The sequence below is a fragment of the Hoplias malabaricus genome, chromosome 17 (assembly GCF_029633855.1).
Source record: "Hoplias malabaricus isolate fHopMal1 chromosome 17, fHopMal1.hap1, whole genome shotgun sequence".
NCBI classification, from domain to species: domain Eukaryota; kingdom Metazoa; phylum Chordata; class Actinopteri; order Characiformes; family Erythrinidae; genus Hoplias; species Hoplias malabaricus.
The window spans coordinates 31,700,991-31,773,079 of NC_089816.1; the positions used below are offsets into that span (position 1 = coordinate 31,700,991).

The 72,089-nt window shown below is 37.9% G+C and overlaps 3 protein-coding genes across 3 annotated transcripts; 1 reads left to right on the forward strand and 2 right to left on the reverse strand.

Moving 5' to 3' along the window:
- Positions 1-18,329: 18,329 nt before the first annotated feature.
- On the reverse strand, positions 18,330-31,884 carry LOC136673696 (LON peptidase N-terminal domain and RING finger protein 3-like). Its single transcript, XM_066649349.1, has 12 exons — positions 31,434-31,884; positions 27,676-27,794; positions 26,460-26,582; positions 26,165-26,317; positions 25,802-26,024; positions 25,195-25,282; positions 24,613-24,727; positions 23,409-23,530; positions 23,005-23,163; positions 22,739-22,901; positions 21,860-22,009; positions 18,330-20,374 (listed from the first exon to the last, which is right to left on the reverse strand). Exons 1-12 carry the CDS (start codon positions 31,882-31,884, stop codon positions 20,216-20,218), a joined length of 2,025 nt encoding a protein of 674 aa, XP_066505446.1. The 3' UTR covers positions 18,330-20,215.
- Positions 31,885-37,721: 5,837 nt separating this feature from the next.
- On the reverse strand, positions 37,722-42,228 carry commd5 (COMM domain containing 5). Its single transcript, XM_066649197.1, has 7 exons — positions 41,903-42,228; positions 41,641-41,801; positions 40,761-40,789; positions 40,626-40,676; positions 38,922-39,017; positions 38,408-38,483; positions 37,722-38,065 (listed from the first exon to the last, which is right to left on the reverse strand). The coding sequence occupies exons 1-7, from the start codon at positions 42,009-42,011 to the stop codon at positions 37,964-37,966; spliced, it is 624 nt and encodes a 207-aa protein (XP_066505294.1). The 5' UTR covers positions 42,012-42,228; the 3' UTR covers positions 37,722-37,963.
- Positions 42,229-43,622: 1,394 nt separating this feature from the next.
- Positions 43,623-60,277, forward strand: fam199x (family with sequence similarity 199, X-linked). The gene is made up of 7 exons (XM_066649846.1): positions 43,623-43,777; positions 45,621-45,793; positions 48,285-48,504; positions 51,996-52,148; positions 52,263-52,424; positions 55,002-55,250; positions 55,696-60,277. The coding sequence occupies exons 2-7, from the start codon at positions 45,627-45,629 to the stop codon at positions 55,867-55,869; spliced, it is 1,125 nt and encodes a 374-aa protein (XP_066505943.1). The 5' UTR covers positions 43,623-43,777; positions 45,621-45,626; the 3' UTR covers positions 55,870-60,277.
- The last annotated feature ends 11,812 nt before the right edge of the window (positions 60,278-72,089 follow it).

Here is a 72,089-nt window from a genome sequence, read left to right on the forward strand (position 1 = left end):
GTGGGATTCTCTACCCGGTCAAAAAGGACCCTTTAACCAAGCACAGGAGGTTTCAGTTTGTCGTGCCTGAGTCTCTGAAGGCTGATGCATTATCCGGTGTTCATGATCATGCTGGTCATCAAGGTCAGCCCTGCACAATCTCTCTGGGTCGTCAGCGCTTCTTCTGGTCTGGTATGGAGAAAGATGTGCGAGACCATGTGAAAAACTGTCAAAGATGTGTCCTCAGTAAAACTCCAGAACCTTCTGCCAGAGCCCCACTGGAAAATATCAACACCTCTGCTCCTTTGGAACTTGTGTGCGTGGACTTTTGGTCTGTGGAGCACAGTAACAACAGGCCAGTGGATGTTCTGGTCGTCATGGACCATTTTACCAAGCTTGCTCATGCCTTTCCCTGTCAGGACCAGACTGCCAAAAGGGTTTCCAAGAAGCTGTGGGACAATTTCTTTTGCTTTTACGGCTTTCCCCAGCGCTTGCACTCTGACCAGGGAGCGAGCTTTGAAAGCGAGCTTATTGCCGAGCCGGTTGTCTACACTGTGGTGGCTTCAAAGCCTGCTTTACACATCGAGGATCCAGATGGACATGAACGTGTAGTCCACCGCAACCTGCTGCTACAGGTCAACTTCTTGCCCCTGAGTGGAGTTCTGGACAGTGATGAAGCAAGTATGCCCTCGCCTGCCTGTGATGTGAGCAGTGCCCCTCTATGCGACTGAGATGTCTGGACTGAACACTGTTGCAGCAACAGCTGAACCTTTCCTGGCTGGTTCTCTCTCTAGGGTTAGCGACTGGAATGGTGACCGAACTGCTGCTTGGGTCATTGAGCAGTCCTCTTTAGATGAACCACTTAGTCCAGACAGTCCATCTCCTCCTTCTGCTGTGGTCGCCCCAGCTCCAGTTGGTCCTACTGCTACAGACATACCACCTGTTGCCCCTGCTCCTAAGCAGCCACTGTTGCATGTCTACCATATTCCTCCTCGGGGACTTGATGCGGTAGACCGATTAACATCAAGTTTTGGCAGGGTTATTCGGCCAGTTTGCCACTTAATTGAGGCCATGACACAACTTGAACCTGTTCTGGGGGTGAAGCCAAGTTCTGCTGCGGTTTTCCATGCGTAACCCTTGAGTTTCATGTCTTTCAATGTATTTATTTATTTTTGTTTGTTTCTGTTTCATGGCATATTACATGATTGTTTTTATGCATTTCATTATTGACATGCTGCTATTTGTACATCCTTATGTCATTTGCCCTCTTTGGTCTGGCATGAGGATGCATAGTGTATAAAGCACCGCACGCTATTTGTGGAGCGCTATAGGTTTTGCTGGGCACCAAGCAAGCTTTTAGCTCTCCTATCCTTTGAGTAGGAAGCTTTTGATGTTGATTCGCTCTGCCTGAAGATTGTAATTTTTTTGCTGTGTGTGGTTTTGTTTTACAACCCAAAATTGTGTAATTCTAGGGGGGTGAATGTAACAATGTCAATTCTTTGTTAATAGTGTTCAGTTAAAATCTGTATTTATTTGTTATTTTCATGTTTATTTATGTATAATTCCACAACAATTATTTGTCTATTTAACTTACTTGATCGCTAACCGGATAGTGATATATTTTGATCACTGTTTTGTCAGCCAATAAATGGAGATGCACTTCAAAACACGTCGGTGGTCCGGTCATTATTAACCAACACAACGCAGAGCAAAGAAGAAGAAGCCACTGGTTACATGTGCCTAAATCCACAGGTGCATCAGAATCTTCAGACACATTAGACAAAAGTTTTAAAATGACATCTTCACTGTACAGTAAGCACATAGTCACATCAAAGTGACTAACAAGGGAGTGTGTCATAATACTGATAATAATAATACTAATTTCTCTACCAGGTTTTCTTTGAAGCAGTGTCTGCACTCCATCTTTCACCACCCCGCTCATTATAGCTGCTCCATCATAGCATTGGCTTATGATGTGATCAGCACAGTAACTATGGAAGCAAATATGTCTCATCAGACTTTGAAATATTACCACCTTTGAATTTGTAGCACTGAATTTTTTTTGCACTGAAATTATGCATCTGAATTTTGTTGCTTTTGAATTTAAGTCTTAAGATTTCCACTTCTAAATATTTTGCTTTGCATCTGAATATAATTGCTCTTGAATAGAACTCGTGAATTTCCAAGAACATGTTTTCACTGTTATTATTCAAAGTTAATAAATTCAGATGAAAAAAATATTCAAGCTTAAAAAAATTCAAACAATATATTTCAAAGTTGCTCAAATTCAGTAGACAAAATTCTGATACCAAAATACGAGTTACAAAAAATTCAGACACACATCAGGGATACCAAGGATGAGCAATCGATTCATTTGGATTTTCTCTTTCACCTTAAATGCTGCAGTAGTTGCATTCTGTCGCCGCTAGATGGCGAAATACAAACACAACTTCCATACAATGGAAAAAACTACACGTTTAAGATTCCTTCCGCGCAGCGGCGATTGCTCTAAGACTGCAAGGGAAGCTCAGCTTCCCCTAAAATGTCAAAAAATAAGTGATCAAATATATACTGTTGTGTGTACATGTCATTGAATAAATATGCACTACAACGCGCTCAACTTTTGTTCAGAATCAGCTTCTTATCACTGGTAAAGATGCGGCTTTCCTCTCAATCATTCCAGCAGCTTCACAGTGCTTTAAACAGTGAGGACGCTGAGCATCCACAGAGTTCAATAGCGAAGCAGCGAAGTGCAGCGAAACGAGACGAGTGATTGGATAAATGCTGGGCTTTGTCCCGCCCATCGGACGCTCAGCGTCTCTGGGGGTCTATGGGGCAGTGGGCTGGCCTCGGCTGGCCCGGACGCTCAGCTTCTGCATGATGATTGGATGATCTGTCTGAGGCTGAATACCTTTTTGATTGACAGCGAAATGAGCGAATCAGCGATCCTTTGGTGTAAAGATCCATGGGAGCATTACATTTTCATTCTGTTCTGAGTTTAACTGGAGACTTTCTTAATCCTCTTAGCGGCATTTTCTTTGTTAAAAACGACTAGCAACAAATCGAGCTTCTAATTCTGGTGGAGTATTTTGTAGCTGCTTGTGTTTGGAGACTGATTCTATCACTCTTTCTGACGTCTATCGCAGTTTCTGTCCAGCGGGTGCTGCTGAGCCCCTCCACCGTCACAAAGCACTCACAGGCGGACACACTTCACATGGGCCAAGGCCGTTTAAGCAGCCTAGCTCTGCTGGCCATTGAGAGGACACTAGTCAAGTCCCTGGAAAAGACGCCTTGTTGGTACGACAGGGTCACAGATCATTTTCTTGAAAAGGAACGGAGGGTAGAATTTACGTATAAATAAACCGACACATTTTATGATGTAGGCCGAAATTCAGCTTCCCCTCCTTGAAAGACCAGCATCCGCCACTGCTTCCGCGGATATTATCTCTTTATTTTCAATGTGTCTCAAAAATCTGAAAGGCTCATTAAAGGCACAATATAACAGACTATTGACATCCTGAAGATGAAGAAATTCATCTTCTGACATGAATCTGACATGACGTGGAGGAGCCCTCGGATGCTTTTTCCACTTCAGTGTGAGAGTACGCTGTGTCTTTTCTTTTCCCTCCCTCATCCCCGGTTATTTGACTACTTATTAACTGTTTCACTTATAATTCTGACGCCTCTACGGTGGATTCTTTGGACTCCACCGTTTGCAAGTTTGGTTTACATCAACGCACTGAGCTGCACCGTGTTGTATGCGGGTGAGAGTATGTTGTGCAGTTTGTTACTGCCGCTTCTCGCTGGAATGATTTTATTTTATTTTCCCTCCCTCATCTCCGGTTATTGGTTTACTTTTTAACTTATATTTCTGATGCCTCTCTGGTGGTTTCTCTGGACTCCGTTTGCAAGTGCTGTATGCGCACACGCCAATGCCTGTGCTGCAAGTTGTAGTCCCTTGGCTTTTCGCCTGTAGCTGCTTCTCTTCTGGTGGCTGGCTGCTGCTGCGGGGTGGCAAACGTGGCGAGGTTTCGTGTGTTTCACACAGTAATTGTCACTTTGTTTTTTTGCCCCCTCTACATTGGGCTAGCTGTGGTTAGTCTATCTGACTATAACTGCTTGACCATGGCGTTCGGGTACACGCCAGCCCAACTCCACACTTGCTTTTGCTTTCATTCTCGGCTTGACACTACGAATAAGTTGTCGGTCACTTGGCATAACCCGTCGCCCACGCTACATTCATCGCTCCTCCAGACCTCGACGTACGGCATATCATTCTTCGAACTCTGCTATTCCTGTCATATGGTCTAGTGGGCGGAATCAGCGCTTTGCATCTCCGTACAGCTCTCAAGGAATTAACTTTGACGTTCTCCAGTCTTTCCCTCGAGACACCCCACTGCTCTAACACGTCACACAGACTCAAACCTGGACTACTTAACTCTCGCTTTATCACAGATAAAGCTCCTTTTTATGGAGTGAGATCACCGTCTTATATGCGAGAGCGCAAAAACCACACTAAATCGAGCAAGTCAGACTCATGAAAACCGAGCGAAAACAGCGACAGCGATGTAGATCCGCACTCTCATTTCACTGTTTTCAGTACACGCTCCCATTTTTTCCTCGCTTCAAAAAATTGAGGTCGCTCTTGCTTCTCAAAAATCTGCTCGCTTCTCCGTTTTCCTCGCTTCAAAAATTTGAGCTTGCTTCTTAGATTTAACAGGAAATACGTCACAGATTCAAAACCTGGTAACCGATTCCTAGTGATGGTGCTCTTAAATCTGAAAAAGGTTAATTACTCGAAGCTTCATGACACAGTGTTTGGGTGCATTACAATACATAAAACAGTAATATGTTAAAAATAAGTTTAGAATTACGTGCCGCGTAATTATTCAGTTAATATCTAAAATTATATTATTCTTGCAGAAACACTTGAGCAGGGCTTTTGATAATACATTTGCATTTATCACAGCACTAATCCATTGCCTGTTTTTTTCCATAGGCGAGTATGGAGGTATATTTGGTGTAAAACCCCTGAGCACCTGTGACAGTGAGATTTGTAGTTGTAGAAAATAATCACACACGTGTATCAGTACATTTTAAGTCACAGAGGAAATCACTTTAGAAGTTGCAAACCTGTAGATTTTTTTCCTCTCCCACAAGTACAGTTACACCTTCACAAACTCGTCACTGCTGCTGCACAAATCCAGTTCTACACACACAAGTACAAAAATACCATAGTCTCACAGTTTTGCTCCAATTGTAACGGTATATATGGTGCATAACACGTTCACACACTTGTATAAAACCTGCACATTCGCAAACCAACATGTGAATCTGTGCAGTGCGAGTTACACATCTGTAGAAAGTCTGCTCAGAAATATATTAGTTTTTTGGGGGGTAATGTTTCTCTTTCACAAACACAAGTCAGTGACTGCACCTCGAATCTATGCTCGTGAGACTGTGATATTTCTGTACTTGTGTGTGTGTAGAACTGGATTTGTGCAGCAGCAGTGAAGAGTTTGTGAAGGTGTAACTGTTAAGCTGCACTTGTGGGAGAGGAAAAAATCTACAGGTTTGCATCTCCTGAAGTGATTTTCTCTGTGACTTCAAATTTACTGATACACGTGTGTGAGTATTTTCTACAACTACAAATCTCACTGTCACAGGTGCTCAGGGGTTTTGCACCAAATATACCTCCATAGGCAAGGCTCATGTGGGCTTGCTTTATGAGGTATTTAACATGAGAGAATTTTGTGTGCATGCCTTCAAACTTCAGATTCAAGTGCCATCATTAGGAATCGGTTACCAAGTTTTGAATCTGTGACGTATATCAGTGACATATCCTTTACTTAATGATCCCTTGACTGTGAAACACATCAGTTTATATTTGCTCACAGAGACAACCTAGCTAGCAAAATTGTATTGGCCCACACTCGGGCCGAATCACGCACGACGGAACAAAAATACTCGGCCCGATGCCGGCACGTGGAGTCTGCATTTTCTCGGCCGTGATGTACGGCAGTGGAGTGGGCTGATAGTTCTGGCCCAAGTCTAGGAAACTCTCTGCCCAGACTCGGCCGAGCGTTGTGGCTGAGGCGCGGCTCAAATGACTCGGCCCTAGTCCGGCAAGCCATAACTCGATAACCGGACCACGGCCGAGTTTGAGCCAGAAGCACGCCGTAATGCCAGACTCGGCCCAGATCTGGCTCATTATCGGTTGTAATTGTTTATTTCTATACACCGCCCCCCCACCACACACACGCACACAGACAACCCACCCCCACCACTATAGTATTCCCTCCCTTTCCTCAGAAAAGGTTAGAATCAGGTTCATGGTGAAATTACTGCTTTCAGAAAAAAGTTACATAATTGCTCACTAAAGGAACAAGTGTTTAAAAGTCCAGTTTTGTTTCTTAAAGGTACATTGCGTTGTCTTCTCCAGAGGGAGAGATACATGTTTGTAATATTTCATTATAGAAATGTCATATAACAAAAAAACATAAATGTCCTGGAGATGAAATGGTGTATGAAATCAACACCTTTTAAAATCTACAATTACAATATAATTATGTTCCCTAATTAAATGTATAAGTATATACCATTGAGGGTACCACCACAATGACAACATATCTGACAATGTAATATGAGTAAGTGTTCTTTTCAGACAACCTTGAAACAGTGTAAACATACAGCAATTGCAATGTGTACAAACAGTACATAAAAATCAATAAAGAGAAAATACATTTGTAACTGGCATTGAAATTTGAAATTAGCAGTGTCATGATTTCCTAAATCCAATTAACATTCAAATACTGTTTTTCAAAAAAACAATTGGTTTTACACCCTGCCATTTACATTCAGACTTTTCTTTAAAAATATGTAATTTATGTACTACACTAAGGCCATATAACAAAACGCTTAAAATACAAGTATGTTTCGCCAGTAGGTTTGGAAAAGTAAAAAAAAAAAAAAAGCAGAAAGGTACTTTAAAACAGTTTGAGTTTCCTCAAATGTGTGGAAGTACACATTTGCCACTTATTCATGGCACACATCAGTTCCATCAACAGTTTGCAAGCCTCTGCTGTGTTGTTACATTTTGTCAATACCTCACTGCCCTCAACAATGATGGAAATATCAGCCATATCCTCATCTCTGGCAGCCTGGACAACAAGGACCTTCAGGATGTGCAGTGTAGTGAAAGAACACTCAAGTGTAGTCACCTCAGTTGTACTCCTTTGTTGAATTCCAGCTCTATAATTAAACATATAGAGATTATGTACATTTTCTGTTCACATCAATATATTTTCTTTAAAAATATTTAACGAAAAACTGTAAACTGCTTATGTATGCAGATTCATTAACTACAGAACTTCAAATGTAAAAGATTATCAGGTTATAGTACAAACAGTTATGCAACAACCGATGCTAAGGATCTCATCCAAATAACTTAAATGAACCATCTGCTTTTCTCCCTGCCCACCTGCATTTTTCACTGCCCACTAGTTTTCTTACTGCAGTCCATCTTTAAATAATTATATAAAAAATGAATTAGTTCATGTTCATAGTTAATTTTGAAAAATGTAACTAATTTCACAGCTTCGAAAATAAACAACTTCACATGCTTTTGTTTATTTTTTCTCTCAGTAAATAGGCTTCTATCGTTTTCAATATAACATTCTTCAACCCATTAATCACTAGCCCAAAATCACTGCTACTCCCTAACAAAGGATTAGTGCATGTGGAATTATATATTTAAAACATTACTGTAGTGGAGTATGGACCAGATCAAGAAATGAAAAGTTTAAGACTCTCCACTCTGATAAGGATTTTTGGAACAGAACCCCACATTCCACAGAATGTGTGTGTGTTGAAAGACTCTGCACACCCCCCCACACACACAAACTCACGCACACACATATGTCTACAACCAAAGACTAAGCAGAACACACTTCAGTGACCCCAGGATGAATGAGTCACCATCTTCAACCCAGATGAGTCCTAACCCAGGGTTATGACTCTTTTAAGCCTAGGAGATTAAACAAAGTTTTGGAAACCAGGATTAAAGAACCCCAGTTTTATAGCCTTTGGCACCTAGATAGCAATGATTATCTTCTGCAAATCGACAGATGGCCCCCAGAACTGACCTTCTGGTGAACTCTCGCAACCCTGGTTCAAATCAGACAAACAGCATGGACCAACAGTGCCCCCAAGTGGACATTTGCAAAATCACGTTTCGCTCTGTCTCCCTCTAAATAAATAATGGACACATTGGGGCGCCGCTGTTTATAAACATGTTTTATGCAATATGTATTAATGTTACCCTCTGTTATTCTCAGGTGAATGTCTACTAAGTAATGAAGTGATGTGTATTACTGTTTCAATCATGAAGGAAAATTCCTGTCTCCATTTAGGAAAAGGAATTAATTTGTAACATCTAGAATAGTTGGTAATGTACTCAAGATATATGCATACATATATATTTGATAAAAATAATCCAGTACACTCATTATGCTATACCCAAGTATGTATAAAGTATGTTATTGTATCCAGTATTTTATTTTATCCAGTATTTTTGTAAGAGCCAAAAATGTCTCTCTCTCGCTGAAACGTGAAGAAAGTCACGTGAGCCTCAAACCCAGGATCCAATCAGAGAAAGGAGACCTCCCAAATGGGCGTGACAATCCAGCCAAGCTAGCAGCTCTCTGTGAAGGGAATCCCCGGCTGACGTCACGCCGAAAAGTGGCTGACTCATCCGGGAGGGAATCTCCCCACTGATCAGCCTAACTTCAGCCTTACAAGTCAAGCCCCAGAGAAACAACAGAGCAAAGATCTGCGGGACATCAGCGGCTGTGATCACAACATGAAATCAACAGAGAAGTAAGCTAAAATTCCTCATTTCCAGAGCTGAAATTGAATTAAATCTCTTGGTAAAACCATATCTTGATCAGATCATATCAACGAGCCTCACTCCCAAGCCATATAGCCTAGCCTATCTCTAAATTCGAACCGGTTTCACCTGCATTGATTCCGTGAGATTTTGATGATTGTGCTATGTTTATCAAATATTATCTTTCCTCTTAATAAAGTATTTCCATTATTTGAATTAATAGTGTGTGGAGTTTGTTCATTAAGAGTCTGAAAATCCTGAAGAACTCACGTAGCGGTGACAGTATTCCCTCTCTAATAAATTGTCAATAATTTTGTCATTTAAGTCATTAATAATAATAATAATAGTTATTATAAGTCATGATCACTATTAAGCATAACTAGTTCGGTCACTCTGCTACATTACAACAAAAAACCAGCACTGAGATTGAGAATGTATTTTAACCCACTTATCGCTAGCTAGTACTTTATGTCTTCTTAATGTGTTTAAGCAGTTTTATTTCTTATACTGAGGGATGCGGTTCTGTGTGACATAAAAATCCACAAAAATGTTCACATCGTCTTGTAAAATACGCCATCAAACCACATAATTACTCAAATTAAAATAGTCATGTATGAGCGATGGTCATGTCATTTAAATGTTTTCTATGTCAGAGGGGAAAAAAGAGCTAGCTAGAGTTAAACAGGTTAGCTAACAGTTTGTCATTTGAAAAAAAAAACGGTTCAATATTACGTATGTAACATATAACACTTGATAGAATAACGTACATAACATTAACGATATTAACTAAATTTGGGCGATACCAAAATACACATGTATCCAAAAATATAAGGTTAAATTGAAATACTTACGGGATGAAGCTGTTTCCTGAGGCTGGTGAGAGCTGCTTGCGCCGCGGTCACAGAAAAGAGCGCGAATCTTCTTCTTCTTCTGTGTTTTTACAGCGGTTTGCTTCTGCCACCTTCCGTTTTCTCATTCAGAGTCCATTCATTTTAAAGCTGTCGTTCCAGTCGTCTCCAAAAACTTAAATAACAACTTCCTCGCTTCAGTACGACACTGTCTCCTTATTAACCCATCCATCCATTATCTGTAACCGCTAATCCAATTTAGGGTCGCGGTGGGTCCAGAGCCTACCTGGAATCATTGGGCGCAAGGCGGGAATACACCCTGGAGGGGGCGCCAGTCCTTCACAGGGCAACACAGACACACACACATTCACTCACACACTCACACCTACGGACACTTTTGGAGTCGCCAATCCACCTATCAACGTGTGTTTTTGGACTGTGGGAGGAAACCGGAGCACCCGGAGGAAACCCACGCGAACACGGGGAGAACACACCAACTCCTCACAGACAGTCACCCGGAGCGGGAATCGAACCCACAACCTCCAGGCCCCTGGAGCTGTGTGACTACGACACTACCTGCAGCGCCCCCTTATTAACCCTATTTATCATAATCATTTCTGTCGTTCATGTCCCAGTCATTACATCAATATTCTAAAATATTATCTACAATATTAACAAAGCTTACCTATAACTGTATGGCATCTAACAAGTTAAAATAAGTATTCTATTCATTACCTAACATCTTTTACATCGTTTTCCAGACAGTTACCAGTATTTTCTTTTATTTTTAGATGTGGGCCACATACGATTAATACGCAGTATTTAATAAAATGCTCTGATCAGTGTAGTGTGCTAACTGCAATGGCAGTCGCCTCGCCAGCCAATCGACAGTGCCAATGTGCAGCCGGAATTGGGCCAGATGCAAGGTGCCGCATTCACGTCGAGCCTCAGTCAACTGATAGTGCCAACGTGCAGCGAGAACTGGGCCAGATACAGGGTGCCGCATTCACACCGAGACGGCAGCCAGCCGACAGGGCCGAGCCTGAGCCAGAATCGGCCCAGATCTTCCTTGCTAGCTGGGATGGCAAAAACCTGGTGATCATCTCCACCTTAATTTGTTGACACCTAGTGGTTTTAGATACTTATCCAAGCCCAGGCCACAGGGGAAGGAGGTGGTCTCGCTGTCATTTTTGATGATTCACTTGATGTATGTCTCTGTGAGTTTCTCATTTGAATACATGTCTCTGAAACTGGTCAGCTCAACCCTTGTGCTGTTTCTGTTAATCTATCACCCACCAAAAGCTTCCTCTGATTTCTTCACAGAACTCTGTGAGATACTCACTTTGGCCAGTTCTGTATGTCCAGCTCTGGTCATGCTAGGGGATTTTAACACCTATGTTGATGCTATCTGTTCATTGACAACTGAATTTGAGTCTCTGTTGGACTTCTTTAGCTTGACACAACACGTTGATTTTCCCACACACTCACATGGCCACACATTGGATTTAATTTGTTCTTCTGGTCTATTTGTTACCTCTGTCTCTGGCTCTATTGTTGGTGTTTTTGACCACAAGCTTCTTGAAGCATCTGTTAACATCTTGGTTTCATGCCAGTGCAGTAAATCTACAGGGTGGGCCATTTATATGGATACACCTTAATAAAATGGGGATGGTTGGTGAGATTAACTTCCTGTTTGTGGCACATTAGTATATGGGAGGGGGGAAACTTTTCAAGATGGGTGGTGACCATGGTGGCTATTTTGAAGTTGGCCATTTTGAATCCAACCTTTGTTTTTTCATTGAGAGGAGGGTCATGTGACACATCAAACTCATTGGGAATTTCACAAGAAAAACAATGGTGTGCTTGGATTCACTGTAACTTTATTTATTGATGAGTTATTTTCAAGTTTTTGATCACTTATAAGATGTGTTCAAAGTGCTACCCATTGTGTTGGATTGTCAATGTAACCCTCTTCTCCCACTCTTCACACACTGATAGCAACACCACAGGAGAAATGCTAGCACAGGCTTCCAGTATCCGTAGTTTCAGGTGCTGCACATCTTGTATCTTCACAGCATCTTCACAGGAAAGACGGAGAGAGAAATGAAAGGGCTTCCACGCTCAGAGGATCTCTTGCTAGCTCAAAAAAAGGACACCTGGAAACTGTACCATTTCCTAAATTCAAGCTTAAACTTTGTCATGCTAAGCTTAATATACAGGTGCTGGGCATAAAATTACAGTATGAAATAGTTGATTTATTTTGGTAAATCCATTCAAAAAGTGAAACTTGTATATTATACTCATTCATTACACACACACTGGTATAGTTCAAGTGTTTATTTAATTTAATTTGATGATTATAACTGACAACTAATGAAAACCCCAAAATCATTATCTTAGAAAATTTGAAAATTGTGAAAAGGTTCAATATTAAAGACACCTGGTGCCACACACTAATCAGATAATTAACTCAAAACACCTGCAAAGGTCTTTAAATGGCCTCTCAGTCTAGTTCTGTGGGCTGCACAATCATAGGGAAGAGTGCTGACTTGACAGTTGTCCAAAAGATGACTACGGACACCTTACACCAGCAGGACAAGATACAAAAGGTATCTAAGATATTTATAATTCAGGCAAAAGGAGCCCCAACCAAATATTGAGCGCTGTACATGCTCATACTTTTTTTATGTTCATACTTTTCAGTTGGCCAGCATTTCTAATTATTCATAAATAATATTCTAATTTCCTGAGATATTGAATTTGGAGTTTTCATTAGTTGTCAGTTATAATCATCAAATTAAATTAAATAAACACTTGAAATATATCAGTCTGTGTTTAATGAATGAGTATAATATACAAGTTTCACTTTTTGAATGGAATTACTAAAATAAATCAACATTTTCAGTTTCAATTTATTTTTTTTGAATAAATTTGTGTATATTTAATGTTAAAACAGTCTGGGTTTTGAATTAAACAGCAAATATAACAACAAAGGTTTATATCTTAACGTTTCTAAGACACTAAATGTTGTTTTCTGTTTACTTATGATATCGTACTTCAAAACAAACTTTTATCGTAACGTTAGCTTACTGTTTAAAAACCATAGCATGATTTGGCCAAGCCCAACAAGGTATCATATTATTACATGATTGATGTTTATTTCGAAATCACAAAGACCAATTCCTTTTTCAAGTTAAAAGAATGTTAATTAATCTTGAATAACCAGAATAGTTTGTGTAACTACATCAGTATCCTCAATGTATTAAGATAATACGAGATAATACCTCAAACATAACTGTATAAATGTTTTATTTGCCCAAGCGGCATTAAGCATTTTGTTCTCTGGGAAACTTGAGACGGTCACGTGTACTTCACGTGTACCATTAGCCAATCAGAGAACGGCTACCTCCCAAGTAACAGCGCCACATAGAAAACATAAGTACAGCCGAAAGGGTAGGAGTTGCTTCAGAAGAAGTGAGTCACTGCAGAAAAAAAGAAGTCACCAGATCTGAAACAGCTGAACGGAGCCGACTCCCTGCCTTCAAGAAGAGACTCTGATAAAGGACCAGTTTTTATGCAACCAAACAAAGGACGCCTTGGGTCAGTTAGCATTGCTTAATTCAGTGATTGAGTCAGATAGAAGCCTGCAGAACTAACTCTGTCAGCGAGTCTCAATTTTTTGTGTTTGTCGTTTTTTTGTTGCCCAATCAAAGCCTTGTTTTACGGCTGATCAAAGCAGGTGAAAATTATTTTTGGCCAGAATAAGGTTCCAGCTCTGAGATTAGTTGATAATTAGTATATTAACAGTAGATGCAGACTTCAAGATGTCACTTCTGAAAATTATTAAAAAAAAAAAACGGCGCTTCTCTCGAAGCCCCCTCATTTGGGGACGCCCAACCAGGACAGACCCGGAGGAAATTCTTCAACTGATGTCACAAAGCTCTGAGGGCACCTGAAGCAGCCTGCCCAGTAAGTGATGACTCCTGAGCGAACCCAGCCTCAGCAGCTCCCACAGGGAGAACCGAGAGAGCCAGGCTTGGACCCTCTGCTGTCACCGCAACGGAACCGCTGTACCCATTGGTTGGTCGACCTGCGTCACGTAAGCTCATAAAAATATAATTTTCAGAAGCTGATGTCTAATAAAGCCTCTTGATAAATTTACATATTAATTAACTTCATTTAGCAACACATATTAATCACAAGTCATATGGCCTAGCCAATTATTAAGTCATAATATGGGCTTTACCTTCATTGATCCCGCCGTTAAGATTTGATAATCATGCTATGTATTAAATAATTATTATTCCTTTTCAATAAAGTATTCTTTGATTTGTAATAATACTGTGTAGAGAGTTTATTCATAAAGTCTGAAAATCCTGAAAGTCACTCCCTAGCGTGAATAGTATCCCAATTTCTAATAAATTATTAATATTCTTATAATCTAAAATTCATTCATTATCTGTAACCCTTATCCAGTTCAGGGTCGCGGTGGGTCCAGAGCTTCCCTGGAATCATTGGGCGCAAGGTGGGAATACACCCTGGAGGGGGCACCAGTCCTTCACAGGGCAACACAGACACACACACATTCACTCACACACTCACACCTACGGACATTTTTGAGTCATTGTCCAGACTGTCTTTTACCACTAAAACGTGTTGTCAGACAGTCTTCTCATTTTTAATAGTGGTTATATCAAAATGTTCAATTTGACTTATTAGCCTCTCGTTGTTTAAGATAATGATTCAGGAAGGGGGATCCCAACCAGAATTTAAACTGTGCCCAACATGCTGCAAAGACTTTCATTGCCTGCTGCTCTCCTTTGTTTCTCCCAACAAAGTTAAGCAAACTGAGAATTCTCTAGACAGCCAGAGCAACCAGGCAGTTCTCTATGCAGGTAAAGTTTGCAAATATTCTCTTGTAAAATACGTAATATGTCTTTGCATTAAAAGCAGCCTGAACATTATGATCAATTTTACTAGAGCAAGTAACTACAACAAGCCCCCCTGTTATTGATGTGCTGTTCATAATTTACTTTTAAGTAAGAAGTTAAAAAAATATTTATACTACAGAATTCTGTGTTCTTATGTTTAGGGTAAGCCATTCACAGGTGAGTGTTAAATTGCAGACCACAATTACATTATCACTGCGTCCACTGCCAGTCAATGCTGTTGCATATAGCCGATATCATTAAACACATGTCTTTGTAGAAGGAGAAGTACCCTGCCTTTACCACCACTATCCCAGCTCCAACAAGCACCACCACTACCAACCCAGCATCAACAACTACCACCACCACCACCATCCCAGTTTCAAAAACCACCACAATCCAAATTCTGTTAAAAGAGCAGTGTTGTATCTTCATTATTTCAGTGAAGTGGAAGATTTTAACAGGATGATAAATAAAGAGTTAAAAGAATAGAGGCCATTTTACTGGTAGGTAATGCTGTAAACTACTTTACAGTGCAGGTGTTGTATATTGAATTTTATAAGGCATATGTCAATAACATGTTTGTCATGCATCTCTCTCTCTCTCTCTCTCTCTCTCTCTCTCTCTCACACACACACACACACACACACACACACACAGAGGAGTCAATAAGTCAATAATTTGACGAGCCAAACTAATCAGATTTTGAAGAACAGTAATTTGGCTTTGACAAGCCATTTTTTGACAAGCCAAATTATTAATAATTAGATTACGAAGAGCTGTAATTTGGCTTTGACAAGCCAATTTAATAACTCAAATTATTGTATTGCATACATATATGAAAAACAGGCCAAACCAAGACCATATTGTGTGCGTAAGTAATAAATAAGATTTAAAATGAAACAAAACTAGTGAACTGATTTGTCTAATTTTTAAAACAGTAAAAATCTTTAAATTCTCTGTGCGACTGCTGCAGTTTCTCCCCCTCCCCCTTAATTAAACATGACAAATATCAGTAAACAGCTAAACAAGGTTTTGAAATCACATATTCCATGAGTACAAAATGTGTAGGCTATGTGCTACAATGGATGCTCTTTGTATGAAAAGTCAAGCGTTTTCAGCCAGTGTGACATCCATCCCCCCACATTTTTTAAAGGAAACCTCGGGCCAGTAGCTGGTAACCTCGGTACCTCAGTAGCAGGAAACCTCGGGCCAGTAGTATGTTTTCAGCGGCACTCTAATATTAAGCGTTGTGGTTAATTATGCACCAAACAATGTCATTACCTGTCTGTCTGATGCTGCGGGACAAAGGAGAAGTGTGTAGCAGTTGTTTGGCCTGGCGCTGCATGAGCGCTAATTGGATGAGTCGGAGGAAGGGGCAAGGCAGGAACTTATGTGTGCTGCAGATCAGATTGGGGGAGAATTCTCACAAGAACTCAAACAAATGGCGTCAAATATTAAACACTTTTGGGGGGAATTGATGACAGAGAGGGTCATTTTTATTTTTAAATATTGATGAATGAAGAAAAAAATTGGGCTTCAGCAGAAAGAGCATTGAGCACCACTAGGGGTCTATCTGTGCAAGTTCCAGTATATGGGCTTTACTTTTTTTAATTGAATTACTGAAATAATTGTGCCCTGGGAACGCCTCGGGATCCCCCAGGAGGAGCTAGGGGTTCTTGCGAGGGACAGAGATGCCAGGGCTTCTATACTTGCCCTGTTGCCACTGCGACCCAGAATGGATTAAGTGGAAAAGATGATACATTCCAATTATTCATTCATTCATTCATTCATTCATTGTCTGTAAAAGCTTATCCAGTTCAGGGTCGCGGTGGGTCTGGAGCCTACCCAGAATCACTGGGCGCAAGGTGGGATCACACCCTGGAGGGGGCACCAGTCCTTCACAGGGCAGTACACACACACACACATTCACACCTACGGACACTTTTGAGTCACCAACCAAAGTGTGTTTTTGGACTGTGGAAGAAAACCGGAGCATGTGGACGAAAGGACACTGGAATAACACACAAAACTCCTTACAGACAGTCACCCAGAGTGGGACTTGAATCCACAATCTCCAGGTCCCTTGAGTTGTGTGACTGGGACACTACCTGCTGCGCCACCATGCCACCCACATTTGATTAACTAAAACATAAACACACATTTCCAAATCGTTTTTTAACAGAGATGCTAATTGTAAGCTGTAACATAAGATTATTAAATTATATTATAGTAGGATGTTCATACAGCAGATATATACCTTGCATTTATATATGAATTCAAGAGAAGCTTTTTTATTTACAGGCTGCTGTTGGGCACAGGCATTTTGATAGGTTGGCTGCAGATTACACAAGCACAGCAACACAACACAGAGTAGTAGGTCATGACAGCAGGATCTTTCATTGGGCTTATGAAGTTCAGCATGACCTTATATTACCTCTGATATAGGTCAAACTTGTATACCCATTCTTATTTCTGAAGGTATTTAAATCTTTATTCTTATCATTCTTAAAAAGCAAGGCATTCTGATTTTACACATTTTGAGTAAAGTTCGTAATACCAAGTGCTGCCATTCTATCACTGTTTGACAAATGCACCACTCTGATCATGACTTTAAAAAAATGTATATTATGTTTGTTTTTCTCTTTAGCAGACGTATTAGGCAACGTTGATTTTTAAAGAAAAAAACTCATTGGCTTCATAACTTTCCAGATTCCTTGTTTCTGGGTGAGTTACATAACGTCACCCATAATGCATCTCTTTGACCTACTTTTGTCCATGTTACATGATTTTAACTGGAGGGTGGAGGAAGGGTAGGTACAAACTCCAAGTTCTCAAAGCAGTCGTCCATCAAGTGACCTTCATTTAGTTGCATAACCCTTCTTGGCAAGAAATGGTAAAACAAGGCAAGCTTTTTTCTTGGTTTAATAAATGATCCAATTACTGACAGATGCAACTGAACATTTATTTAATTCTACAACTAAATTCATCTAGCATTAATTTTGCTGCTGCATGTTGCTATTTAAGAAAAAGGTCTATCTATATAAGTATAATCTATAAACACTAGTATTCAATATTAAAATGAGCAAACCTTAACACAAACCAAAAAAAAAACTGCCCTGAAAGGGGAAAGAAAAAATGTTCGTTCTGCTTTTTGGAAACTGTTGTATTAAAATGTCTTTGTTTACCTAATCACATACCTGCTTGCAAGTGTGTCTATGAGAAATAATGAGACTAAACATGCTTAACCCTGTTTTAAAAAAATTACGTAACCAGTGAATGGAAGTGCCCCCATTACGTAAGCCTTTTTAAACATAAACCCTTCCAGTCGACACAGATCTGGCAAATTAAATCTGTTCCTTCTCTCCTCATGTCCAGTTGGTCAGAGTTCAGGCTGCAGTAAAAGGTTATCCCCCTAGAGTCCTCCACAAAAGCCGGACCAAGTCCCACTATATAGGTCAGTGTGGCTCCACAATCGCTGAGTCCTTTGATTCCTCCAGAAGTGATCTACTTACTCAAGTTTTGCATAAAACTTAACTAGCTTTTTTTTTGTGTAAGGCACTGTGTATACTCCAACAGTTACAAATCTGACACAAGCTTGTGTAAATATTGTTTTACACTAAATGTTTTGATCCATGGTTGAATATTGACCTTTTAATTCAGGAGTTGAACTCTCATGTAGTCTGACACTAAATACACTTCTCCATACATTTAGCCCAACATGATGATCCTTAAACAATGTTCATTTAGTTTACATTACATTTATTTCATGTAGCAATGCACCAAACCAAAACACAAATAAAACAAAGGATGACTGTAACATACATTCAGTTTCATAAACAGACATACATACAAATATAAATTGGCATTGCATGTCCAAATTATTCAGTGGAAGAACTACTAGACCTTGTCAGAGGTAGGTCAACTGTTCAGTATTAGTGCAAGTATCTAAAAAAGAATTTATATACATAAAAATATTACATTATTTGCTTTTTGCATAAGGTATTTGTGTTCCAAATGTAATTTGGAAGAAATGTCTGAATGAAGCTTCTGTTTACTAAACATTACATATTATATTTATTTAATACTAAATTGCATTACATTTATATGTGTGGTGCACATAGTCCTGGGATCAATTACACTGGGGATTGGCCTATGAAAATCCATTTAGTCTACAGCTAAAATGTATTTGTCTGGGAAGACAATGCTCATTATTTTGTAATATATTTTTGTGTATATATGAATTACATAAACAATCTGCTGTTAACTTAAGCTACGTTTGTTGATTATTTAATGTTTTGGATATTCATATTTTTTCTTTAAATTAAAGACTGGCATTGTGGAAGAAACTTGAATTAAGGCACTATTTACATTTTTTTTTGTGTGTTTGCAAAGTTTCCACATTTCTGAAAAGTGAAATATTTTGTTGTCATTTCCAGGGTAGCCGTTATAGTTTAGTTTTTAGCTTAAAAAGTCTTTTAAATGATACACATTTTGTAATCCAGATTATTTAAAGGTTGTGGTCATTTTAACATTTAATACTATTTTATCATTTAGTAGAAAATGCACAAGCAAACAAATTTCACATGCTGAATCAGCAAGAAGGTTAGTTTTTTAAATATATTTAAATGCTTAATTTGATGCCTAACCCAGCTATTAAATACTGAAAGCCAAAATGTATGAGCTGAGGTCATGCTGCAACACAACAAATGGCAGAGTTTCTGTTAATTTCACTACTAAGCCACAGAAACTTAATTGTAAACTATTATATCTGCATACATGGTCTCCCTTTGCCAAGTTATTCAGAATATTGCTGTAAAATAGAGATTTGTGCAGTCACGCATGTAATCTACATATGCCAGATTTTTTCTTATTTTTGCAACATTTAAACTGTAGCGGCTTAAATGCATATTACTGTTATGTGCATTGCTTATCAGTATGATTTTACATACAATTTAGCCAAAATGTCCCAGTATGCAAAATTGTATGAGCTTTTCATCAAAAATGCATGTCTCCATGGTTATCTGTCAAATCAATGGCCCATTTACTGTACTCTGCACTAATTTGCCTCCATTTCCCTTTACCAAAACTAGTATCTATGTTAAGAATGTGTATGCAATAAATACTGTACCATCACTTTTACATTTACCTAACCAAAAAGAAATTTAGTGGATTATCATTAATCTGCACAAAAAAAAAAAAAATATATATATATATATATATATATAATAATATATATATATATTTATTTTTTCTTTCTTTCTTTCTTTTATTGAATTTGTGCAATATTAAACATGACTAGAGCTCAAAACGAAGTCTTTGTGCCAAATTCAGGCTTTCATAAATAATCATAGTTAAATACAATAACAAACCTAAAAAAAACAACAAAAGAAAAAAGAAAGTGTCCTGAAATGTGTCAAGTGATCCATCAAGTTCATCTACCAGGCAAAATTTACAGTTGAAACTACCCTTATATTAAAGCCCATGTTTGATAGATAAGACTCAATATAATTTGGTCCTAAGAGGACTACAAGGCAGAGAGCTATGAAAAGGCAGAGACCTATGAAGGAAAGTCACCGAGAGCGATTGCGTGCCATTAGTAGCAGCACTCTGCGGATGCTGGTGAGCCGATCTTTAAGGGAGGTGAGAGCCAGGAAAGGGAGCTGGGCTCTGCCTTCAAGTGGAAGCACTGCCAGAAGCCACCAGCACCATGATGGCCCGTTTGGACTTGCCTATAAGACACACCAATCAGTCATTACACAAGGGCCTATTTGCAGCAGGCATTAACATAGTTTTGTATCTGGACAGTATCTAAATATACTTCTTTTAACGCTGATCATAAAAATGTATCTCCAGCCTGACCCTACAAGATCCAATTTTGTTTTTCCACATACAAACTCACCAACATGTACCATCATTTGAATTTTACTTCCTCTAATAGCCTGTAAATATTTATCACATGCTAATACCAGTGTTATATAGGCTCTCAAAACTCTGGAATATAAGTTTAAAATGACTCAAAAACTGGTTTTAATTTTTTGTTTCTTTCAAAACATTTAGTTCTTAATTACAGAGCCCAACTGCGAGTCAGTACAGAGAAGGGGAGGCTCCATCCCTAATAGCAACCCACTCCCTTCACAGAGAACTTTATGATTTATAAATCTAAGACTACTACTACACCAAGTGCACTAAATGTCAGATTAGGAAACAAAGCTTTTAGCAAAATATAAATGGTTTTATTATCCAACATACTGTGAGCTATGCTCTGTGCACGGCCTGTTATTATTATGAATTTTGTGTGTACTACATAATGTAGAGGGAGACATTAGAGAGTTTTGTAGTTCACATCTTCGGACAAGGAGAATTACTTCAATAATTCAATAATTACTAATTACTCATTATGTCTGGCCACTAGTCTCCAGAAATGATTTTCCATACAAGGAAAATGTATTTTGCTTACATTTTTGTTAAACGTACACAAAGTCAATCTTTGACAACTTCTAAATGTGGTTTGAGTGATCTGATCATAATCTGATCACAATACATCCTGGGGGGTGTTTACACCTGGCTTTTCGTGCTAACAAGTGAAATTTGAACATTATCCAATCACCAAAATGTGTTAATGCCAGGTGAAAACAGGCCCACAGTGTTGATGTAAAACTGCTCTGCACATGTTACTTTGAATTTTGATTTTAACTCAAGAAAGGCTTGTTGTTAAGGAGCAGCATAAGCGTATTGTGGATTTTAGAGGAGGGAAACCACTAAAATTGTGTTCTGGGATGGACTGGTAAAAGCTGCCCTTTTCTGCAATTCAGTTTCAGGTTAAGCTACCTAGAGATTCATTTTCACATTAGTGAAGCTAAGAATAGAATTATTCATTCTTGGGATTAAATTATCAGCAGCAGAGGTGGAATGGTACAAATCTGGTTTTTGAATGAAAGTAGAAATGGTTTGAGTAAACATTACTTGAGTAATATTAGAGACATTTACACTTCTATTCAAGTTAGAAAATTCCAGATAAATCAGAAAATCAAGTATAGAACACTTCAAATTATACTTGGAATTTTATACTTAAGCAGAAATACAAATAATACATTTCTATATCTAAATTTGTTTTGTATGTTTTTTTTTTCTACTATAATCAACAGATTCCAACGACTATTTATTAAATGAAATTTACATGTACTTGATGAGATTCTTGATAAGTTAAGTGATACCTGTGTGTCAGAATCTTTTGCTGGCATTGAACCAAAGTGGCCTTCTATCCGTTCTTTCTGTTCTGGTTTGAGAGAGTTAACCCAGACTATTGCTTGGTTATACACCATGTCATGAAGTGTTTGCAACTCTGCTTCTGCATCTCCATTTACCTATTTATCAAAGAAGAAAGAAACATTTAATTAAAAAATATAATACAATACAGTAGACTACAGGAGAAATATATTTAAGCAACATTTAAGCAATAAAATACAAGAACAACTGTAACATGAGATCCTGCACCCAGCACAACACTGACTGCAATATTTATTATTGGCCTTTAAGACATGATGTTACAAAAACATTAAATGAGCAATTAATACATTTAAAACATGTACCTCCCAAAATAACTTTAGAGGAGAAAGAAAAAACCTTAACTTTCAATGGAAGAAAACTGTGAAAAGATTTTATTACAAGTAATTGGAGCATTTCTATTTTCACACAAAGTGAATGATAGCTTATGTGTTTAAATGTAGTAAACTAAAAAAATGACAAAAATGAAGATACATATTTTTAACTGGACAAGAATTGAATTACATTTTCACTAAAAAGTACAAAATGTTTTGTAGTCCAATTTTATAGTCCAAAGAACAAGGGGGCCACCATGTTTAAAACAGACTTAGTATAGTATAATAGTATAGAATCTATCACTAGGTATCAGTTTATTGACGCTTTCATAATGTGATTATTTCATTTGTAAAAATGACTGATTGCTCAGTTAATAAGAATGTTTATTCACATCCCACAAAACAGCTAGGTTGAAACTAATTTTACTTTACTTTTCAGAATTGGCATAAAACAACATGACAAATAGAGATAATAAAGTTCACCCAAACACTTACCTTAATGTCTTCAATGTATTCGATGTCAGCAGTATTGTATCCATCTCTTTTACTGTGTTGGACTACTTTAAATCGCCTTTTCCCAATGGTGTCCACTACAGAGCGACCATCGGCAAAGAATTCCACATTTCTGATTTCAAGCAAGCAGCCATAATCAGCAAACCTAGACCAAAATATGCCTTATTAGAATAGTTAGAATAAATTAAGCAGTAAAAGTGTCATTATTACTCTCTTTTGTTGATTTGTTTTTGGTGTGTGTTGTGTACCCTTTGATAGGATCACTGAGGCACATTCCAAATTGCTTTGTACCAGTTTCCATGCATCTCCTGATCATGAGCCGATAGCAGGGTTCAAATATGTGCAGTGGGCAAGGAACCGTGGGGAAGGCCATGGTGCAAACAAATATAGGCACGTTTTTGTTTAAACTGTAAAAGATATGTTTTTAAGACATGTTCAGACAGAGCAATTTGTGATAACCACTTAAAACTCTAATCAAATCAAAATATTTTTTCATGAACACGCTAATGCAAAACGTTTGTGGACACCTACATTATCTTCTAGAAATAAAGGGTATTTTGTGGTACTACTGCTTTACCCTACATATTACAATATTTTGTGAGAATTTGATAGCTTTTAGTAATAACCACACAGTAGAAAACTGTATATTTACTTGGATAGTTCTGCGATTTCCTCTTCATTAAGCTTCTGTCTGTCTACAAGCTCTGCAGGAAAGTACTTGCATATGATTTCCTCCAAGAGAACAGTTTTGTTGTACTGTCTTTTTGCTAAGTACTGTAAAAAAAAAGAACATATTGTTAACAGTATAAAAAATATATGCAGTAACTAGACTGAATGCTTTTTTAAAGGCTAAGCACCAGCTCTATGAAAGTGTCAAATAAATAAATACAGTGGAATTTGAGTTCCTAACTTGTGTTTATTGATAGTCAGAAAACATGTTATTTCTTACTAATTGAAGGAATAAGGTTTAAAAGACCGTTGGTCCCCCTCCCACCTCTGTTCGGCAACTCTAATAGGCGTCTTGCCTGTGACGTAGATGGTGGACAACAACTCTCAAAAAGGTGTGGTGTTTTTGGCTGCAATCATTCCATGTACAGTGGGACATCTGTGCACAAATGGCCCAAAGATCCCAAAATATCCAGAAAATGGACTAAATTTGTCCACTTTAAACGGGCACTTTGGAAAGGACCCTCCGCTCACTCCGTTATCTGTAGCTCATTTCACTGGCGCTTTTCCAACAATATGGGCATGTAAGGAAACCAACGAAAGGTGTTCAAGAGCCTCTGTAACATGGAGGTAAACAGGGTAAGGACACTCACTTTGCCTGTTTTAGTTGGTGTTAGTTAATGTTAGCTTGACTTCTCTAAACTCGGTGGCTCAGGTTATACTCGGCTACGTAGCTGCATTACGGAGGATATAGTGTCGGATGAATTCGAGTTCGACTTCGATCACATTTACAAGAATAACGGTACCTCTACATTTGAGTTTAGCTTATTGCTAGGCTATTGTCATGAATAATGTTGGTTATTTAGCTAGCTAGATACTATCATAACAGTCAGTCATAACGGTGTTTTACTGTGCCGTTGTTCAGCTGTTGTCCACCAGTGACGTCACATTTGCGTTCAAGAATTTCCGTAGCGAGCTCGGGTTTTTCCGACAATTTAATAAAATTGTCAGTTTTAAAGCAAATTAAGTTGCTATTTTCATTTTAACTCATAATTATATGTCAGTAATTAAAATAATGTGAAATATTCATGGAGGTGCATTAAGTTGTGCTTAGCCTTTAATATAATTATTTTTTTTCCCAAACACATCTCTAACAAAACCTTAATGAGCAATTATGATATGCAGCTTACTTCTGAAAGGTCTTGCTTGCACAAAGGACATTTAGGATTGTGGTCTAAACATCGCTCCAGACATTTCAAACAGAAGGTATGACCACATGGTGCTGTCACTGGCTCATAGAAAAGTCTAGAGGGCAGAGTATAAACGGAGAAGCTATATTATGCTAAATTCTAGATTAACAGGAGACACACACCTACTGACAATGAACACTTCCTTTAAATTGATTAAAATTAATGGACGCAACTAATTACATTTTTTTTAAATAAATAAGCAAAATGAACAATGCATCAATGCTGAAGAAATGTATATGCTATGCATGATGCTTGGTCATGTTAATTTTAAAATAAATCATTTTTCTTATCCAAATAGTATATAATTATAGCTCTGTAGAATTAGAATACATAATACAGAATCATTATGAACTTCTGTGTGTATTTTATGTTGCTTAATATGAATATCAAACTAATTCTCAATATTACAGGATCATATAGAAACAAAAATCGAATTTCTTAAATATAATTTTCACATTTAAATAACTTAGGATAGATTAAATAAAGTAGGTAAGATGTATGCCCTCAGCTATTTAATAATACCTCATACAGAGGGAGCACTCCAGATCGGAAGAGTCAATCACATCAAGTATCACATTGCCCCATGTTGTCCGCAGATTTTTCTGCCCATCTAAAACAAATAAAAACAGAAATCATCAATAGCACTCATTTTCCCCCCCATACAAAAATATAGTCTGTTGACAATGTGGTACATTTTGAAATATAATGCCTTAGAACAAGCAAAAATATATTTAATTTTAATTTGATGTCTCAATTTATACAGAAGACAAGCACCTCAAATATGGATGACAAATCACTAACCTGTACTATTAAACTTTTTAAAATTCTAATTTTGCATCACTTTTGCTGTGCTCATAACCCTCAAAGGCAATCTTACATGACAAGTCAAGAACAGGTTACTTCTCCTAAAAATGTGAAGTATTCCATATGCTTGTATGGAAATGTTCATTCAATGAAAAAAATATCCTTATATTTTGTTTATGAGATGCTTTTATTTGTAAAACAGACAAAGCAGAGTGATTTTTTCCAAGTGATCTTCAGTCAAAAATGCAGTTGTAGTAACTCTTTGACTTCATGTACACTATGAATCCTAAACCCAAAATAACACATTGTATGTGCCTGGTCTAACCTGTTTTACAACGCTTGCATGTGCCATCATCACATCTTGCTGTGTCGTACTCCTCAACACCATGTTTGCGTTTGAGGAAGACACTCCGGTTAGTTATACTGGCATATCCCTCAGTCCCTCCTTCACTCTTGTAGTGTTCACTTTGTTCATTAACATTTGTAGATGAAGCAACTGTTGAACTGCCACTCAAGATGACACTATTGTTATAATAGCTCTTGTAGTCCTGCAAAACAAGTTCATATGTCATCATAAAATACAATAATACAATAAATATATTTTATATTTCTTTGAGTTTTAGATTAATTTCTGTTACTTTCACTAAATTTTAAATTACAATCACACATATTTACACTTTTGCTTTACCTTATATGAACTTGGTAAAATGGCAGTTCCATCTGTGCTTAATGTGGAAGCAAGAACAGTTTTTACTCGTGTCCTTGAAGACAGCAAGCTTGAATCTTCAAGGATCTTCCTTTGTAAATGATCTCTGACTGGTTTTATGAGATCATTCAGCAACTGTTATTAACAGAACAAAATTGTTAGGAAAGAAAACAGAAACTAAGAAACAGACATTTGCTTTTGTTCTGTCTTGACCTATGAACTTTGTGAATTTACTGTTTATTGCACTATAATGACAATACAACAAATTTTTACTCACTTTTTGTGCCTCGGTTTTTGCTAGTTTGCTTTCAGGATCGAAAGAGATGGAAATAAGATATTCTGTTAAAGCCTCTTCAGGTTTTCCAAGTGCAGTGAAAGCTTGTGCCTTCCTAATGTGTCCCTAATGACATATCACAAGGAGTTGGATTAGTATAAAACTTAAAACATTAAGAAAGTTAATTATTGAAGTTTCACCTATTTTGGGGGTGTCTGATTGATTACTGTAACTATAATTCAGGTTCTTGTATTTCTAAACCTAATTATAGGTTTGACAAGTGTCAAAAGGCACCTGGTAACACAAATTCTGATTAGATATATTGTGAGAACATCAACAAACAGTTCTTATTTGATAGGTTTAGTGTTCTATTTCTAATACTTGTAGATTTTGCAGTGCTTAAAAGAGCAGTACAACCATTACTTAAAAGAAATGCTGTAAAAATACAATTTACACAGCAAATTCACCAGTGTTACATCAACACTATTAGTGTTCAATTAACACTGAGAGTGTTGACAAGTTTACATTTTTATACTAATGGCGTTTAAATTTAATTTGCTGTGTACAATTCAGCAGTAAAATAAATAAATAAATAAATAAATAAATAAATAAATAAAATGAATAAATCACTAACACCAACTTAGAAAAACTTCTAGGTCCTTACGGAAATAAGAATTTGATCAGATTTTTATGGCTTTCGTCATCTGTTCACAATTACACTATCCATTTATTGAACAATATATTGACATATCTTCAATAACTTTGTGTTTGTTTACAGGACAATTAACATCACAACTACTGTAGCCACTCATCATTTATTACATGTATGCATTTGTTATATTCCAATTCCACTGTCTGAATATTCTAAGTAAATATATTTTTGCTAAATTCGGTTGCTCTTTAAAGGGTTTTAACTGAATTATGCTCTTATATTACCATAATATCAGTAGCATAAATGTTTATCACAAAAAATGGCTATTTTGACAGGCCTAGGTGACAGTATCATATGACATGCTATGTAACTGAGCTTAACCCAGATATAACTGCAGAGCTCTCAGTGACTAATCTGAGAGTCTTACTCGGAGTCTATCATCTACCTGCACACACCTGAAACATTGATCAGCATTGTCTAGCAATGCATCTATACAACATGAAAAACAAAAAAGGAAATGGAAAAACATGAATGAAAGATGAACAACAACAAATTGAATCCTCTGACCTTTGCCCAGAAAGGTTTAAGTTTACAAGCCATCTCAGCATCACTAAGGGCATCTTCAAATCTCTTCAGACTGGAGTTTATCTGTGAACGGTTGCTGAACAGCACATGGTCTTTTGGAGCTACAAAGAAGGAGAAAATATAAGAGTGAATATTTAGACAAAGTACATTAGGCAATGTGCTGGAAGTTTTCATTTGTGGCAAAACAAAGTATTCTCACAACTAATTAACTCAGTTTATGTAACAGAATGTATGAGGGCTACATGGCTCTTTAAATTTGCTGCAGTATTTTTATCACAGTCATAAAGGATGCTCAAAATTCACTTAAATCACTTCAATAAATACAAACCACATTTCCAGAAAAGCTGGGATGCTGTGCAAATTGAAAATAAAAATCAAATGCAATAATGTGCAAATCATTTAAATGCCATATGAGAAGATTTATTGTTTTTTGAAAAAGTTATGCCCAATTTGTAGTTGATGCCTGAAATATATTCCAAAAGATTTGGGACAGGAGCATGCTTACATTGTAGGAGAGTGTTGCGTTGCCTCTTCTTTTAACAACACTCAGTAAACATATGAAAACATGGACACCAATTGCTATAGTTAATGACTGAGAGTGACATTTGTCCACATTCTTGCTTGTTTTCAATATTGTTGTTAGAATTTCAACTGCTCCCTAACTCAGGGTCTCCAATATAGGCTTTACTCTTTCATAATGCAACGTTTATTTTCGGTGGGCTATAGCTCTGAACTACTTTAGCTCCCAGACTCCTTTTTTTCCTTTTTTTTATAATCCATTCAATATGTTGATTACCAGAAAAATGTCAGGTCTTCCCAGAAAAATGTCTGGATGGCAGCATGTTACTCCATAACATATCATAACATATAACATAACATAACAGTTTATCTTAAAAGAGCTAGAGCCCCTAGAAGGTGGTGATGTTTCTGGATCTTTTATAAATAGTTTCTTCTTTGCAAGATAGATGTAACTTGCATTTGTGAAGGTAAAGACAAACTGTGTTCACAGAAAATGGTTTTTGGAAGTAATTCTAAGGGACTTCCACTACTGGAATCTGTCTGATTTTAATTCAGTGTCAGCTCAGGGCCAGAAGACCACATAGAGCTAATATAATACTCTCAAGGTTTTAATGAACACTAGATAATGAAATCCCCAACTGTACTGTACAACTGTACTATTTTCCAATACAAGATATTATTCTACATTTTCTTTTAAACTATTTGCCAGTGTAGTCTTTCAAAGAATGGAATGTTCCAGCATCATCACCTTGCCCAATGCAGATTTGCAATTCATTACTGAAGAACACTGTCATCCAGTCACCAACAGTCCATGATCGCTTTTCTTTAGCCCGCTGTACTTTTTAGACAATTTCTTACAGTTCGGTCACAAACATTGACTCCAGATTCTGCTCACGTGTTTCTCATTTGTTTTGTTGTCCAGATTTTAGACACAGTTGAACAACCAACATCTTCTATGATGATTTACCTTCTTGAAGAAGATTTATAATCCTCTCCTTTGTTTCAACTGACATCTCTCATGTTGGAGCCATGTCAATCTGCTTTGTGCAATAGCCCTCCAAGGTGTGAGTATTCCTTTTTAAAACGGAAGACTAATTAACAGATTTATTCTGATGCAGGTTTTTTTAGAACTGCAAATTGCAGTGATTCCATAATATTTTCCTCAGAATTGAGTGATTCTATTTTTTTTTCACTCTACTTGATTTAAAAAAAAAAAATAGTGACTGACTACAACAATTATATTTCTTTCATTTTTTTTCTTGATGCCAAAAGGTTGGAATTTTGAAAAAAATAAAAGTTTTGTGGCATGTCTGTGAATTTTGTTTTCTAATGTTTGGAACATGGGTGTACCTTAAAAGTATTTAAATTATTTTTATTTCTAAAAAAGTAAACAACTGAAAGAACATTATGGTGATTCCACAATCTTTGCCATCTTCCTGTGTCTTCTCCATCAGTCAACATGATCCTGATTAGCATTATTAAGTACGCATACTTTACATTAATATTAGAGTTAATCAACTACATGGCCAACTATATGTGCACACATGCAATATTTCTTCTGAAATTAAAATTAGTTTGTCCACCATCCATCCATTATCTGTAACTGCTTATCCAATTTTAGGGTCGCGGGGGGTCCAGAGCCTACCTGGAATCATTGGGCGCAAGGCGGGAATACACCCTGGAGGGGGCGCCAGTCCTTCACAGGGCAACACAGACAAACACATTGACTCAAACCTACGGACACTGTCGAGTCGCCAATCCACCTGCAACGTGTGTTTTTGGACTGTGGAAAACCGGAGCACCCGGAGGAAACCCACGCGGACACGGGGAGAACACACCAACTTCTCACAGACAGTCACCCGGAGCGGGAATTGAACCCACAACCTCCAGGCCCGTGGAGCTGTGTGACTGCGACACTACCTGCTGCGCCACCGTGCCGCCTAGTTTGTCCACCATTTTAATGTAACAGCTTGTACTGTTTAGGGATGGCTTCAGACTAGATTCTGGAACATTTTTGTCAGGATTTGATATAAAAAATCAGAAGATAATCAAAAGAGAATTAGTGAGGTCTGGCCTAGCCAGTATACAGCATCAAACATGTTGACCTTAGTCCACAATTTGGAGCATCCTCTATCACCGTGATAAAAATGTTCCAAAGCATTCCATTATGTTATGATTTGTATGGAGATTAGTATATACAAGCTTTGTGTACATAGCTGGACATCTGTGTTCAGAATGGGTGTACCTTAAAGTATTTTAATTAAATTATTGATACAGCATGTTCACAAACCTATTCTAGACATTGCGTGGGTCAGTGTTTGCTTATTTTATTTTTGTTGTTGCTTATTTGTGATCATTTATTTAATTTTGTGGGGGAATCTCATTATAAACGTGGCATCAGTTCATGTACTGTTATGTTAGTTACTAAGAGATTTCAATACACTAATGTCAGGGTCAAAGTCCTACTTTTGCCCACTTTGGATCCCTCAATCATAAACAATACTAGTAACGTTTGACCTATATCCTGGCTCCACCCCTATTATATTTACAGCATTAAGCAGACGTTCTTAGCCAGAGCGACTCACAACAGTGCTTAGCGTTTAGACTTTTGTTATTATACAACCAGAGAAGACAGCTGTAGTACACGCTTATGCAATGGCTGCTCTCCTAGCCTAGATTCCATTTTATTCAATTACCACGCCCCAGTGTACTGCTACATGGTTCGCTTTGAAGCCGGCTAGGTTATCGTATGACGTCATAATACCCTTATGAAAGATTGACTTGTGATGACGCGGGCGCTCGCGACCCGATCAAGGCATCCACTTTATTGACAGACTACGGTTTAGGTGACTCTTTGAAGGCTTTACATAACTTTTATTTCAGTTAAAATGCTCTTTCATATAATGCATTCTCTTGGCCAGGGATGAATGGCTAACGGCTGGATACTGCCACACGGCACAGGTGTAGGGGATTAATTTAGGGATTCCACATGAGAAATATAGCTAGGCTTTTACCGATTATAGCCATAAAAACGTAAATGATACAAATATACCAGCTCTCTCTCTGTGTCTCTCATATATATATATATATATATGATAGATATGATTAACAGCTTCTGCACAGCTATATATGTGTGTGTGTGTGTGTGTGTCTGAATCCCGAGACAGAATTGGAGGAATGAAAGTATTTCCCAAGGCTTTAACTCAAAATGAGTGACCTACCTATGTGTATTGCTTCGTTGTATTTCTCCAAAGCGGCCTCCAACTTCTTCTCTGCATACAGTCCGTTCCCTTCCCGCTTCAGTCTGAACGCGTGTAGCTGAGAGGGGAACCACTTGGCGAGGAGGTTACTGAGAACCACATTTACTTTGTATTCCTTCATTTTACCCGGGTGTAATCCTTTAGGAGCGTCCTCTCTGCAGCAGCTCGCTTTCTTCTCCTTCTCTAGGCACTTTTTACAGAAGCTGTGTCCGCATAGTAGCGTCACGGGCTCGCACAGGAAGCCAAGACATGTCCTGCAGGAGAACGTGCTGCTGCTGTCGATTCTCCGCGAGCGCACGAGCGTCTCTCGAAGGCGCGCGAGCTCGTAGAGGTTCGCGGCCAGTTCGAACTTTCTCGAGCGGAAAGGCTCAGCCGCGAGCTCGAACAGGCCGTCCACGCTCTCCGTTCCCATGGCAGCGCACACAGCTTTGTTTATTCCCCGTCTTCTCAGCTCCTTACTATATTCTTCCCTCTTCAGAGGCGACTAGCGATGAACACGTTTCCATCACCTCCGCTCTTCGCCGCACAAATAACTCCATCCCTCAGAGATACCGCCGAGCGACGAAAAAAAAAAACGCGTTACATAAAGTGTCACCACGTGGCCGCGCGCGCTTCTTCCAATTGGACGCGCCACTAAAACTGTTACAAAACAATTCTAGTTGTAGTGACCGGCGCGTCAGAGTGGATATTAATTCGGTCACCTCGGCCTCAGTCTGTCTGTACGTTCCTGCTCCAACTCGAATATCATTAATCTCTTTAACCTAGAACTGTCATGTCTATACAGGCGCGTGCAAAGTCCTGGACCCCACTGGTCCAGTGACCCACCCATATATAAATGTATATCTGTAAATTGCTTGTCCTGTGTACTGCACAATGCTTATTTATTTGAAAAAATGTATATATAATAAAAAAACTAAATATAAAGCTTGCCATATTATCATCTTATACCTTCAACCTTGAACAACAGGCCAAATGTTACACTTTCAATGTTGTCAATATGTTGAATTCAGCAATTAATAAGTGCTTATTAATAAATACAGAAATGTGTTCAGAGGAAAAAAAACAGCAAATGACATTCTGCTTGTGCTTTACATGATGTCGTGTGAGAGCAGCGACAAAGGCAATATATTTAGTTGCTAAATAAGTCTAAATCAGAAATATTATACAACAGGTTAAAAACTAAAGGCAAAATTTTTCACCCGGCTTCACTCCAATGCATGATATGCTTAGCTATTTTCAGTATTACATAAACTGCCAGGGAATATGTAGGGCATCATGCATCATATGAACTCAATCCAAGTGTCAGACAGGGTTCTATAATGGGACCAGGGCAACCTTCCTGAGAAGTTTTTTTTTTAATTAGGAAACTGGGCCACATCTGCCACCTAGCCTGCCAGTCTAGACATAGACGAGGTAGAGAGCAAACACGCATTAGGCTTAACCTTGATTTCCTTAGTCAGCAAAAATTCCATTCATTACTGCTGCAGTCCATGTTTGACATATTAAATGTGGGAATCAAACCTTGTTTATTTGACTACACAACCAGAGCCAGTTTATCAGTTTCTATGATTGTTATCCATTTTATGGAGTACTTCAACTATGTATGTACACACTCAATATGACTTAAAGTTGGTGAACAATAAAAAAAAAAAAAAAATATATATATATATATATATATATATATATATATATATATATACTCATATATATATATTCATATTTTTTTGTTTTTCAGTCCATATTTTATGCTCAAGAAGCAATCATACTGTAGTCTCTAAACGAATACATCAAATTAGCAGACTGGCAGCACAGAGGTTGCTTAGGTTTTGTGATCATATGCAATGTAGTTCAGAAACTAGTTCGCAGAAGTAGCACAATGAGGCCTCAGGGAGCATGGGCCAGTTAGGCCAGATAAGGCATTTATGAGGGTAAGTTTGAAAGTATGAGGCCTAAAGCATAAGTCTTCATGTGGACAGAAAATATATCCCAATTACTCAAAGTACCAAGACAATATTCATTTTTTGTAATATTAGTGGAAGTGAGGTTGTAATCTACAATCAGCACAAAGAGGCCATAAGCAGTTTGGGCCACTGAGGCTTCACAAGTATGAATGAACTATGTGTCTTAATTACACGGTGAGAAAGACAAGTTAAAGAAAGTCAAAACTTATCAAAAGGATTTCTCATATTGTTGCTGAGCAGTTACAGCTATTCATGTTAGAAATACACACACAGAAAATGTTCAAACCATAACATACAGTAAATGATTGTCACATTGTAATGTCCCCTGTGGATCAGGTTGTCCTTAATTTTCCACTTATAGCCTTGCCCACAGAAGAAGAATGCTGAGTGTCAGCCCGATCTGCCTTGTGGATGTTGAGATATAATCTTTTAGCATTTACAGCACCCCCTATGTGAATTGTCATGCCATATTTGACATTCATTTATTCATTATCTGTAAGCGCTTATGCAGTTCAGGGTTGCGGTTGGGCGCAAAGCAGGAATACACCCTGGAGGGGGCGCCAGTCCTTCACAGGGCAACACAGACAAACATACACACACACACAGACACACACACATAAGGACACTTTTGAGTCGCCAATCCACCTACCAACGTGTGTTTTTGGGCTGTGGGAGGAAACCAGAGCACCCGGAGGAAACCCACGCGGACACGGGGAGAACACACCACACTCCTCACAGACAGTCACCCGGAGGAAACCCACGCGGACACGGGGAGAACACACCACACTCCTCACAGACAGTCACCCGGAGGTGACTGCGACACTACCTGCTGCGCCACCGTGCCGCCCCATATTTTCATAAGTATGGACCTGAAATTTGAACCTATTTGAATAAAATTTGACGGAGTTCATTCATTCATTATCTGTAACCCTTATCCAGTTCAGGGTTGCGGTGGGTCCAGAGCCTACCTGGAATCATTGGGCGCAAGGCAGGAATACACCCTGGAGGGGGCGCCAGTCCTTCACAAGGCAACACACTCACGGACACTTTTCAGTCACCAATCCACCTACAAACTCGTGTTTTTGGACTGTGGGAGGAAACCCACGCGGAGACTGGGAGAACACACCAAACTCCTCACAGACAGTGGGAATTGAACCCACAACCTCCAGGTCCCTGGAGCTGTGTGACTGCGACACTACCTGCTGCGCCAGGTAGTTTGAAGGAGTTAAAGACGTAAAATAAAAAGGTGCGATAAGCTGAAGAGGTTCATTTGCACATGGTGGCCATCTTGAATCTAAATTACAGCATTTTTTTTGGATAATCATTTAGTTTCAGACTCCTGCTAACATGTTGGCACCAAGCTCAAGAGAATTGAAAGAAAAACCAAGGACTTAGTTCACAAAAGTAGGGTTTGCTAATTATGCAGATTTGCTCAAAATCGTAGTGGACAGAGCTAAAAGATCCAAATTGCAAATTAGTTTGACCAGACTCATGGAATCAGGGAAAACAAAGCTTTTGTCTCTATGCCTCACAGTGTAGGAGTTAGGGACCTCAATGTGTTTCACTTTGCTGTAGCGCCACCATCAGGCCAAAGAGTGTCATTTTGCTTGGCTTAGTCATTTGCCCATCTGCTGTACCTTGCTGCCAAATGTGGTGTTCCTGGGCCTTACAGTCTTCGCTACACATTGCGATTTGAATAGGATCTCAAACCCACCATAGGTCAATAATACCATATTTAGTCTCACCATCGTGTGGTGTAAGAAATGACTACTTTCCCATATTATTGCTGAGCCATTCATGTTAGGAATACAGAAACGTTTGAACTCATACTGCTATGTAGATATTTACCTAACATGGACATATGTGATATCGTCTGAATCCCAAGGACCTGAAGTTTAATAATTATTAAAAAAAAAAAAACTTTCCTCACTATGTGACTTACAGGCCACTCCCAATAACACAGATCCTGCATGTTTTCCACAAATCCAATAAATGCACCTATAACTCAATAACGCTTTGCCCAAAATTTTAAAAACGTCAGATGCTTGATCAGTATGAGGATTAGATGACATGATTAAATTATGGTGATATAAATTAATATATGATGTACAATACAAAAAAAAAAACAAAAAAAAACACGACCAATTATTATCCAATTGTAATGCCCCCTTTTGGTGCATTTTGGTCATAATTTATGTGCTCCTTCAGAGTAAGGCCCTACACATATCTGTCAAGTATGTTCTCCATTGGCCTTAATTTGTTTGAGTTACAGCTGAATCTATAAAGCTCCACCCACTTCAATTTGTTAATATATTGCGGCAACAGTGTGTTCAAATGTTGAACTTCTTTTGATAATTATTTACCTACAGACTCTGAAGTTTCCAACAAGACCAATTGGTTGGGAATAGAAAAAAATCCAGTGACTACTTTGAAAAGCTCAATTTTCAAACAACTGGCCAATGAGGAAATCTGATGCATGTTTTGACAATACATTTCAAAGTTGTGAGGCCCTATGCAGAGAATACAGAGAATCATATTGCTTTTGAGACACTTAATTCTCACTGATATGTTCTATATTTTTCTGTCATTGCACCCTCTAGTGGCTATCGTTTCTAAATGTTTTTATTTACTTAGGAAGTACCTCCAGGGACACACTTCAAATTTCATTATGGTTGGAACTTGTTAAGGTTATCAATCAGCTGCTGACAGCTAATTGGCCAATAGCGGTCACAATTTTGCCCATATCATATAGTCCTTCATTTTCCACTTATAGCCTTGCCAAGAGAAGCATGCCAAACAACAGTCCTATCTGCTTTGTGGATGCTGAGAAACTTAGCATTTACAGCACTCCCACAGCACAGTTCAGGGTCGTGGTGGGTCCATAGCCTACCTGGAATCACTGGACACACACCCTGCAGGGGGCACCAGTCCTTCACAAGGCAACACACTTTTTTTGAGTTGCCAAGCCACCTACCAATGTGTGTTTTTGGATTGTGGGAGGAAACCCACACGGACACGGGGAAAACACACCAAACTCCTCACAGACAGTCACCCGGAGTGGGACTCAAACCCACAACCTTCAGGTTCCTGGAGCTGTGTGACTGCAACACTACCTGCTGCACCACCGTGCCACCCTTGCAAAAGTATGTTTAACAAATAATGCAAATTAGCTCAAAATCTAAGTGTGCAGAGCCAAATGATCCAAACTGCATATTAGTTTGTTTTCAACCAAGGAATACGGGAAAAAAAAGAATTAATCTCTATGCCTTACGGTGTAGGAGATATGGACCTCAAAGCGTTTCGCTTCACTATAGCGTCACCATCAGGCCAAGGAGTGTAATTTTGCTTGGCTGAGTAATTTCACACTGGCTGTACATTGCTGCCAAGTTAGGTTTTTCTGGGCCTTACAGTCTTTGCTCCACGTTGCCTTTTGAATAGGATCTCCATCCCAAAATAGATCAACAATATTTAGTGTCATAGTGCCATCAGGTGGTGAGAAATTTCTATATTACAATATTGTTGCTGAGCCATTCATGTTAGGAATGCACATACAGAACATTTTGAGCATGTACTGCACTGTGGATATTTACCAAACACGGACATGTGTTATCATCTGATTCCTAAGGACCTGAACTTTATTAATTATCATAAAAAATTTGAACTTTTCTCAGTATGTGACTTACAGGACCCTCCCAATAACAGAGATCCCGCATGCTTTGCACCTATAACTCCAATGCTTTCCCCCCAAAATTGTTACAGATTTTTAAGTAAAATACTTGATAAGCAGAAGAGGTTCATTTGCATATTCCATTTGCATTTACCATCTTTAATCAAAATTCCAACCTTTTTTCAATAATTAAGGTTCAGACTCCTGCGAATGATTTGACACCAGGCTCAAGAGACTTGGACAAAAAAATTATAATAAGATTATAATAATAATAGTAGGAAGAAGATAAATCTTAACATTTACAATAGGCTTCAAACATTACATTTTTGAACCCTAATAATAAACCCTGCTTCATAATTAAAGTGCTTCAACCCTAATGAATGCAAAGATTGGCAAAATGCAATCAAAAATCAATATCAAATAACTGAAAAGAGTAATAAGATAACCAAGTATCTTTTAAATATATACTTTTGATATATTTTTTCTGATATGCATTCACAATATATACATTCTGCACTTGATTCTAGGAATTTTGCTTGCAGATTTATTTTTGCTTTCGTAGAACTTTTGACACAAAATTCACTCCATACTTCTACCCTCCCAGTGAAAAAGATCACCATAGGACCACAACTGACCCGATATTATTTATTTTTTTTACATGATCAATACACAAAACAGATGTTGCACCAAAACTGCAGTAGCATTTTATTTGGAATTGTGCTGGGACGACTGCATTGGGCACTGCCACTTAATTATATAAAAACCAGAGTATTAGTAATTAACAATGATTTAATATGCATGAACTTGTTTTATCAATTGATGATTTCCTCCTAAAAACAAACAAACACAGTTTGCATAATACATCAGTCTTGGATCTTAAGGATACTTCGCTTCTGCAAGTCATTCATCTCTTTTAGAATAAGTGCAACATTGTATCGTAGCTCCTGGAACTTGGACACCGGTACCTATATATATATTTTAAAAAAATCATGTCATCAGATCATGAACAAAAAAGTCTGTATACATTTTTACCACTAAGCACCATAACATTCAATACCGTTCAAATTAGGAATCACTTGCTATTTCATTATATTTAACTAATTAAAGATTATACTATAATGTCCTAATTTTGGCAATGATTTTTAGTCTTAAAACTCTGGCCATTCACACAGAAAACAAGCACCATCCGTAAAGTGTAAGAGCAAAATGAGCACTATCTGGTAACAATCTTGTAGCTTTGTCCATGATAGTTATTAATGTTAAATGTTCTTTTAAATTAATTATTTACAACACTCATTCTTAATTACCTCAAAGCAATGGACATTCCCATCTGAAAGCTTTAAGTGCATAAGAACGGAGGGCTGCAAAGCTCGAGCCAAAGAGCTGAAATACAGAAACATAATTTAATCAATTACTTAATGTTATGTATAGTTTTATGAATATTATCTCTCTATCAAAAACTCTCATGATTTACTGCCAAAAGTAAAATCTATCCAAAAAGAGATTATGAGAATGCCTTTTTATTGGATAAGTTGTCAAGTCCGGCACAAGTAATCTAGCTCCAAAACATTTTGAAAAATCCTAATTTCCTCTTTGTAGTCCATCAGCCATTCAACAATAAGATGCTGATAATAGAAAATATAGAATGATGTCCATTTAATTTAGCTGCATTCGCTTCATAACTACTTCAAAACTAAGAAAGCAAACATCAGACCAAAAAAAAATCTGTGCTGATTATCTATATTTGGAATAAAGGAGAAAATTGCTTAAACTATTTGTTTTTCTTGTCAAACCATGCCTTTGAGCACAGGTCTGCAATACCTTGTTGAAATGGCAACATCAACTCTCCACCTGAATTCCTCTAAACTAGGTAATCTTGGACCTTGTTGTCCAACTACAGAATCCAATGCAGATCGCCTGGAAGAGAAAAACAAAAATTTAGTTGAGGACAGCCAACTCATTACATTTCTTTTTAATTTGAAGAAAAAAAACATACTAGCAAATTAATAAATAAATTTAAATGGGCTGTTGGCTTCTTCATTAGTTTATTATTGTAGAATGAATACTTATTATTCAATATTCAGTATTGCCTAGAAAAAAAAAAGAGAGCATAACTAAACATTAGCCTATTAAAAATCCTGTTTTATTATTTTTCAAACTGCTTTAACCTTATGTGGATATTCAGTTTTTGAGCAATATAATATGAGGGAGTGTGTTATCATGAAATAACAGTACAGCTGTGTTGCGGCACAAACACGAGCCAAAGGTGAGTGCTGTGTTCCATCACAGCTGTGCTGTTATTTCATGATAACCCATGACCTCAAGGGTTCTTTTGCTTGTATGCAACAGTTCAGGTAATAAAGTATAAAATAAATAAACTGAGCTGTGAAAGTGGTGTCAAATATGTTTATAAAATGTATAAATCCTTCCACCAACTTATAGATCCTCAACAGGTATCAACTCTACTGCACTGCATTCACTGCCCAGACTGGCCCAGCCTCAGCTAACTAACTTTTTACTTTATCACTTACCTGCCGAGTAAATTACCCAGACCGCTAATTTGCTGAATAAACTACTCTAGATAAACTTACTACGGTCCAAAACAGTTCATCCAGCCTGGGGTGCTCGATCGTATCTTGTATTATGTTCCCTTTGTAGTGCACTATAATAGGGAGATAAGTTAGAGAATTCAACCAGCCAAACCTTGCATTATAGTTCTAATACAAAACTATCCATATTGGACACATCTGTATGACTTAGTTTTAAAGATTTTGTACTCGGTTTTAAAAACACAGTTATGCCTTACATGTAATATTAGTGCACTTTGTAGCAAATGCAAACTGATTGGAGACTCTCCTCACATTACAGCAAGTGAATATCCAATGGGTTCTCTCTCCAATGGTATCTGTTTTCTCTCTTCATTTTTAGGGAACCAAGCACCAAAAGTGCTGAAGCCCTCTCGTGTTTGCTCTGTATTTTAGGGGTTCAAGCATGCAGTGCTTGAAACTGTATTGTAATAATTTTAATTTGTTATTATTAGTGGTTTGAGTATAAAATGGGCAAAGCCCTATTGTGATTGTTCAGATTTTAATTTGATATTAGGGGTTCGAGCATGTAGTGCTTGAAACCCTATTGACTTTAATTAGGGGTCCAAACACCGAAGGTGCTTGAGTCCTATTGTTTTTGTTCAGTTTTTTTTCTTCTTTTTCATCAGTGAATCACGATGGGCAGCCCAAACCATAAGGCCTACAGATTTTATACTTGGTCAACAGGTAGTAAGCCCTCCCGCTACTGAGGTGCTTGAGCTCAGCCCAATAGGCCTGATGTTGGCGCTAGAGACGAAATTCTTGTTTTCCCCTAATTCCTCAGGTCAGACCCTACAAAAAAGCCTCAAGAACGAAGTTTCACCCACATAAATGTTGAGCTAATTTGCGTAATATTTACCTAATAACAATAAAATATGTCCAAACAAAAATATAGAAATTTTGATCAATACTATGTTTATTACATGTGTTTAGTACATACCCATTCCCAAAGACAACACTGGCAAAATCTGCAATGAACTCCTCTGAAATCCTGCAGGAATAAATGTTGTTACTGGTGTCCGATCCCATCTGCCGAAACAGGCCGTTTCAGACTGTTTCAATAAAATTCTCTTACCTAAGCTCACGAAGATCTTCTTTAAAACCCTGACAAAAAGAAATGTAGCTATTTAATTTAAGATGTAAATCACTTTAATCAAAAACGAACTGCACTCTATACGAAATGTGTTTATGCCTTGTGTCCATCAATTCCAAGTAGAACGCCCACCATCACCTTGATTGGGATGTAGAAGTTGCAAATAAATTATATCACCCAATCATTACCAATACATTATCATTAACTGCACTCCTGATGTTTACTAAACTGACTCTCTCATCACTCTTTATGTCATTTTACCACAGGTGCTATCCTGTCTGTATGTGTATTAGCTCATTAATGATGGATGATGGAGAGAGTACTAGAGCAGGAAGAACCAGGTGGGCTGCTAGGCTTATTGGGTGCTTAGCACCTATAAAGTTCTCTCTATAGAATCGTCCCTGGAAACGACTGCTTATTTTACTTGTGATACAACTATCCATCCATCCATTATCTGTAATCGGGCGCAAGGCGGGAATACACCCTGGAGGGGATGCCAGTCCTTCACAGGGCAACACAGACACACACACATTCACCCACCTACGGACACTTTCGAGTCGCCAATCCACCTGCAACGTGTGTTTTTGGACTGTGGGAGGAAACCGGAGCACCCGGAGGAAACCCACGCAGACACAGGGAGAACACACCACACTCCTCACAGACAGTCACCCGGAGCGGGAATCGAACCCACAACCTCCAGGCCCCTGGAGCTGTGTGACTGCGACACCTACCTGCTGCGCCACCCTTGTGATACATCTATCTAGCATATTAAAAACATCACATTGACATATTAACAAAGTAAACAATTTGGGGGAGGGAGTTGCTCAACTCATAGACGTATTTCAACCTAAAGTGAGATTACCTCTTGCTTTAATGACGTTGACGACAGACGCAGAGCTTCTTTGAGAAGTTCATACATTCCTGCAACTATACGACTGAACTTCTCGTCTGAGAGTGAGCTGCCCGCTGCGATCTCTGTCATTGCTCCACTGCATGTTTTCCCCTTAACAGCGTTCGCCACCACTGTAAAAAAACACAAAAAATAAACAGCTGGCGCCACAGCACGTCGCCTTGCTTTTTAAAAACCGCAGTTTAAACTGTCGCGTTTAGAATGGTAATACCACCTTTAAGGGTTTTTCTGAAAATTTCTTTGTCTAAATCCTTCAGTTCCTTGGACATGAGTTCGATTCCTGGGGGGACCCTTCCTCCGAAAAAAACGACATTTTCCGCCATTGTGCTGCCTGTAGTTTTTAAACAGAGTTCATTTAAACCATCTACTGCAGAGAAATATGTTGGCACCAACGGTCATTTCAAACAGGCGTATTAAAAGATTGTTCACTGTCTAAAACCATGCCACTGTAAGCCCCATTTTAGTCAAATATTCCAGTGAAAAGGCAATGTTTTCAGTGTCGTCTCTCATGTGACCAGCAAGGAATTATGGGAAATAACCAACAGGCGTCCGTTCGGGGGTGCGTTCACGATGCCCAGTTTAGTTCTGTTGTTTTGTGACTCTGACAACTAAGTAGAATTGTTTTATTTAAAGTAAATTACACATCATTTAAATTGCATTGTTGGCACATTATGAATGCTTTTATAATATTGATTTTCGTACTGAGTACTGCATTTTCTGAAACAATGCAGCACATGAATGTTCCCCTTGAATTAACTGTGATACTTTTTTAATTAAAACAAAAACTGGATTCAAACAATAGAACGTTTTTAGCTAATTATATTAATATATTTTTATTAATATTAATTTAATGTTTAGAATTAAATATCAGGAAACAACTTTTTGGAAAACTGAAATGTCTTTAACAGCTTTTGGAACATTGATTACTCAATTCATGAATGTATCGTTCTTTTTTACATCTGTGTTTAAGGGGCTGTATATTGTATTATTCTGGATGTACTGTTTGTTTAAACTCTTGGTTAGAGTCATTTGGTCTCTAAGGAAAACCCTTGTGTCCTTTATTAAGCAGGGTCGTGTGTATCAATTTATGGGGTTCTTGGTAAACACAGGCCCTTACTCAGGATTTATTACCCTTACAGATGTCTAATAAGAATGATATTATTGACCCACACGAATGACAGACATATTAGTGACAATTGTCTAAATATCTTTGCAACTGATGGTGGTCTGGCAAACTTAGACTTGTTGGTTTCATTGATATTCATTACACTATGGGAAATCATGCATTAATTCATGGAGAGATAGTGACTCACTAACCATGTAGCAGATCTGCAGGCCATATTTTAATGTTTCTTGTCATGCTAGTTATGAATATTGTAGCTGTTGCTGAAAACTGGATGAGCTGTGACTCATGGCAGAACTCCCAGCATACAGCACATCTCTCCAGTGTGTGTGTGTGTGTGTGTGTGTGTGTGTGTTTGTATTTGGTGTTTGGAGAATTACCTGGGCAAAGCAGTGTCCACCATCAGTGTATGGTCATATCAAACCCAGATACTGTCTGTTCCCTTGCTGTATTACTTGCCATGAAATCACAGTAAAATAAAGCTTGCTTAACTTTATACAAATTCCTTACATTTGTTACAGCATTAAATACAAAACTGAGAAAAGCCAGAATGTAAAGACACTGATTTATCTACCAGTAATAATTACACACAGGCGCCTTTTCTTATTATACAAATACGAACACACTGTATGAAAGTGGGGGAAATAATTACATTTTTCTTTAATTCAATAATTCATAAATATGAATTGAGTAGTTTTGTGTTATTAACCGAATCTGAGCTGTTGAACGTGCCTTCGGTGTGTGACGGGGATGTGTTTCCGGAGTGCTGAAAGGAGGCGGGGTTTGGCCAGACCGTCCCAGTTCGCTGGTGGTCATTCAGTATTTCTAGTAAGAGTGTGAGGGCGAATGATATATAGATCGTGTGAAATCGCCATTCGGATTCTGTTTGGCGGAGCTCGGTCGGGAGGGTGCAGATAGGCTTTAGTGAACAGATATGGAGCTGTTTCTCTGAAGAAATAACAACAGGTAACACTATGTTATTTTCAGGAAAATATCTCAGTGTTCACGCATGGCTAAAGGTTACGAAATTATTGCTAAATTCCCAATTAGAGAAATATTGTAGGTTTCAATCCGTCTGAAACGCCGTGTTAGCTAATCCAGTTTGTTTTGAGGAGGCTTAGCTAGCTAGCGTGTTTGCTAGATAACTAACGTTAGCGCGCTAACTGATTTGTCAACAAAAGGTTATGATGCATAAATGCTTAATAAGCCTGGTTTATTTAAGGCCTATCATATACGGGCACGTGCACAGACAGTTTTTTGGGGGCAAGTGCTCAAGCCAAAAAGTGCACCTATCGCAGAAATTATTCATAAAATGAAATAATAAAAAAAAAACACGCAGTAGGATGTTTAACCTTTATATTTTTTTGTTAGCACAATCAATACACATCTAGTCAAATAACTCAAATGATCAAGTTACATAAATAAATGAAAACAAGGCCATGTTGTGCGTAAGTAATAAGTAAGATTTTAAATAAAACAAAACTACTGAACTTGTCTAATTTGTAAAACGGTTAACTGTCTTTAAATTCTCTCTGTCTTCTGCAGTTTATCCCCCTCCCTCTTCATTAAACATGACAAACGTCAGTAAACATCTGGAAAAGGCTTTGAAATCAGTATTTCGTGACTCATGAGTACAAAACGTGTAGGCTATGCGTTATTCACGGATGCTCTTTGTATGAAAAGCCAGGCGTTTTCAGCGGGTGTGACTCCTAAATAAAGTAGAAAGGGAACTTTTCTCATCCACGGCAAAAAAGGCAGGTGCTTGAGCACCACTCTGGTTCTGTGTGTGTATGTTCATGCCTGCGTATTATTGCTAATTTATGACAGGGGCCAAAGAACAATACAATGCCCATTTTAAAGGTTCAAATTAGATTAACTAACGTTGGTAATAATACTTATTATTATATGGCGTTTTTAAAGAATTAAAAGACGCTTACAAGTTTTCATAATACAAGAAAACTGTAAAGACATGAGAACACCATCACAGTATCATAACATCACAAATGAGTATAGTACGACTTGATCGAGGGCTAGTTTAAGATTAGGAACATTCATTCATTCATTTATTCATTATCTGTAACCCTTATCCAATTCAGGGTCGCGGTGGGTCCAGAGCCTACCTGGAACCACTGGGCGCAAGGCGGGAACACACACCGGAGGGGGCGCCAGTCCTTCACAGGGCAACACAGATACACCCACACACTCACACCTACGGACACTTTTGAGTCGCCAATCCACCTACCAACGTGTGTTTTTGGACTGTGGGAGGACAGACAGTCACCCGGAGCTGGCCCCTGGAGCTCTGTGACTGAGACACTACCTGCTGCGCCACCGTGCCGCCTAAGATTAGGAACAGTTAAAGGCAATATTGAAGACAGAGGTTTTGTTTAAAAGTGAAGGTAGAGTTGGCCTGTTGGATATGTGAGGGAAGCAAATTCCTGAATCTGGGAGCCAGACTAGAAAGAGCACGATCAACATACCCATATAAGTTGGAAAGTGGTTTATTAAGGATGTAAGTTTTCATTTTCTGTGTACAATATGGTGTAAGCAGTGGCTGGTGACATCCTGTGCTATTGGGGAAGATCCCCTGAAAGGGTTGATTTGGAGAAGATTAATCACTTAGGGGGAGATTATACAAATGAGTTATGGACTTTAATTCAAGCTACATGTCCAAGTTTAGCACAAGTGTGACTGTAGATAACTAGGTAGATTCACTTTCCAGCTTATTTTTACATTTACAGCATTTAACATTTATGCCCTGCAACTTACAAAATGCTTTTTTTTATTATTATTATCTTGTCTTGTTCAGTTCTAGATGTCTGACAATCTTTATGAGAAGTTCCTTGCTCCTGAGGAACCTTTTCCCTTGCTGTCACAGCGAGGAAACCTCAGTGAAGATGGCACACTGGATGTTAGTGACTTCGGATGTCAGCTCTCCTCCTGTCATAGAACAGACCCTTTGCGTCGCTTTCACAGCAACAGGTATGACAATGTTTTTATTTTTTGAATGTATGTTCAGGGATTTAAACCTCTTATTTATACATAGCTTTCGAATCAGCGCCTTCAGTAAGAAATATACCCTACGCTAATGTGATCGAGCAGGTGACTTTTGGATAAATGAAGCAGCAATCGAACATAAGCAAGAGTAAAAACATATTAAGATACGCTTTCACTGGAGTTCCTTCACTATAACATTGAGATTTAACAATACAAGCAAGAATGGTAGTCCTACAGTCATAGAAGGCTTGGCATGTTTGACTATAGGTGTTATTGACTACTTGTGAATATAGTCTTTGCGAAGCAAACTAAATAAAAGAAGGGCAAGTGTAAGTGGCACTTCTGAACATAAATTACAGGGATTGTTAATGGTATTGCATGAATCACTGTCTAGAGGAACAGATTTTGCGAGCTTAGTTTGCTACAGCCAGTTGTCACCAATGAGACCCCAAGCTTTCCTGGAAATGCTTAGAAAAAGAGGCACTGAAATAGTGCTGGGTGATAATACGATATCGATATGTTTCATGATAATGTTTTGCTCATAACGATGATAAGCCTTGGGAAACAGAGCTCAATACCTTAATTTCTATTCCTGTTCAGCACAGCCAGCCATGTATCAGGCATGTATACTCATGCTATTACATAAATTAAACATAGGAGAGCGGCAGGAACATGAGAATGTAAACAACACTATAACAGGTTTAATTCAAATGTATGTGTTTATATATATATATATATATATATATTTTTTTTTTGCCTGACGTGGTTTTCCTCGCATAAAATCATTTCCTCCGCTTGCATATTTTTAATTGGAACCGACGCCATAGACCAGGCTGCTACTGGAACATTTTCCGCCTTGTGCCCAGTGATTCCGGGTAGGCTCCAGACCCACCGCTTCCCTGAACTGGATAAACAGATACAGACAATTAACATATGGATGTGTAAAATTGAAAATGTTCTTGGTTTCCCACTGTTACGAACACTGTTCTAAGTCTTCTAAGGTGTTAAGTGTAATATGCTTACAGTTCAGCACTTGGGAGTGTTTGTTTATTTATAAATGTATTATTTTAAATCAATCTTTTTGCTATTTCTGCTTCTTTAAACGCTTGAGACGGTAATGCCCTAAGAATTTTTTCATGACACAAGACATAGATATCATTACTTTTTGTGGTAATGAAAAGCTATTGTTCCAGTGAAATTTCCTTGCGAATTTGAGTAATGTTCATACTATGTGCACGTTTTATTGCCCTTTGTCACATTGTGGCAAAATGTTAATATTGTGATAAATATTGATATCGATCTATAAAGAAAAACTTATTGTGATAATATTTTTGGCCATATCGCCCAGCTCTACACTGAAAGCACTGTGACAGGACCGCTACCACCTCCTTTGTGCAAGGAGGAACAGGAAATGACCTCCAGCAGGCCACTTATATCCATGTTTCTGTGCAAACCGTCAGAAACAGACTCCAAGAGGGTGGTATGAGAGCCTGACATCCAGAAGTGGGGCTTGTGCTTACAGCCCAACACCATGCAGGGCGATTGGCATTTGCCAGAGAACACCAAGATTGGCAGATTCGCCACTGCAGCCCTGTGCTCTTCACGGATGGGAGCAGGTTCACACTGAGCATGTGACAGTCTGGAGATGCCATGGAGTACGTTCTGCTCACTGCAACATCCTCCAGCATGACTGGTTTGGCAGTGGGTCAGTAATGGTGTGGGGAGGCATTTCTTTGGAGGGCCGCACAGCCCTCCATGTGCTAGCCAGAGGTACCAGGATGAGATCCTCAGACCCATTGTGAGACCATATGCTGGTTCAGTGGGTCCTGGGTTCAGATGCATGACAATGCTAGGCCTCATGTAGATGAAGTGTGTCAGCAGTTCCTGCATAATGAAGGCATTGATGCTATGGACTGACCTGCCCGTTCCCCAGACCTGAATATAATCGAGCACATCTGGGACATCATGTCTCGTTCCATCCGCCAACGCCACGTTGAACCACAGACTGTCCACGAGTTGACTAATGCTTTAATCCAGGTCTGGGAGGAGATCCCTCAGGAGAACATCCACTGCCTCATTAGGAGCATGCCCAGGTGTTGAAGGGAGGTCATACAAGCACATGAAAGCCATATACACTACTGAGCATCTTTTTAACTTGTCTGGAGGAATTTCCACTGAAGTTGGATCAGCCTTTAATTTGTTTTTCCAATTTTATTTTGAGTATGATTCCAAATTCAGACCTCCATGGGATAATAATTTTGATTTTACGTTATTTTGTTCTCAATGCATTCCTCTGTAATGAATAAAGATTTTCAGCTGGAATATTTCATTCATTCAGATTGTGTTATTTTAGTGTTCCCTTTATTTTTTTGAGAAGTGTATTTCTTTGTTATTTTGTTTGTATTTTAATTAAGTTTAAATGATAATTTGATATATAATGTTCATGTATGAAGTAATCTATCAATGCTTGTTTCAGATGGAACTTGACTTCATGTGGCACCAGTGTGGCCAGCTCAGAGTGCAGCGAGGAGCTCTTCTCTTCTGTGTCTGTTGGGGACCAAGATGACTGCTACTCTCTACTGGATGATCAAGAGCTCACCTCCTTTGACCTTTTCCCAGAGGGCAGTGTCTGCAGTGATGTGTCTTCATCCATAAGCACATACTGGGACTGGTCAGACAGTGAATTTGAATGGCAGGTAAGACTTTGGAAAGGACAGCTCAGTTTATAATTGTTTACAAATCTCACCTCTATTATTATGGTATTATAGATTTGATTGAAGTGAAAATATTTACCAGGCCGGCCTAGAAGAGGCATCTGCACATATTGACTGACTGACACCTAATGTTGAAACACATGCGCAAGTAGGACTGTTAATTCAGCTGTATTTCACAGAGAGAACGTAATGTGGTGCCACTACACCGTCTGTTGTTAGTTCAGCCATAAATCACATTCCAGTTCGTGAACTAAATTTGGAACCGTTTGGCAGTGACCAGAGGTCCTCTTTTCCCTGGACAAGTACTCTTTTTGGGACCTAAAATTGCGTGTTCAAGGGGTCAGAGAGTTGAATTGGGACACACTTGTGCCATTTCAGTGCTGTAGTTCCACGATCCACCGCGGTGAGTAGCTCAGTGTTTTACTGGAGCCTCGAACAGAAATGTGTTGAACGTTGTTGATGTAATATTTATCATAGTCTCTTCTTAATGTTCGAAGAATGTTTCTGTGACCCAGCCTTTTGTTTTCTGTTATATATTTAACAAACAGAAAGTCATCTTTTCTGTTCCTATAACGACAAGAATACACAGACACATCTCACCGTTACTGATGAGTAAATTACATCTGCACAGCTTTTTGTTTGACTTTACATGAAAATGGGAAAATTTCTAGATTATTCAAACCAGTACACCATCAGTCACCCTTATAGAAATGTAAGTCAATACATCAATATCTAGTTCCCAGTAATGCCCTGTTCCTTTATGAAGTATATATTTCTTGGTTGATAAAATGTTAAGGGTTTTAGAAATGTTCAAAAACTTAAATGTTATTTTGTTGCCTTCTGGTAAACGAGCTGCTTTAACGTCATTTGAACACAGTGCTTCAGTTTTGTAGCTTTGAATGAACTACACTGTCAACAACTGATGAGATAAACTATTTTTATAGTTTATTATTTGTTGTTATTATTGTAAACAAAGACATTCATATGAAGCACCAAAGCTTCTCCAGATCTTCGAGTGAAAAGGGTATGTATTTTGGGCTTTCCTGTTTTTGAAATGCCAGAAGAACCTCTGTGCAAATGGCTATATGGTTAATGGCAGCCCAGCTAAACTAGACTTGCCTAGTTTCTCTTTGCTCTGGTTTTTAAATATCTAAATTTCATTTCATTTTCATGCAAATACCTATGTAATTAAACGGTTAAGTAAATAAAAGGCCATGCTGAAAAATCTGTCAGAGAAGGTATAAATATGAATTTTTGCCTAAAACGGGGTGAATGAGTTTGAAGCTGTGATGTGTTGATGTTAACAACATGCCTAATGCCTTAAATCAGAGGTTCTGGTCCTGTGTGATTTTTATGGTTGATATACATAAGTGAAAATAATTGCCATATTCTGTTGATTTTGAAAGTTATGAATTGTAAATAATTGTTATTTTAGAACATGTTTAATGCACAAAATGAATCCCATTTAATAATTAAAGGACGGTATGCCTTTATGAACCAATTAATGCCATGGCCTGTGAAGTTATGTTAATATGTTGTTCCTCAAACACTTAGTAGCAGACACAAACAAACAAACAAAAAAAAATGTGTCACAGATAGACACAAAACTATATAGGTTTAATAGCTGAATCTTCTGGCAAAAACTATTTAATATTTCAATTTAGGCAAATCTGGTACCTGGTCCCTGGAACTGGGTATTATTATAATACCTGCTTGAACCTGGTTTAAAGCAAGCCAAGTAGGGACTAAACAATGATGTTTAACACTTGTAGACTTCCAGCACAAACTAGCTACAGTGGTGATCGCATTTGTATTATCGGATTTAGAGCAGCAAATATTTTTTTCTTTTGAAGAGATTCACATGCTCCTTGGATTTGTTGGTAGACAATCTCCAGTGAGAGGCGGACATGCATCAATAAAAACTAATATGTTAGAACTGGGGTATGGAGCCACGTTCAGTCAAAAATAAATAAAAAATACGAATACATGACGAGGAAACAGCGGCTAACTTCTATGGACTATGTCAGCCTTAATGTTACCGCCACCATTCTTGTTATTTTCCAAGTTCCTTTTAGAGACTGGTTAAGTGATATGACCAGCTACATTTCCAATGCGAGCTGTGGTAGTGGAAATGCAATGAGGGAAATGTTCCTTGAGCCAAGCCAACGTAATGCCAAGCAGTGGAAAAAGTGCCTATAGACCACATTTTTACAAAAAAAAATTTAATTAAATAAAAAAAAAGAGTAATTACTTTTTCTAAAAATGTGTAATTACATACTATGATGCATGAAAATAAAATATTCCCTTTGAAATGTCTGCAACAGACAATTTGAATTTTCAGCAGTTTGGCATTGTTTATAAACCTTGATGAAGCATCAGTGGTGTGAATATTGAGCTTTGTTTATCTATGGGGGATGGGGACCAAACTTGGCTTCAGAATTCTTTTAAAGTAAACACTATTTGACAGTGTTCAGATGATTCATTAAATTGCCCAATGAATTTGACATAGTGTTCTCCCAGTGGGTTTCCTCTCATGGTACAAAAACAAATGTTGGTAGGTGGATTGGCTAATGTCCATGAGTGTGAATGTGTGAGTGTGTCTCCCTGTGAAGGACTGGCACCCCTTCCACTGTAGGCTTGCCCTGTGTAGGCTCCGGACCAAATGCCACTTGAGCTCTTTATGCAGTATTTTTATTTATTTATTTACCCCCCCCCTTTCCTTTTCTCCTCCTGCGTGCATTCTTAAAATCAATTCTAAATGGGATAATGTATGCAGAGCCTTAAAGCAATGGAAAATATAAATATAAAGCATCTTGTATATATCACCATTTCTTTTGGAATGTGTTATGTAACTTTTCTAAATGATTCTCAAGGTTGTCTAGTCTGATGTTGACCCAGTAGTCTTTTAAAAGATTATGATAACTGGAAAACAATATTATAACCACAGACCCATTATTTGGCACAAGAAAACCATACATTCTAGTGTGATGATTTTTGTCTAATAGAAAATGTACTGTCTTGTGTTCTTACTCAAATTTCCTTGCTAAACTTGTCCCCATCATGTGGCATTAAGAATACAATGCCTAGAACGTGCTTCAAACTCCAAATGCAAATTTTAATACCTGATAAACTGTATTAGCTAAATTATTTTCTATCTTTTTTTACTCTTGATTCCATAAAACATTAGTGCATAATCCATATATAAAATGATACAAACTCTTCAGCTTTGGCTGAACTAAACAGTGGACTAATAAGCACTAGACCTTGCGCTGATGTTCTAGTATTCTGCAACAGCTTTGGTTTTTGTACTTTATTGAGATGAATTTTACAGTCACTTCTCTTTTAACATGAAAGTTATATTCTATAACAGTATTTCAAATTTGATGGTTTTAAACTCATGTGAGGTGACTGTAGTTCATTATATATATGTTATTAGTGTTCTCAGACTGTAACACTCACTCATGCATTCTCAGTTGCCGGGAAGTGACATCACCAGTGGTAGCGATGTGCTCTCGGACATCATACCCAGTGTTCCAAGTTCACCCTGCCTTGTGTCAAAAAGAAAGACCAAATCACATGGGAACTTGGATGAATTGCCATGGAGTGCCATGACCAATGATGAACAGGTATAGCTTTAAACAACAGATTAAAGCTAAATTCAGTGCAGCATTTCTGAATATTTTCAGCATTCAGCTTTATTACAGCTATAATTTATTTAAGTAATTTTTTTTACCTTTCAGGTGGAGTATATTGAGTACCTGAGTCGAAAAGTTAGTACTGAGATGGGACTACGGGAGCAGCTTGACATTATTAAAATAATTGACCCCAGTGCACAGATATCACCAACAGACAGCGAGTTCATCATTGAGCTGAACTGCCTCACGGACGAAAAATTGAAACAGGTCAGTAGATATCAAATATATATAAATATTATTTAGTTTTAATAAAATGTGTAGTAGTTAAAACTACAGGGGATCACACTCCTCAGCCTCCCCGGTAAGGTTATATAGTGGCTAATAGAGTCTGGCTAATAGTTGAACCTCAGATGCAGGAGGAACAATGCGGATTTTGTCCCCTTAGTGGAACACTGGACCAGCCGTTTATCTTCGCTAAGATCTTGGAGGGTGCATGGGAGTTTGCTCAACCAGTCCACATGTGCTTTTTAGACGTGGAGAAGGCATTTGATCATGTTCCTCTGGGTATTCTGTGGGGGGGATTCAGGATTATAGGATTTTGGGCTCGCTATGAGCTGTCCAGTCCCTATGTAATTGAGCAGGAGCTTAGTTTGCATTGCTGGTAGTAAGTCAAACCGGTCCAGTTAAGATTGCACTCTGTCAGGGCTGCCTGTTGTCACAGATTCTGTTCATAGGCAGTATTTCTTGGCATAGCCAAGTGGCGGGTGGTGTCTGGTTTGGTGGTCTCATGTAGTGATGGCAAAACCTGGCTTCATGAACCAATGAGGCTTTCCAGCCCAAAGGTTCATTACCCAAAGCCTCATTGAATCGTTCACACTAGTGACACCTGCTGTGCAAAGGGATATGTGACAGACTTAATTAATCCTGAGCCAGAGTATCCATTTTCTTTTTATTATTATTATTCTGTTATGTCCGCAGTGTGTTCATGTACTGTTCCTTGCTACCAAGCTGTAAACATGTAAATCTGCCCCCATCTGCCACATGGAAGCAACCTAAACGTTGAGGCTGACCGAGTGACTTGAGCAGCTTGTACCAAAAAAAATAAAGCCGTGTCTGGTTCGGACATGCTGTGTTTTGACTGTAATATGACACTGAACAAAAAGTCAAATATAAATGCTGAAAAAAAAACATCCCAGCTGTAATACTGGAGCATGTTTACAGCAAAAGCCTCTTCACTGAACTGTGAGGGTAAAAAATAATTCATTAATTGTAATTGTGGTAAAATATACAATTAATCATGATATTGATTTGGCTCACATCGCCCAGCAATACCAGAGTGCATAAAAATGTCAGTGCTAGCTGATGCAAATGTGGCTATTGATGTCTTTGTTTGCTCCAGTATATAAGTGGATCTTCATGACTTGCCAGGTTTACTTCAGACAAGTAACGGTCTACGAAGCGCCACAAGGCTCGAATTTAAGATGTCTTAATTATAATTTAGGATTTATGACTTATCAGATGACCAATTTGTTGACATCATTAGAGGCATCTTAAAAGATATTTTGACTTGTCTTACTGTTCTTACTAGTCAGACTGTAAATGCATATATCTTAAATTGTAATGTAATTGTTACTAGTCAAAACCCTGTAGATATACAGCATTTAATTAAAGATGGTCAGATGAAGTCTATTTAATGTTTAAAAAAAAACCTGCCATATGAAGCCCTTTTTATGTGGTAGCAACAAAATGTATCAATCACGTGTCCCACAGAATTCGAGGCCTCATGTCATCAGTCACATGATTTTTACTGTAATGATAAAAGCCTCGAACCGGTGCTTCATCTGGCTCAACACTTTATGCTCAACAAAGGCTCAGTCACCTCACTTCAAATGTCACATCACTAGTCCCAGGATCCCATGTCTGCTTTTTGCAGATGATGTGGTCCTGTTGACTACATCAGGCCAGGAACTCCACTCCACTGTTGGCCCATGTTGCAGCCAATGAAAATCAGCACCTCCAAATCTGAGACTATGGTACTCATTTGGAAAAGTTAGGAGTGCTCTCTCCAGGTTGGAAGTGTATTTCAGGGTCTTGTTCATGAGTGAGGGAAAGGTGGAGTGGGAGGTTGACTGGTGCCAGTAAAGCAGACTCTGTACCATTCTGTTGTGGTAAAGAGAACGGAGTCAAAAAGCAAATATCTTGATTTACCATTCATTCCCAACTCTGACCTATGGTCATGAGCTTTGGGTAATGGCTGAAATAAATGAGCTTGCGGGTGCAAGCGGCTGAAATGGGTTTCCCTTGCAGGGTGTCTGGGCTCTCCCTACGAGACAGGGTGAGGAGTTTGAACATCCGGAGAGACTTGGAGTGGAGCCACTGCTCCTCCATGTCCAGAGGAGCCAGTTGAGATGGTTCAGGCATCTGGTCCAGACGCCTCCTGGACACCTTCCTGGTGCATGTCCAACAGGGAGGAGACCCTGGGGAAGACCCAGAAAATGCTGGAGAGATTATATTTCTCAACTGGCCTGGGAACGCCTTGGTATCACTCCAGAAGTGCTGGAATAGGTGGCTAGGGAGAGGGAGGTCTGGGTTTATTTACTCTGATTGCTGCCCCCAGGACCCGGACCAGGATAAACGGAAGACGATGGATAGATACATAAATGTTCCTGAAAGCGTGCAATTTTTCAGAGAATCTGAGCTGTTTGATTCCTACAGAAACAAAATGTGAAAACCCTTTGTGAAACTGAAATAGCATTGTAGTGATCATGTATAACTGTTATTCCACCAGCTCTACACAGAGCTATAGATGAGAGAATATGTTGTACACCTACCTTTGTCCTTCAGGTGAGGAATTACATCCGAGAGCACAGTCCGAGGCAGAGACCTGGCAGCACAAGGGACAGCTGGAAACGCAGTGTGGCAAGCAGTGGCAGTACCAGTGGTGTAAGTGCCCACAGTAGCAGCAATGCCAGCATGGTTAGCAGCGCCAGCAGTAGCACTGGCTCCACAGGCTCAAACTCCTCCACAAATATCAGCCGTGCACACAGCGATGGCAACCTGGCCACTGCAGCGGAGCGCATCCGAGACTCGAAGGTAAGCGCTTTTTATGCTATTTTTACATTTTAAAAGAAAGTATACCCTTTGCAAATGTGATTAGTATCTATATGTACTGTTCCAGAGTTTTTAAATTTACATTTTCAAATATTTATATTTAAATTATGCGATCATGTGACTGATGAACGTAAAGCTTGCACAAGATGCAAAAAAGATGATTTGTCTTCCCTCCCATATACACTATACATTCAGGAGTTATTTTGTGAATTCCAGTACTTTTTTCAGGTCAAATATACTTACTAGAATATTATCAAATGCCTGGTAGATACATCTAGTCAGCATATTTAACTTGGTTGAGCAGTGTTTTATCAATTTTATCATATTGGGATTGGTAGTTTAATATATCAAATTTGGAATCATAAATGTTTGTGTGATCATTTGTGAATAGTTCTGATTGTTTTTCTTTTACAAATTCTTTGTACAGAAACGTTCTAAACAGAGGAAAATGCAACAGAAGGCTCTGCGTAAAAGGCAGCTGAAAGAACAAAGACAGGCTCGAAAGGAAAGACTCAGTGGTCTCTTCCTCAACGAAGAGGTCCTGTCATTAAAAGTCACTGAGGAGGAAGACCATAGTGATGATGTAGACATCTTGATGTGACAAGAGTGAATTAGTCAGTGCTCCCTCTAAGCCTTGATTCTGTCACTTACTCTGTCATCTCTTATGTTCCTTAATCCCTTTAATGTCTTAACCAGTTGGAAACATGAACATGTAAATGCATCTGTAATGCCAACAAGTCAGTCAAATTGAGAAGACTTACTAAATGGCAGTATACATTTAAAAATGACATGTATGCAAAGGTTCTACATTTTCATTATCTTAGTTATACAGGTGCATCTCAATGAATTAAAATATCATGAAAAATTTTTATTTCAGTAGTTCAATGCAAAAAATGAAAGTCATATATAAATGCATTACGGGAAAAAAAGTTGCACAAGCAACAGGGAAATCTGCAGCCTTTAAAGTATTGTCAAGAAAAGGCCATTATAAAATTGGGGGAGATTCACAAAATGAAGAAGAATTCATTTCATAACACATTCCATGCAGTGACACACACACACACACACTAGTGAACACTAGGGGGCAGTGAGCACACATGCCTGGGGCAGTGGGCAGTCCTAGCCACGGTGCACGGAGAGCAGTTGGGTGTTAGGTTAGCCTTGCTCAAGGGCACTTCAGTCAGGACGTGCTGGCTCTGGGGATTGAACCGGAAACCTGGTTAAAAGTCCTGTTCCCTAACTACCAAGCCACAGCTGCCCCCAAGGAGTTTACTGCTGCTGGAGTCACTGCTTCAAGAGCCACCACACACAGATCGTGTCCAAGAGAGGGGCTATAACTGTCGCATTCCCTGTGTCAAGCCGCTCATCTACACCAAACTACACCAGAACCATCTTACCTGGGCCAGGGACAAAATGTACTGGACTGTTGCTCAGTGTCCAAAGTCTTGTTTTCAGATGAAAGAAAATTTTGCATTTTATTTGGAAATTAAGGTCCCAGTGTCTGGAGGAAGAGTGTAGAGGCACACAATCCAAGTTGATTAAGGCCTAGTGTGAAGTTCCTACATTTAATAACCACAGTATCACTGTGCTTGATTGGCCAGCGCACTGGCCTGACCAAAACCATTTGTCAAGAGGAAGATAAGACACAAGCCCCAACAATGAAGACGAGCTGAAGGCCGCTATCAAAGCAACCTGGGCTTCTATTAAGGGCATAGAATTAGGATGGAAGGAAGAGACGTGTCCCCAGCTTTTAGACGGCATAATCCTTCTAATCCTTGCAAAGAAACATGCACGCCCACCCAGTTTGTGAACATTTGGCATTCACTAACATACACATGTTCTACTAAAGAATCTGGTGTTTACTTAGCGTTCATGAATCTGGCAGAAAGATTTTGGGAATGACCATTTCTTCGTACATTATGGGCAGTTTGCTCGTGTTTTTTATGACGGTTTCAAGAATGAGGCCCAATGACTTTATGGTTTTCATTGGCTGTAAGCCATAATCATCAACATTAAAAGAAATAAATGCTTGAAATAGACCACTCTGTTTGGAATTAATCTGAATTTCACTTTTTGAATTGAATTACTGAAATAAAACGTTTTGATAATATTCTTATTTATTGAGACGCACCTGTAATAATGTGATATGCCTGAGCACCAGGCATAGAGGGAACACTGAAAGCTATATGCGTTAATAGTCATCACCTCCATTGTGTAGCTGTGATTCAGAGAAGTCTTGTTTAGATGCATTTGCTTTTGTTTAAGTTGAAGTCTGACACTTTTAATAATTTTCAAAAAAAAGAATTTTTTTTGTTAAAATTATTTCTCAGAGTAATTACAAAGTTATTGGAGAAAAAAGGAATATTTGCAAATATAGCAAGGCTACATAATCGTATATTGTCTAGGTGTTAAATCGTAGTCATCATAGACAAATGCATTTTTTGCTTCATCACTGGTGATCTTTGTATATGTTCATTTTTGTCCAAATTGTGTTGTTCTGAAGCACTTAAAGGAGCAATCTGTAATACTGACACAAAGCGATTAAAATCGGAACTATAATACAGTTTCAAAGCAGTGGAGAGAGCTGTCTGCCTCCTCCCCCTCTTCGCTAGACGTGAAGCTCGACCAGGTTGCTAGTTTGAGGAAAACTGAACAAACAAGCAAGAGACAAGCTTAAGAACATTGGGCTCTAATTGCTAAGACAAAAAGTGACCGAGCAGTCACTTACCCTGCATTTACAAGCCTTTACTGTCCAAACCCACATTAAACATTTCGACTAGACAAGGCTGGTGTTACTTATCGATTTTCCCTTCTACCATAAATGTCATTTAGGAGGCAGAACTTTGCTTCGTATTCACAATTTTCTTAGTCAAACATTTCATTCCTCCTTACGTGTTCGCTTACGAGTCTTATTGGCCTTACTAAGTTCTGTTCCAACTTAAGAGCTAGCGCTATAGCGTTTATAACTTTTTGAAGCAACTGTTATTCCAGTTTATCTTTTTAAAACACCCAAAACAATTGTATGTTATGTCACTAAACATTTACCTACTTAAGTGAAAGGCAAAAATGGACAGAGCCGCTGCCACTTCCCCTGCATTTACAAGAATTTACTTGTGTAAATTGTCTAAGCCATATTTTAGACTAGACAAGACTGGTGTTTTTTTCCCTTCAATCATATGGAGTGTTTTAGCGTTGACTGTTTCCTTAATCTATGATCACACACCCTGGACATTTTATTACTAAGTACAGTATAGATCTTACAGATTGCTCCTTTAAGGAACTCACCCAAAATCTCACTTCACCAGGTAAGTTCTCTTGGTTCTTTCATCAGGTTTTATTTTGTCTCAAAAGTTTGTAACTCTCCCCACTTTGCTTGCTGAAGTGCATTTTTATTTTATTTAACATTTCTGTACATTGCATGTGTTGTAGTTTCAGAGATAGTTTAAAGTTTGCACCTGTGTAAGTGGATTTGTGACACTAATGAATGGGGATAGTTTTACCTAGGTTGAGAATTTGTCATTTTAGCTCACTTTATAATTTTTTTTTTTTACTCAGCCCTCTGTATGTTATGGAGCCCCTAAAGGAACATTTTGGGGTGTGTCAGTTCCTCAAATGAACTATCTCTGGATATTACCCTGAGAGAATTGTTTCAGTGGCAAGAGCTTAAACAGTTTCTTTGTAATTGTAAAAAAAAAATGGTTAAATGGTGGTAAATTAGAGTAGTGAAAAATCACAGAATCAATATTCACCACTCTGAAAAACAGTGTTAGTGGAGTAAATAATGAATATGGCATAATTACTGATCAGAGTTGGTAATGTACTTAATTTTTTGCCTTGGAAATCACCAAGTATATTTTGTGTAATTATCTCTAGATAATGAATTTGAAGGGGAAAACAATCTCACTTAATTGTTCCCATGTACTTTTTTCCCCACTGCATGTCCTTTTGGGGGCTTAGTACTACTATGTTTTACCTTTCAAATCTCTTGTGCAATAGAAGCAAGATTCTGTTCAAATGTCACAGTTTTTTTCATGGTAAAATAACTCTTGGAATTTTGTACTTGACCAGATTTAATTAGGCAGTTGCGTTGAGATCTCTCCAAAAACAAACAATAGCCGCACACATTTATGTAAATACTGTACAAAAAAAATAAAAAAATAAAAAAAAGCCATTGTAAAGCTTTCACAGAAATATATGCATAGATTTCCTGAAGTCCTACTTGATTGATTAATGATTAAGTGTTTTGTAAAGCTTTGCGTCAAATACATCATTTTCAGTAGTGGTGCTAAACTACTGGTCTAGTTGCAGCTTGCAGTTGTCAGATCTTCCATTTTAAAATGGAATTCCACAGGGTTTTCTAAATTTGTGTGTATTTGTTGCAAGCCCATTCTAGAGAAATGTATGGATGCATTATTTCAATTTAAACGTCTCTGAATAATTTACAAAAATTTTGTTTTGGATGGGAAAATGATATATTTTGCTGTCATTTGAGTAATGTCTAAACACTAATTTTCCAAAGTACTTTTCAGCCAAAGTTAAAAAATAAAAATAATCAAATATTCAAGAACCTGCATATATGTAGAGAAAGTCTGAATTAAAATATCAGCCATGTAAAGTTGAATCACGTTCATGAGTGAGATAATAGCGAATTATTGTCTTGCCTCTGAGAGTGAAATTCTTTATTACTTTGTTTACGGTTTGTGAAATGTGTTTCAACATAATGCAGATGTAACTGAGGGTGTGTGTACCTTTTTTAGAAATTTGCAGTTGTGCCAGTGTGCATGCATTGCAATACAATATGTACTACATTTATTTTCTCTAATATGAAAATGTAATATAAATTCTTATTATACAATAAATTGAAAATAACCCTAATGTATACCTTCACCTATTGTACGAAAAGATCAGATACATTTTCAAACTTAACAATGCAAATGAGCTTTGCATTGAGGTGAGATTTACATTGTAAGTATGGTGAGAAATCAAATAAAGAATGGAAGCATTTTGTTTTTTTGGTCCCACCATTAATGTACCTGAGCTTGCACTTTAAAATGGATGAAAAATAAAATATGGAAGAGGACACTCAAATTTGACACTATACAGAAAATGAAAATGAGACCTGAAAAGATTTGTAGAATGTTTCAGGAATTATGGTTCATATATAGATATCAGCTTTCTTTCCTCGTAAATCTAGGTCTAGTTGACTGCTTCGATTGTAGACCTAGTCACCTCAGGCTTTTCTTTAGCCTTTAACTTAGTAACAGAGTCTTGCTTTTCTGTTTCCTACACTATGTCCAAATAGTTAATTAATAAATAAATCACAGAGACATGCCACAGGATCTTTTTTATCATCCTTCTGGCATCAAGGAACTATTACAAAAAAAAAAAAAAAAGTTAGTAATATAACCTTAACCCTTAAAGATTCTCTACTTTGGTCACCACAAAATCTTTTTACGCGTTTACAATTCTTATTGGCATTATTTGTAAGTTTTTAAAGCAACTTTTTTCCACTTTATCTGTTTAAAACACACAGACCAGTAATACATCATATCACTAAACATTCACCTAAAATAGGAAGAGCTGCTACGTTTACAAGCCTTAATTTTCTAAATCCACCTTAAATATTTAGATTAAACAAGGCTTGTGTTATTTTCTTTTCAACTATAAATGTTATTTTAGGAGGCATACCAATTGCTTTATTCACTGTTTTTGTATATACATTGATAGGTTTCATAAATCAAAACTTATTTTAGAAACATGCATTCCCCATTTTATTCAGTTAAAACACATAACCAACAGTCTTTTAAACCTTATTCCTTGAATTAGTAAGAAATAACATGTTTTCAATAAACACAAGTTAGGAACTCAAATTCCACTGTTTTTATTTGTTTGACACTTTCATAGAGCTGGTGCTTAGCCTTTAAAACCAACAAACTATGTTATTTAAACTTTCAATCATGTTTTTATTTGTATAAAATACACAAAACAGTCCTTACCCCTTTTAATCGTCGCTATGCCTCACTTTCTATATATGAAATTAATTTTTTTTAATCTATCCACAGGTAGTTCTATATTTTTTTTCCAGAAATTACATGTTACCTGTTCAGGAAAAAAATTATAGCCAGCTCTGGATCTGTCTTGGTAGTTTTGCTTTTCTAAGCGTCCTCTGTTTTTCAAACACAGTCAATATTTTCTCTCATTTTACATGGTCTCTGGTCATAGAGATTTTTAGAAGGGCACTAAGATAGAGGTCTATACGGGACTGATATTTTAATCCAACTCCAGCCCGCTCCCGCTAGAGTTCATCCCTCTGATTTCTGCCAAAAACATCTGTCCCTCTAAGCTTAGACATTAAAGGCTGCACCCACCTGCGCAGTCCCACGTGATGTCAAACACAGGCTCCACAAATGCATGAGCACGTGGTAGACTCACACGTATGCTTGTCGATTAAAAAAAATAGCCACTGAATTAGTATTTAGAATGCTGTATATTTTATTTTTTATACTTTACAGCATACAAATAAAAATGAGAAACATCAGATGCAGTAAACCAAAAAGGGGAGAGGTGCCAAAATAAAATGTACACACAGTAGAAAAAAAAAAGAATAAGAGTCCTATTGGGAAATATATCCCTTTCCGAATACATGCAGATAAATAACTCTGCTAATTAAATGAATGCAGAATTCTCACAAAAAGGTAGTGAGGACTGTGGACACAGTGAAGAATAGCAGAGACTGCTAGAAGTAGTGAAGCAGGAAGCTTTATTTAAAGAGAATAAAGAGCAAGTTAAATTTCTAATTCTGTTTAATTCTGTTTTGGAATCTGTTCTTTTAAATGTTAAGCATTTATTTTTAAAATAATGTGTACATTGTGTTTGATGTCATGTACATGATTTATTTTATCAATAAAATGATTGATGGATGGAAAATTCTTGGTTTTTATTGAATTTTTAAAATTTTAATTTTTAAAAACTTTTCAACCAAGTTACATACAACTTTAAAATCAACTGTGCATTGTAGATATTTATCACAATAATCATGTACACCCTTTGGTTTGTCTGTAAAATTAAATTTTTGATTTTTATTACATTTTTAAATTTTTATAAATCAATAATAATTTGCTTAAAATATGAAAAAATTACAAAAAGTGTTCTCCTTTGAGCACATTATTTGTCAACTGATTTAGTATCTCCTACAATATAAAAAAAGCTATCAGCTTCACTGAACCACTGGTGGTTTCAGACTAGTAATTTTCACAATCTCTGCTTCATAACTTTTTTATTTTTTAAGATATTGGCATGAGTATGTAATTTATGTAAATAAAGACAAGTAATACTTATTTATATGTTTATATATTTATATGTTTATAATATGAAGTTTTCATCTTATTGCAAAGTCCAAATTTTTTGCCATTTAGGAGTCAATTGAAAGCATATGTAAACTTTCTTAAGGTTAAAAACCACATATTTTTCTACTTTAAAGTGCCCTTTTACATAAAAACCCAACTATTGTCATTTATTTAGAAGGTAATAGTCATTCAAATTTGGCAATTAGCTATTTTTCGGAAATTCAGAAAAATAGTTAGCGCTGACCAGGTTTTAAAAAGACATAATGGAATTTTATACATGTGGGAAGAACCACTATTTCAAGGACAATTGAAAAAATTATTAATTTTTGTTTTGCCTTTCAAAACCAAGAGGGAGAGAGAGCGACAAAATAGACAAATGATAGGCTAATTGCTACTTCATGTTAAGCTAACTCATCATCATCATCATCTTTTTTGCTTATCCATTTCAGGGTTGCGGTAATGTTAAGCTAACTTTGTTTCCAAAGTAGCCTTTATCTTAAAAAAAATGCTGGTAAGTAAATCATGAAATATGTTTTATAAATGAATTTTCATTTTACACTTGATGTGTTTATGAATGTCATAAATCATATGTACATATTGAAATTCTAGGGACTCTAAGTCAGATTGACAGCATTCTCACACAGACATTTAGCATTTTGTACTTCCCCTTAAGAAGGGACTGAGAGCCTAGGTAGAGTTATGCACAGTTCAGTATTGCAGTGCTTTTGGCGGTGAGTGAAAATAAAGTTTCCCTCCTCTAGATGTTTGGGATTTAACCTACTTTGAGCTAGTGTTTTCCCTTAGACTCCTACAAAATGAAAAATAGCCAAAATTTAAAATTACCAATATGCTAGCTACTACATTAGATCACATTACTTATATTACTACTATAGACTACATTAGCCTGTAGAATATATATATATATATATATATATATATATATATATATATATATATATATAAGAATATCTTTATAATGAAGTTTGTTTACATTATTCTATTGTGTAAACCCCTTAAATATAGACAATAAGTAGATTCATACAAGGGAAAAAATGATCAGGAAAGATATATGGAAGCAGGTGGAGCTGAAACTCATCAATGCTTTCTCAAAGTCAGGCATTTCAGAAGAAACTGGTTTTAATTCCAAACTGTGGCAACAACTGCCTTTTGAACTCTTTTGACAAGATTCTGATTACAACAAAAAGTGGCTTAGGACAGTGTGGCATCAAAACAGACAAAATGTGAGAGAAAGAGTGATGTCCATGCAATGTGAGGGCCCTTTTTTTCTAGGAGTACACTTTTTCAAGTCAGTTGCAAGAAGGAAGCAACTATAATTCACAAAACAAAACAGAACCACAGTACATTGACAGCTATGTTGAACCACAAGAGGCTGACAAGGAAGAAATTGAAAGTGAGTCCAACAGTCAAGATGAAGAAATTTGTCACATTGAAAACATTCCAGAAAGTAATTCAGAGAAAAAGCTGAGGCTAATTTCAAAAACTCCCAAAATGTTCAGGATCGAAATGAGCAGCAAAAAGTGGAAAAAGATTGCTCCGAAAAGACACCAAACAAGATTTAGAAAGCCATGATCTAACATGATTTATGATAAATTCATACAGAACAATCCTAACTGCACACTTTCTTTTCAATGTGTTAGATATCCAAACAGCAGAAAGAAAAGGTGCCAATATTTGACTATATTTGCTGTATGTAAGTTTTCCACTTGCAAAGCAAAGTACATTTTAAAAATGAAAAACAGACCATCAGAAGGTCAAATGGTCATGCTTGGAGTGTTCTAAGTTGGACAAATAAGACATCTCAGAGAAGAAAAAAGATTCAGACTAGTCACTAATATCAGAAGGGGAAAAAATGCAAGAACCATAAGTCAGGGAGTAAGCAATGAATATCATTCAGGACTAGGATCAACTCCACAACAAGAATTCATGGCTGGCAATATCACAAGGTGTCTGATCAAGAATATCCTTAAAGTCATTTCATCTGAAGTGAAAAAAAAACAACTCCTTCACAATGATGTCATCATTGAACTGATTTTGACCCAGAAGATCATCAAAGAATGTGAAAGTGAAAGTTACAATTTCCCTGGTTATGTTCAGCACCTTCAGACTGATCCGTTTGCTTTACATTTGTACACAGAAACAGGACTTGGAATTCTTGTGCAGCACATAAGGCAGAAAAATAAAGTCAACTTGTATCTTGATGCAACTGGTGGTGTAGTATCGAAGGTTCCCAGCCAAATAAGAGTGCTGTATTACAATCTTGCTTGTCCTGGGCAGGGACCAAACATTCCTCCAATACCAGTTTCTGAGATGCTCAGCAATGAGCTTTCTGTTCCACCAATTACATTTCGGCTTTCCCAATTTCTGCTCAAGCTATCAAAATTTACGTCACTGAAGATAAGCAAGATTGAAACCGATTACAGTTCGCATTGCTACAGAGTTCTCTGTTGGCATTCAACAAGGAATATGGTATATTTGGATAGAGTCATGGAAGCTGTTCAAGGAGAGAAGACCAAAAGAGAAGTAAAGTCATTCACAGTCTTACACTTGTGTTCAGCGCATGTTCTCAAAGCAGTTGCCCAGAGTTTTGGGAGCCACACAAATGATTCTGGCCTCAAAGAATTTGCGACCTTCTGTTTTGCACAGCTGCAGAATTGTGTCAGCATGGATGTATCTACCATGATTTTTGCAAACATGAGTGTAGTGTTTGGGAACAAAAGGCAGACTGTAAAAGTACAGAACAGCATTGAGTTGCTGAAGAACTACATTTCTGATGTTAGCTTTTCAGACAACATGGAAGACTTTAGAGTGGCACTTCCTGAGTAAAGTGATCTTAAAATGCTTAAAGGTAGAGTCATGCACAGTTCAGTATTGCAGTGCTTTTGGCGGTGAGTGAAAATAATGTTTCCCTCCTCTAGATGTTTGGGATTTAATCTACTTTGAGCTAGTGTTTTCCCTCAGTGAATGAAAAATAGCCAAAATTTAAAATGACCAATATGCTAGCTACTACATTAGATCACATTACTTGTATTACTACTATAGACTACATTAGCCTGTAGAAAAAAAAAAAAAAATATATATATATATATATATAAAATAATAAAAAAGTCAAGAATATCTTTATAATAAAGTTTTTTTTTACATTATTCTCTTTTGTGTAAACCCCTTAAATATAGACAATAAGTAGATTCATACAAGGGAAAAAAATGATCAGGAAAGATATATGGAAGCAGGTGGAGCTGAAACTCATCAATGCTTTCTCAAAGTCAGGCATTTCAGAAGAAACTGGTTTTAATTCCAAACTGTGGCAACAACTGCCTTTTGAACTCTTTTGACAAGATTCTGATTACAACAAAAAGTGGCTTAGGGCAGTGTGGCATCAAAACAGACAAAATGTGAGAGAAAGAGTGATGTCCATGCAATGTGAGGGCCCTTTTTTTTCTAGGAGTACATTTTTTCAAGTCGGTTGCAAGAAGGAAGCAACTATAATTCACAGAACAAAACAGAACCACAGTACATTGACAGCTATGTTGAACCACAAGAGACTGACAAGGAAGAAATTGAAAGCGAGTCCAACAGTCAAGATGAAGAAATTTGTCACATTGAAAACATTCCAGAAAGTAATTCAGAGAAAAAGCTGAGGCTAATTTCAAAAACTCCCAAAATGTTCAGGATCGAAATGAGCAGCAAAAAGTGGAAAAAGATTGCTCCAAAAGACACCAAACGAGATTTAGAAAGCCATGATCTAACATGATTTATGATAAATTCATACAGAAAAATCCTAACTGCATCTTTTCAATGTGTTAGATATCCAAACAGCAGGAAGAAAAGGTGCCAATATTTGACTATATTTGCTGTATGTAAGTTTTCCACTTGCAAAGCAAAGTACATTTTTAAAATGAAAAATATTGTGAGAAGATCACTTTTACTACACATTTTCGTAATATGTATGAACAAGACATGAAAGATGTAACAGATACCCCACAGTATGCAGGTAATCCGTGTTTTTGTCCTCAACAATAAGTACTATTTGACAACTATATGTGCATTTATCCTTTATAGAGTGGAATTTTACTTGGGGACCTGGCAAGATCCAATCAAATCAAATCCAATTTATTTTTATAGCACTTTTTACATTTATGTTGTCACAAAGCAGCTTCACAGAATTCCAGTAAGACAAATGTAACCCTTCTAACTAATTAGCATTAATACTATTAATAAGTTTGTTTATTTGAATGTCTTCTGTTCTGTTTGGTCTCTGGTTGTATATTTTACCTGTTTTTATTTCATTTTACTGAGTCTCATGATTGGAACTCTCTAGTGGTTGGCCAAGGAAAGTGGGGGCGGGGTCAGAAAGAGAGGAGACGAGATAGTGCGGGGAAAAAAAGTTCTCAGTTGTCCCAGTGGTCTACTGAACAACTAGATTTTGCAGTTGTGTTGTCAGCTCGATATCACACTAAACCGTAACTGTGCTGTTGTAAAAGCTGTGGAGTGACGGTAATATTTTATCTCATGCTCTTTATTTCCGAAGGTGTATAAGCGACTCTCATTGAGGTGCTTGCTAACCTAAACCAGGATAGCACTAAGTCTAGTGTCTAGCGAAGCTCAGATTTGTTTGGTCAGTAAAACCAAGCCGTATCTTGTTCAACACTCCACAACAACCAGCTATCTAGTAGTTTTACTCTCGGAGTCCGTATCACACTTCCACACTCTTCGTGGAAGCCTGAACTGTTAGCTTAGCCGCTCCAAGCTACCAACCCCACTGCTCCGTGCCGAACTATCACCGCCGCCGAGAGGGAGAGGAAGGGAGAGACAGAGAGAGAGAGAACAGCTGACAGCGTGAGGCTCAGTACATGTTGAGGTACAATTTTCTGTTAAATTTGTTTGCTCGTAAGAGTGAAGAGGCCAGTGTTTTATATTGTATGGGCCACAACGCACACTAGCAACGACTCGGGCCTGCAACGAGAACTAGTTTAACGCCGGCTTGGGTGTGTGTATGTATGTATGTGTGTGTGTGTATGTGTGTGTGTGTGTGTGGGCCCATCACATGGTTTAAGATTAAAAGTTTGGATTTCTTACTATTTGTTTCTATAATAATCAGAGATTTTGGTTTATTATAAAGATAGAGACATGATAATTTAATTTTATTTAATTTAAGTGTTTGTTTGATTTTTCCCAAGAAATAAAAGGTGATTTAAAATTTTGTAAAATATATGCATTTACCTGTTTTATGTAAAATCCATATTTTGTTCTCATCCTTGATCAATATCTCTTAGTTTGGAGTGTATTGAATCAAAACTATTTGCATCCTGTTGTCTTTGAGTTTGTCTTGGATGTTATTCAGAGAAAGGGGACAAGTACAAATACTAGGATGTGAGAACTTCAGTGTAGGGGCAGCTTCAAGGCAATGGTTCAATGGTTGCTGGAGCATGGGCAGCTGGTCTGAAGCATGGAGGAGGATCTCGACAGTCATCCATCAGTGTCCAGACGGAAAGGTGGGCGGTCGTTTACTCGGTAAAAGGTAAAGGGATGGAATTAATTTTGAACTGTTTGGTGTTTGTAAAGCAGAAAATGTGAAAATTTACAGAGTGTGGCTAATGACTCCGGCAGATCTGACTATGACAGCTTTAACTAAAAGGAGAGAACCAGAAGGACACACAGACACGGGAGCATCCTGAAACACTGGCATCCCTCCGCTCCACCGTCAACAAACCTGAGTGATCGCGAGAAGCGGCGGGACGACAGCACCAGCGTCTCAGTTTACTATAAATCCCTGTGTCTATGGACCCCCCGGATCTACTGCCTTTATCTATGGGGGAGCATTAACTACCAAAAGATAAACTAAACAAACAAGTTTTTAGCCTAGATTTGAAGATTGTCTGGCTCCCGAACATTTTCTGGAAGATCATTCTAGAGTTGAGGGGCTTTATAAGAAAAAGCTCTTCCCCCAGCTGAGGCCTTCTGAATTCTGGGAACATTTAAAAATCCAGTATTCTGTGATCTGAGTGAACGTGGAGGCTCATAATAGGAAATAGTATTTTGAAGGTATTCAGGAGCAAGCCCATGTAGAGCTTTATATGTTATTAACAGAATTTTGTAATCAATGCGGAATTTAACAGGCAGCCAATGAAGTGATTATAGAACTGGACTGATGTGTCCAAATTTTCTACTTTTAGTGAGGACCCTGGCTGCAGCATTTTGAACTAGTTGAAGTTTTCTTAAATTGCTGCTGGTGCATTCTGACAGTAGTGTGTTACAGTAGTCAAGCCTTGAAGTAATAAAGGCATGTGCTAATGTTTCTGCGTCCTGGAGGGATAAGGCATTTCTAATCTTAGCGATGTTGTGAAGATGTAAAAAAGAGGTCCTAGTGATACTTCCTATGTGTTGATCAAATGATAAATCCGGGTCAATTATGACACCAAGATTTTTTGCTGCTGAACCAGGTTTAACTGGAAAGTCAGCGAGATTTAAAATTAAATCTGGTAATTTATTCCTTGCCACCTTTGGACCCAAAAGCAGGACCTTTGTTTTGTTGGTATTTAGAAGGAAGAAGTTACGCAACATCCAGCCTTTCATGTCTTTTACACAGTCCTCTATTTTCTTTAATCTGTGTTTGTCATCGGGCTTGACTGAAATATACAATTGCGTGTCGTCTGCATAACAGTGAAAGTTATTGTCATTGTTTCTTATAACTGTGCCTAGTGGTAACATGTATAATGTAAATAATAATGGTCCTAAAATAGAGCCTTGCGGAATTCCAAATCTTGCTTTAGAATAATTTTAATTTAAATTGTTTACTTTTACGAATTGATAACGTTCTGTTAAGTACGATTTGAACCATAATAGGGCTGTCCCTGTAATTCCAACTTTTTACAGCTGGACTTTCCAGACATGCTGCTTTTGAAACCACTAAGACCCTTGGTGAGGAATGGGCCAAAAAAGAGGAGGATCCCAAAGTAGTGAAGTCAAAGTACTTCAGTGTTCCAAAAGACATCCCTGAACCAAACCAATTAAAAAGAGAAAGACTAAATAAAAATTTGGAAGAACAAAAGAAAATATCAAAGGAAAAAAGTAACCTATGTCAAAGAAGGATTCACAAGAAGATGCAGAGGTATAATTTAACACTTTGTAAACTGTAACTTGTAAACTGTAAATATGTCATATGAGTTCAAACTGATCTTCATAATTTTAGGTGCAGCATTTGTGGAAGCTACAAGAGAGTGAATTGTTGTTGCTGTATTTCATTCATCCTAATAATTCAAAATACACTCTACGCCATGCAGACTTTTTGTCTCTAAGACCTCACAGCTGCCTCAATGGAGAGGTTGGCAATACTTATTACTGACTTTGTGAACAGATTACAATTTCAAGTGAACAGGTGAATATTGTCTTTTTTCACAAATGTTCAGCTACAGTATGCTTCAGGGCAACAATTCGAACAATCACACACTATTTACATTGTGGTATATGGCGAACACATCACACTATGTAAGCTTAATTCTACAATGATATTAATCAGTTAATTCTTTATTCAGAATAACTAATGTTAAATTTATTTTTTCAGGTTATTGTTATGGCAAATTTAAAATTAATCTATTTTTCTAGGCGTATCACCAGGAAAGAAGATCGATGCTCAAATAATTCTTTGGGGAGAAGAGAGGAATAAGACACGCAGTCAAATATTCTCTCTTATCTCTCGAGTTTATTGAACAAATCCAAGCCATATCTAGTTGCCATATCTGGAAACATAAAATCATCAACACCTTACCACGGTTCAATCGGTGTTTCCTCCTGGTGTCCCGTGCCAAGTTCAATATCAGCGGTGCCCGTGGACCAGAAACGGGGCTAACTCCTGTAGAAAACAATTTTATTACTTTGTGTTTGTTGACAAATATCCTTAAATGATGATTAGTTAAATTAGCATTTACAACTACATACTCATTGTGTGAAATCCTGTACCCTATATGCATGTATATGAATGACTAACCAGTATTTACATTATGAATTACTTACACATGTAGTTAAACATTTTTGCTTGATTCTGCACTACTAACTCATATGATAATTACTCCTAAAGACATATTATAAGCTAACTTCACTATATGGCATGATAACTTGATATTTACACATTTTTAATTCTTAACGTCTAACCTTGAACAGATGTGCACTCCAGGATTGTAACACACTGACATCATAGTGTTGGTCACGGAGGCGCTGATCTGTAGCTTCTGTTTGTGGCCTTGAAGTGTATATTTCGGACTCCCTAAATTTTAGTCTCTTGGGAAAAAGTGCTGAGAAGAGAGGCCCATTGTCAGCCTGACCAGATAAAGAATGTCTTCAGGGTCACAACAGGCACCTGAATATTGCACATGAAGAGCTGAGTACTAACACGTGAAATTATGCATATTAATATACGCTAATCAGCCAGAAACGCCTCACCACCAGGCTATACGTCATCTGGGGTATAACTGTTGGAGTCAGATCATGGGAGGTCAGAGTTTTTACTTGGGAGGGGTATCACACTGTTCTCAATGTGTTAATTCTCTTGGATCCAATATTGTTAAATAAATACTTTGATTTGCTTTGAACTTCACTCGACTGGTGTCTGCGACTCTCTCGTGACGAACACGCCTCCCCCGAAGAGGGAGAGTGTATTTTTGGACCTTTTTGTTATTTTGGAGTTGGTAAATTTTAAAATACTTTGAGAACGGTCCAAAGAACATTTTTATCTTCACTCCCCACTCTGGAGGCTTCTGGTGGATGGCTGGATTTGCTCTTTCAATCCACCTGTTTTCCCCGCTCAGAAGACACCAGACACACGAGATATCCCGGACGAGCTCCCAAATTGTTATGGCAAAATTAATCTATTTTTTCTAGGCGTATCCCCAGGAAGGAAGATCGAAAGATCGATGCTCAAAGAATTCTTTGGGGAGAACAGAGGAATAAGACACGCAGTCAAAGACCCCAGTCACATACACCATTATTACATCATGTCTCGTTCCATCAACCCAAACATTCCCTTATTGGTGCCTCATTATCTCCAACTTTATAGTTGCCAGGAAAAAAATGGTGAGAGATGTCCTTCAGCTGTTGACTGCCTTCTTTCTAATCTGCTCAGCGCCTTCCTCCCACAGGTCACCGTAACCACACAATGCAATAAGTCCCTTCAAGCACTAAGGCCTACATAATTTAGTAAGAATTAATCAAGATTAATCAAAAACATTACTCCCTGAATATATTATTTCATTAGTTATTATTAACCATTACTCATTAGTGTTAATCTGCATTTTCCCATCACATTCCTCCCTTTTTATGATTTAAAAACATCAAGGCATGTGAACTTTTGATCATAATATTGCTAAAAGAAAATGCAAAACATAACATCAACCATAGACTAGCTAGACTCAGCTCCGGGACTCCGGAGGCAGCTGACAGGTAGACTTCCTGGTGAGGTGTT

Excerpts from the sequence above, each read along its gene's own strand:
- LOC136673696 (XM_066649349.1), bottom strand. The coding sequence starts at position 31,884 with ATGGGAACGGAGAGCGTGGACGGCCTGTTCGAGCTCGCGGCTGAGCCT. Across the intron at positions 27,795-31,433 it reads CAACGAAGCAATACACATAG|CTCCAAAAGACCATGTGCTG; the intron begins GTAGGTCACTCA and ends CCTTCTTTGTAG. Across the intron at positions 26,025-26,164 it reads TTTTACCAAGTTCATATAAG|GACTACAAGAGCTATTATAA; the intron begins GTAAAGCAAAAG and ends CTTGTTTTGCAG.
- commd5 (XM_066649197.1), bottom strand. The coding sequence starts at position 42,011 with ATGGCGGAAAATGTCGTTTTTTTCGGAGGAAGGGTCCCCCCAGGAATC. Across the intron at positions 41,802-41,902 it reads TTTCAGAAAAACCCTTAAAG|TGGTGGCGAACGCTGTTAAG; the intron begins GTGGTATTACCA and ends GTTTTTTTACAG. Across the intron at positions 39,018-40,625 it reads AGTGTTGTCTTTGGGAATGG|GCGATCTGCATTGGATTCTG; the intron begins GTATGTACTAAA and ends TTTCTCTTCCAG.
- fam199x (XM_066649846.1), top strand. The coding sequence starts at position 45,627 with ATGTCTGACAATCTTTATGAGAAGTTCCTTGCTCCTGAGGAACCTTTT. Across the intron at positions 52,149-52,262 it reads CCATGACCAATGATGAACAG|GTGGAGTATATTGAGTACCT; the intron begins GTATAGCTTTAA and ends TTTACCTTTCAG. Across the intron at positions 55,251-55,695 it reads AGCGCATCCGAGACTCGAAG|AAACGTTCTAAACAGAGGAA; the intron begins GTAAGCGCTTTT and ends TTCTTTGTACAG.